This window comes from Quercus suber, unplaced genomic scaffold (assembly GCF_002906115.3).
Source record: "Quercus suber isolate HL8 unplaced genomic scaffold, Cork oak 2.0 scaffold_86, whole genome shotgun sequence".
Lineage (NCBI taxonomy): Eukaryota > Viridiplantae > Streptophyta > Magnoliopsida > Fagales > Fagaceae > Quercus > Quercus suber.
In genome coordinates, this window is record NW_027069551.1 from 518,946 (window position 1) to 591,034 (window position 72,089).

The 72,089-nt window shown below is 34.2% G+C and overlaps 4 protein-coding genes across 5 annotated transcripts; 3 read left to right on the plus strand and 1 right to left on the minus strand.

The window, feature by feature from the left end:
* Positions 1 to 5,673: 5,673 nt before the first annotated feature.
* LOC111990616 (probable leucine-rich repeat receptor-like protein kinase IMK3) lies at positions 5,674 to 8,920 on the plus strand. Its single transcript, XM_024022401.2, has 2 exons — positions 5,674 to 7,995; positions 8,116 to 8,920. The coding sequence occupies exons 1-2, from the start codon at positions 6,003 to 6,005 to the stop codon at positions 8,727 to 8,729; spliced, it is 2,607 nt and encodes an 868-aa protein (XP_023878169.1). The 5' UTR covers positions 5,674 to 6,002; the 3' UTR covers positions 8,730 to 8,920.
* A 2,810-nt stretch (positions 8,921 to 11,730) lies between these two features.
* Positions 11,731 to 16,759, minus strand: LOC111990622 (sorting nexin 2A). The gene is made up of 5 exons (XM_024022408.2): positions 15,343 to 16,759; positions 14,430 to 14,639; positions 13,933 to 14,193; positions 12,248 to 12,334; positions 11,731 to 12,142 (listed from the first exon to the last, which is right to left on the minus strand). The coding sequence occupies exons 1-5, from the start codon at positions 16,336 to 16,338 to the stop codon at positions 12,062 to 12,064; spliced, it is 1,635 nt and encodes a 544-aa protein (XP_023878176.1). The 5' UTR covers positions 16,339 to 16,759; the 3' UTR covers positions 11,731 to 12,061.
* A 16,393-nt stretch (positions 16,760 to 33,152) lies between these two features.
* LOC111990617 (laccase-12) lies at positions 33,153 to 36,852 on the plus strand. The gene is made up of 6 exons (XM_024022402.2): positions 33,153 to 33,340; positions 33,460 to 33,611; positions 34,058 to 34,302; positions 34,521 to 34,649; positions 35,368 to 36,327; positions 36,433 to 36,852. Exons 1-6 carry the CDS (start codon positions 33,215 to 33,217, stop codon positions 36,561 to 36,563), a joined length of 1,743 nt encoding a protein of 580 aa, XP_023878170.1. The 5' UTR covers positions 33,153 to 33,214; the 3' UTR covers positions 36,564 to 36,852.
* Positions 36,853 to 63,504: 26,652 nt separating this feature from the next.
* LOC112017753 (dehydration-responsive element-binding protein 2C) lies at positions 63,505 to 65,628 on the plus strand. Of its 2 annotated transcripts, none has more exons than XM_024050210.2 (2): positions 63,505 to 63,794; positions 64,211 to 65,628. In XM_024050210.2, the coding sequence occupies exon 2, from the start codon at positions 64,220 to 64,222 to the stop codon at positions 65,300 to 65,302; it is 1,083 nt and encodes a 360-aa protein (XP_023905978.1). In that variant the 5' UTR covers positions 63,505 to 63,794; positions 64,211 to 64,219; the 3' UTR covers positions 65,303 to 65,628. The 2 variants fall into 2 exon arrangements, with proteins under 2 accessions (XP_023905978.1, XP_023905979.1); XM_024050211.2 differs by having other exon boundaries at positions 63,506 to 63,794; positions 64,232 to 65,628.
* Positions 65,629 to 72,089: the final 6,461 nt, after the last annotated feature.

The following is a 72,089-nucleotide window of genomic DNA, read 5'->3' on the forward strand; positions in this document are numbered from 1 at the left end:
AAAAACTTGCAAAAAGAATCAGTTTAAGGCCAATTAGTCTAAAATGGACTAAAGGGGGATCGAAATTGACCGAGTGGACTGAATTGAACAGAGTGGACCAAATTGGATTGAAGTAGGCCTAATTGGACCGAATGGGACTAAAGTAGACCTAATTGGACCAAATACAAATTGTTTAATTTTTAGGGAAAACAAATTATCTTAAAAAAATTTAAAGAATAAATTATACATTATATTACAATAAAAAATAATTATTTATTCTCACGCATCGCGTGGATTTGCGAGTAGTATATTTGAAAGTAGAGACCTCATGTAGGAAAGCATGAGGTTGTGTCATGTGACACATTTCTTGAAATTATCTTTATAAGCTTCTACTTCAACAAAATTTAAATTTATATCAAAATATTAGTTCATTGAATTAAACAATAAAGTAAATGCATATATATATATATAAATTATCTATAGTTTTGCATTAATATTTTATATGATTATTTTTATAAACTCTATATAAGAAATAATTTTTAGTTGGAATAATAATAATAATAATAATAATTTAGAATATGATATTCATCCTCATGTTTAGTTGTTTTGACAACATTTGACACAAAAGCCATAAAAAATTAAATATTTAAGAATTCATGTATATATGTGTGAGTGTGTGGAACTAACATTGTAGTATTTATTCTATGTAATTAGAAATTTTTTTTTAGAAGATGTAATTAGAAAGATTAAATATGTTTTGTAGGTCGGTTTTTGTAGCCCAAGTCCAAAAGATATGGGTTGAAGGCCCAGCGAACCCAGGACAATAAATTTGTAGAGAGTGGGCGAAAGAGCTAGGCTGGTTATGAAGTAAACAATGGTTGGCTAGGTTAATTGCAGTGATGATAACATGAAATAATGCCTGAACAACTCCATGAATGAATGTCTGAAGAGATGTTTTATTAAGTGAACAGTGATTACAACATTCAGAGCTACAGTAAAGTTTGTCTTTCTTTTTTTCTCTCCCCTCCGTCCCCTATTATCAGGGACCATTCTTCTTTATATAGCATCCTCTCCTATCATCTCCATCGTCCACCTGTTCTTCATCTGCGTATCTACTCAAGTGCATGTCACGTCATATGTCTACTTTAGTTCTTTGTGAGTGGCGGTAGCTGAGGTTACACTGTTCAGGGGTCTTCTTCACATAAATGCGGCCAGAAAAGCTGTTGCAGTGTATTAAATACGTTGGTAGCAGTTTTTCCTTTAGATATTTTTTAGTTCTGATCATCTCCGGATCCACCCAGAACTTATCATTATCATTGGGATTGTTAGGAAGATTATTCGGACCTTCCACACGTTTGTTTGATCAAGGCTATTTGTGGCCGAGGAGTAAGACGTCTTCGGACAAGTAGTGACCTCTTCGGACGGTACTCCCCCTTTACTTCTGGGCTTCCTGCTTCAGATGGGCCGCCCCAACCACCTATTGCTCCTCGGAAATATAATAGTCCTTAACAGGGTGTCCCGGGCCCATTAAGTAGCTCTGGGTTTTTTCCCCCCACATGTTTATTTTGTTATGTTAATTAAGCATAATGAAAATTTAATATCGTTTTTCTAAGATTTATATGAGAAACAATTGAATTTTTTGTTATGTGAGAAATAATTGATTTGAAATTTGATATTCTTGCTCAAATTTAGTTGTTTTTGCTACAATTGAAACGATGTCTAACAAAAAGGGAAAAAAAAATAATTTAGTAACACACAATCAAGAACTTAAAAAAAAAAAAATAATAATTGAAGGATATTTGCATATTTTAGTAGGCATGAAACATGCCTATCTATATTAGCTACTATATCATACAATTTTCAATTCGTAAACACCCACAAATATAGTATGATCAAATCATTATACACTATTCATAATTTCTTTCTATTTTATCTATAAAATAACTAAAGATTACAATTTCTTACAAGGAAATTTATTGAAATAATTTTTTATATATATCAATGGTTGAGGTGAGGGATTTGAAGTCTGGATGTGTTTATTGAAAACATTATGAGGTGCCAACTAGATAAGCTACAAGATTCTTATCAAAATTTATTGAAATATTGGAAAAAACTAATAATAAGTTGCATCATATATCGTGCAGGAAGTGAAACTCAACTAATTGTATGAAAAAGCATGGGACACTGCAACCAATTTCACCCCAATTCTTGGTTTCTCCTCCCCCAATTCTTGGTTTCTCCTCCCCCAATTCTTGGTTGCTCCTCCCTGAATACAGTCATACCAGTGAATGCTTACATACGTTCGACTAGAAAGAAAGAAATTTGGTGGGCCCTTATTTCAACTCAAACATGTAAAGATCTAAAATTATATTTTTCACATTCGGGTCCATTTATTTTTTGATGTTAAATATCTATTATATCTCTGATCTCTTTGCTTTTAGCTTTGTATTGGACTCAATCATGCAAAAATTAAGGCAATACTTGGAAACTTTGTCCATACGAATCTATTTACATAGAATGCACTCTACTAAAATATTTTCCAAAAGATTGTATTGGAATGCACTCTACTAGAATATATTCTAAAGGTTGTATTATGATATAATGGAATTCTTTCCTTTAAAAAAAGAAAAGGAAAGGAAAAATACGGCTTGGCTAAAAAACCTAGAGTGTTTAATCTCGCTTTGAGCTTAGAGTGACTCGTTCGATCAAGTTTAGATCAATTTAACAATTATAATCAAATAATGATTTTTTTGCCAAATTTGAATAATTGTTAATTACTTAAAAAAATACGTCTAATTTTTTATTAGTATGATCCGTCAAAAATTTTTTTTTTTAAACTAAATTATATTTTTGACATTTAAAATTTAGGATTATTTTCATTTTGATCCATTAAGATTGAGTTTTTTTTTTTTTTTTTTTTTTTTTTTTTTTTTTTTGTATGTGTGGTTATGCTAAGTTTGATTTTATTTTCAAAATGGTAATTCTATTTATATTCCTGACTAATTTGACCTCATCATTCATTGATAGTTGATACTTAAGAGTTGAGTCAAATCATTTACGGAAATTGACAAAATGAAATTTTGAAAAATGAATTAAACTTAGTGGATTAAAAAAAAAAAAAAAAACATAAGGGATCAAATAAATAAAAACAACCTGTAAGGACCAATTTTGAGATTGTGGCCCACTATATGAAATGGCTTCAGCCCAAAAAGCCCACAAGCAATGAATTTGTACATAATGGGTTGGAGAACTGGGCTTTAATTGATCAAAAAGATAGTGGAATCGATCAGACGATCAGAGAATGAAACAAAATAGAATTATACTGAAGAAAAATGGTCCTCGGCAAGTTCCAAGGTGTACCGTTCTCTTTTATTATCTTCCAATTCGTATACAAGTTTTGTTCCTGAATATAACAGAGTTTTCCTTAGTTTTTCTTCCCATCCCCCTTCTTTGCTCCTTCCCCTTCCTCTTATACTCCTTTTTCTCTTTCTCTCTATCTTCCACGTGCACGCCAAATGGTGAATTTTGATAGTTGTCCCATCAGAACCTCCCATAAGTCTTCATGTAGTAGCTGTAAGGCTGAAATTCACTGTTCAGACATCATCTCCACATTAATATGGTCAGGAAGTTAGCTATAAAGCATTTAATGCGGAGGTAGTAGCTTTTCCCTTGGATATTTTATGATTCTTCTATGTCTTGAGCTTCTGTAGTGCTTATCTATATCAATTAGGCACTTATGTGATGCTTCTTCGGATGACAGGTCGTCTCTTCGAGTTATGGCCTCGATAAGCCGAGGTGACTCTTATTCTCGGCACAAACCTTTAAGTTGTCCTGGTATAAATTGACATCTTTGTTTGTTAACATGGTCCCTTCTAATAATGTTTATTCCTTCTTGGATAAATTTGTCCTCGGCGTGGGCCTTAAGCCCATTATACAACATACGTAATGGACCCTCAGGCCCAATACCGCTACACAACCCAAACTTTAAAAAAAAAGAAAAAAAAAAAGAAGAAGTGTAATTCATTTTTAGAGTTCAATGGAATAGCCAACTCTTTCTACTAGAATAACAAGGGATCACATCCATATTTTTCTCATTGTCAAAACTATCAAATTATTTCACTCTTTTGTATGTAGTTCCAATTTTCATTTAAGCTTTTCATATTTGGCTATTAAAAGAAAAATGTTATTTCTACAATATTTTCATCACACTTTCACAACAAATTTTAAGTGATAAATTATTACGAATTGTTATTGGTGGACAAAAAAGTAATTTCAGTGATAAATTGTAATTAGAACTAATAACAACTTAACATCTATAATTTGTTATTAAAATTTTTAAAAATATTAAGAACGAAGCATCTTCTTAAAAAAAAAAAAAAAAAAGAGTAATATTTGATTTATTTTTGGAGACGAAAAAAAAAAAAAAAAAAAAAAGCTTCAAAGGATTCCATTTCCAATTATATCTGGACCACTCACATTGTCCGCTTCACTTAAACAAAGGCGATGACACTTTTGGGTTTCCTGGTCCATACCCTATCCTATAGTCTATTCTGCCAAAAGCCGAGATCCTTCCCACCTAAAAGCCTTTTCAAACTGAGTTCAGAATTAATGTCAAAAAGAGTACAGTTCGTGCAATCCACGTCAACGCTACTGTGTCAAAGCCACATCGGAGGGACAATATCCACCACTTCATCCTCTTCGTAGGTTTTTGCAAAGCTAATAATAATAATAATATAATAATGCTCTTAAAAAAGCTACGCCATCGGTTAGTTTAAAAACAAACCCTATGTCATCAAGCTTAATCTGTCAGAGACAATGTGGTCCTCACCCCTCGTTACATAGTCAGCAAACTTTTTAATTTTGTGGCTATCGAGTAATGTTAAAAAAAAAAAGACTCAAAAATTTTCACTAACCTATTTTTTTTAAAAAATTTTAAGGTGAAAGAAAGTTACTATTTTTTTTTCACTAACCTACATAATTATACAAAAGTTTCTAATTCAAGATCTAATAAATATCTACCTTCTTCAGTCAAAAGAAAGATCTAATAAATCTCATGAAATTTTAAGGATCATTAGGTGGATTCACTTATATTATTTTCTTGGCTTTTTGCTAATAAGTATTCAAGGGCACTTTTTAAAGAAGTTTTAAAAGGATTTCATCTGCTCTGAAAAATAATTAAAACTTATAAAAATATGAACTCTTAAATTGAAAATGACTTAACTTCTTATAAAAAAAATAAATCTATCAATTGCATTAAAAATTCTAACTTGGGTGGATTAAAAAAAAAATTCTAGCTTGGGGTGGAACTCTTTAACATGACCTCATAATTCGGTACAAATGATAAAAGACCAAGTCAGGAGAAAAAATTGTAAAATTTTTTAGTTCACTTAGATTTATGGTATGCTCCCATAAAAAATAAAAAATAAAAAAGATTTATGGTACGCTGTAGATTTATTTATTTTTTCATAGAAGTATGTTATAGGCACACCGCACACCATGCCGCACACACAGGTGTTCCATTTTTTGTTCATTGCAACAACTGGGTCCCAGGCCCAAGAGGAAAAGATAGCCGTTGGGAGGAGCGGCAGGGCAATAAAAGAGCTGGGATTATACCCATGAAACTCGGTCAAAAAAACATAATTATAATAACAGTTATAGGGATGAGAAATAAGAAAAACTAGCCGTTAAGCTTTGTAAAGTAAGAGAGCCTCCTAACCTTACTGCATTTAGCACCCACCCCACCTGACATTTTGTCTCGGGTTTTCCTCTCTCCCAATACAAGATTCCCTCTCTCTCTCTCTCTCTCTCTCTCTCTCTCTGTGAGCTTCACGTGCACATTCAAAGAAGAGAAACCCCACCCTTCAGTTCACACTACAAAACCCTCTTCCAACTGATCTTTGTTTCTGTTTCATTCACACCTCTATAATTTTGTACTACACTCTTTCATACTAGCGAAAACTCAGATTTTTTTTTTTTTTTTTTTGTTTTGTTCTCAAACTTTGCTACAGTATTTCTTAGTGGCTATGGCTAACCAAGCTTTACTTTTGAACAATTTTTACAAATACCCTTTTCAGATTCTTGAGTTTCTGATGAAAAGGAGGGCGGGTTGGCATTGTATTTCACTCAATAAGAAAGAGAAGTGGCTCGTTCAGTCTAAAATCCATGATCCTTTTCATTTCTTGGGGTTTTTGAAAGATCTCTTCCTTTGCTCCCACTTTTTGTTGCTTTTATTGCTACCAGTGTGTTTCACTAAGCCTGTTTCAAGCGAGATTTGGGATGGGGTAGTTGTCACACAAGCTGACTATGAAGCACTTCAAGCATTCAAGCACGAATTAGATGACCCCAGAGGGTTCTTAAGGAGCTGGAATGATAGTGGCTATGGAGCTTGTTCAGGTGGTTGGACTGGAATTAAGTGTGCACAAGGACAGGTTATTGTACTCCAGCTTCCATGGAGAGGACTTGGAGGCCGAATCACTGAAAAGATTGGCCAATTTCAAGCTCTTCGAAAGCTTAGCCTCCATGACAATGTTATTGAAGGTTCAATCCCTTCCTCATTGGGGCTTCTCCCAAGTCTCAGAGGAGTTCAGCTATTCAACAACAGGCTTTCAGGTTCAATCCCTCCTTCATTAGGTTCATGTCCTCTGCTTCAAACACTTGATATTAGTAACAATTTGCTCAGTGGGACAATCCCAGATAGTCTTGCAAACTCTACCAAACTTTATAGGCTTAATCTAAGCCTCAATTCGTTTTCGGGTTCAATCCCTGTTAGCCTCACTCGCTCTCCTTCCCTTATATACCTTGCTCTCCAACACAATAACCTCTCTGGCTCTATCCCAAACTCGTGGGGTGGAGCACTAAAAAAGAACAACTTTCAACTTAGGTCATTAGCTGTTGATCATAATTTCTTCTCTGGAAGCATTCCAGCTTCTTTAGGCACATTAAGTGAGCTTGAAGAGATTTCGCTTAGTAATAACCAGATTATTGGATCAATCCCAGCTGAAATAGGGAGTCTTTCTAGGCTAAGAACATTGGATATCTCTAATAATGCCATAAATGGAAGCTTGCCTGCTAGTGTCTCTAATCTATCCTCACTTGTTCTTTTGAATCTTGAGAGCAACAACCTTGATAACCAAATCCCACAAAATCTTGACAGATTACGTAAACTTTCTGTTCTAAATTTGAGGAGAAACCAATTTAGGGGTAGCATTCCCACAACTTTTGGCAACATTTCCACTCTTACACAACTAGATTTATCCTTTAATAATCTTAGTGGAGAAATCCCAGCTTCCCTTACTGATCTAAGAAACCTTGTTTCTTTCAATGTTTCTTACAATAATCTCTCTGGTCCTGTTCCCACTGCTCTCTCTCAGAAATTTAATGCAAGCTCTTTTGTGGGGAACATTCAGCTATGTGGGTTTAGTGGTTCAATTTCATGTCCTCAAGCACCTTCTCCCCCATCTCCGAAGGGATCAACCCATCACCGCAAACTCAGTACCAAAGACACAATTCTCATAGTAGCTGGAGCCCTCCTCATTGTTCTGCTCATTCTTTGTTTCATATTGATCTGCTGCTTGATAAGGAAAAGGGCAGCATCAAAAGCAAAGAATGGTCAGGCCACAGAAAGAGCCGGTGCTGCAAGGGCTGAAAAGGGGGTCCCACCTGTTGGGGGTGAAGTAGAAGCAGGCGGAGAGGCTGGGGGGAAACTAGTCCATTTTGATGGACCAATGGTTTTTACCGCAGATGATCTTTTATGTGCTACTGCAGAGATAATGGGGAAGAGTACTTATGGAACTGTCTATAAGGCCACATTGGAGGATAGGAGTGAAGTTGCTGTGAAGAGATTGAGAGAGAAAATAACTAAAAGTCAGAGGGAATTTGAAGCTGAGGTTAATGTTCTTGGGAAAATCAGGCACCCAAATTTATTGGCACTCAGGGCTTTTTACTTGGGACCCAAAGGAGAAAAGCTTCTTGTTTTTGATTACATGCCTAAAGGGAGTCTTGCAACATTCCTCCATGGTAAGTCTTGCAGCTTCATATTCTAAATTTGCAATGATCAGCTAATAATTGTCTACTAGTTTTGATTCCTTCAGAAAAACTTAAAATGTCCTCATTATAATTTGTTCCATTTGGTTGCAGCTCGTGGTCCTGATACACCCGTTGATTGGCCAACAAGGATGAAAATAGCACAGGGCATGACTCGCGGCCTATTCTACCTTCACACACATGAGAACATCATACATGGGAACCTCACATCCACCAATGTCCTGCTTGATGGGCATGCCAATGCCAAAATTGCAGACTTCGGCCTCTCTCGACTAATGACAGCTGCTGCTAATTCTAATGTGATTGCTACTGCAGGAGCATTAGGCTATCGAGCACCTGAGCTTTCAAAGCTCAAGAAAGCCAACACGAAAACTGATGTATACAGTCTTGGGGTTATCATATTGGAGCTCCTAACAGGAAAGTCTCCTGGTGAGGCATTGAATGGTGTAGATTTGCCTCAGTGGGTTGCCTCTATTGTAAAAGAGGAGTGGACAAATGAAGTTTTCGATTTAGAGTTGATGAGGGATGCATCTACAATTGGTGATGAGTTGCTAAACACATTAAAACTGGCTTTGCATTGTGTTGATCCTTCCCCGTCAGCTCGACCGGAAGTTCAGCAGGTTCTCCAGCAACTAGAAGAGATTAGACCCGAGGTAGCTTCCAGTTCAGGTGACGATGGAGCTGGAGTCCCTTCAACAAGCGAGTAAAAACGGATTTCCCGATGCGGGTTTTATGTCTTTGTGGCAGAGATATTTAGGAAGACAGCTAGTAGTCCTTGATTCTTTCATTCTTGAAGATTCTTTCATTCTTGAACATTAGTTTTGTCTAGTAATTTGCATTAGAGTCTGTAAATAGAGTTTATTTTAATTTATTAAATGGCTTTTTTTGCCGTGTCCATTGTGACTAGATAAAATCTTGCAAACTTCCAACTCACCCTAATTTGCTGTGTCCATCTTTCTTTCTTTTTCTCTTTTAAAAAAAAATAAAATAAAAATTTTGATAGTGTCTATACCTTGAGTTACAAATCGAAGTTTTGATGTTTAAGTGAAGAGATGATTGACCTCTTGTAAGTGTCCTAAAATAGATGAGGAATACTATGATCACAACGTTTGTTATAATTTTTACCACAGCTTACTCATGTAGCAAATTGTGAGTGGTGAAGTAAAAATGGTAAGTCTACAACTCCCAACACTCACGACTTGCCATGTGAGCAAGTTGTGAGTGTTATCAAAACAGATATCTCCCATACATGAATAACATCAGATTATTGATTTAGCAGTTGCATGGAGAACCTAAAATCGACTAACAAGTCAGCTTAGGTTAGAGCTAAATGATGAAAACAAGTTGTAAAAAATAAAAATACTTTGTTCTATTGAATACATCACCTTGTGAAAAAGCAATGCATTGTGAAAGAGCCAATACTAATTAGTACTATAACATTTTACACAATTTTTTGCTACAACTCGCCACATAGACGAGTTGTGAGTGGTGGAGAAACAATGGTAAGTTTATGTAAATTCACATCTTTACCACTCACCAAAAGGAATCTTGGTCATTAGAAATGATAATGACCTGGACGATTACGCCAACCCAAAAAGGATATGAAGTTACTAAACTCTAGAAGCTTGTTGAGAATTTCAATTACTGTACATACAAAAATTACAGAGAAGGGTACAAAGAAATGTCTGAAAAACAAAAAATTTAACAGCCAACTACTTCAGCTGCCATCTTTCACATATGCGTTGGTTTCTTCTGCGAGTGTCTCCCACACGTTTGCCATCTTCTCCGCATATCCCGCCTGTAAACAGGCATAGATTATCAGAACCAAAAATTGCTCTTATTAAATGTTATATGTAGCATTATTATCGTCCAGGAAGACGATGCCAATGTAAAAAGAAGGTACCTGATTTACAACAAATCCTCTCAACATGCTCATGAAGTCATCATGCCTCTCTTTGTCATGCCTTTCAAGCTCACTCCTGATATTTTCCTGTATATAACTCACCATTAATATTACTTACACATCTTCGCATAGTATCGCCATGGAAAACAGTTTGCTCTCAAATGTAAATGTTCCTCCACAAATGCCAAAATCAGTTCAAATAATAAGAAACATGACAACCACAGTGCACATAAAACAAAACAGAACCAGACATTGTCACTTTACCAAACAAGCTTTTGAAGGTTAAATGCATTAGAAAGATGAAAACACTAAAATAAACTGATTGTATTAGACATACACAAGTGGCAGACTATAAATCTGTTGCCAATCCCAAAACCGCAACAAATAAAACAGCTCCATTCTGAACTTGGTTCAAACAAAAACTAGTTATTTATTTAGTTTTACAAAAGAAAGATAATTAACATTAGTCAACAGAGCATAATGATCGAATTGGTGCCAATCTACCAAAACAAATTATAATTTAAAATCCTACATCACAATGTATGTTGCCACAAGCTCTCATTAAATGTGCAGAATACAGAAACAGACACAGATACACAAGCGAATATCTTTTAAGCACAATAATTGAAGCCTTAAGTATCCACTCCTTCACCCCCCCCCCCCCCAAATGCCAAAATTGCAGACTTCGGCCTCTCTCGACTAATGACAGCTGCTGCTAATTCTAATGTGATTGCTACTGCAGGAGCATTAGGCTATCGAGCACCTGAGCTTTCAAAGCTCAAGAAAGCCAACACGAAAACTGATGTATACAGTCTTGGGGTTATCATATTGGAGCTCCTAACAGGAAAGTCTCCTGGTGAGGCATTGAATGGTGTAGATTTGCCTCAGTGGGTTGCCTCTATTGTAAAAGAGGAGTGGACAAATGAAGTTTTCGATTTAGAGTTGATGAGGGATGCATCTACAATTGGGGATGAGTTGCTAAACACATTAAAACTGGCTTTGCATTGTGTTGATCCTTCCCCGTCAGCTCGACCGGAAGTTCAGCAGGTTCTCCAGCAACTAGAAGAGATTAGACCCGAGGTAGCTTCCAGTTCAGGTGACGATGGAGCTGGAGTCCCTTCAACAAGCGAGTAAAAACGGATTTCCCGATGCGGGTTTTACGTCTTTGTGGCAGAGATATTTAGGAAGACAGCTAGTAGTCCTTGATTCTTTCATTCTTGAAGATTCTTTCATTCTTGAACATTAGTTTTGTCTAGTAATTTGCATTAGAGTCTGTAAATAGAGTTTATTTTAATTTATTAAATGGCTTTTTTTGCCGTGTCCATTGTGACTAGATAAAATCTTGCAAACTTCCAACTCACCCTAATTTGCTGTGTCCATCTTTCTTTCTTTTTCTCTTTTAAAAAAATAAAAATAAAAATTTTGATAGTGTCTATACCTTGAGTTACAAATCGAAGTTTTGATGTTTAAGTGAAGAGATGATTGACCTCTTGTAAGTGTCCTAAAATAGATGAGTAATACTATGATCACAACGTTTGTTATAATTTTTACCACAGCTTACTCATGTAGCAAATTGTGAGTAGTGAAGTAAAAATGTTTAAGTCTACAACTCCCAACACTCACTCACGACTTGCCATGTGAGCAAGTTGTGAGTGTTATCAAAACAGACATCTCCCATCCCATACATGAATAACATCAGATTATTGAATAAAAATAATCGACTAACAAGTCAGCTTAGGTCAGAGCTAAATGATGAAAACAAGTTGTAAAAAATAAAAATATTTTGTTCTATTGAATACATCACCTTGTGAAAAAGCAATGCATTGTGAAAGAGCCAATACTAATTAGTACTATAACATTTTACACAATTTTTTGCTACAACTCGCCACATAGACGAGTTGTGAGTGGTGGAGAAACAATGGTAAGTTTATGTAAATTCACATCTTTACCACTCCCCAAAAGGAATCTTGGTCATTAGAAATGACAATGACCTGGACGATTACGCCAACCCAAAAAGGATATGAAGTTACTAAACTCTAGAAGCTTGTTGAGAATTTCAATTACTGTACATACAAAAATTACAGAGAAGGATACAAAGAAATGTCTGAAAAACAAAAAATTTAACAGCCAACTACTTCAGCTGCCATCTTTCACATATGCGTTGGTTTCTTCTGCGAGTGTCTCCCACACGTTTGCCATCTTCTCCGCATATCCCGCCTGTAAACAGGCATAGATTATCAGAACCAAAAATTGTTCTTATTAAATGTTATATGTAGCATTATTATCGTCCAGGAAGACGATGCCAATGTAAAAAGAAGGTACCTGATTTACAACAAATCCTCTCAACATGCTCATGAAGTCATCATGCCTCTCTTTGTCATGCCTTTCAAGCTCACTCCTGATATTTTCCTGTATATAACTCACCATTAATATTACTTACACATCTTCGCATGGTATCGCCATGGAAAACAGTTTGCTCTCAAATGTAAATGTTCCTCCACAAATGCCAAAATCAGTTCAAATAATAAGAAACATGACAACCACAGTGCACATAAAACAAAACAGAACCAGACATTGTCACTTTACCAAACAAGCTTTTGAAGGTTAAATGCATTAGAAAGATGAAAACACTAAAATAAACTGATTGTATTAGACATATACAAGTGGCAGACTATAAATCTGTTGCCAATCCCAAAACCGCAACAAATAAAACAGCTCCATTCTGAACTTGGTTCAAACAAAAACTAGTTATTTATTTATTTTTACAAAAGAAAGATAATTAACATTAGTCAACAGACAACAGAGCATAATGATCGAACTGGTGCCAATCTACCAAAGCAAATTATAATTTAAAATCCTACATCACAATGTATGTTGCCACAAGCTCTCATTAAATGTGCAGAATACAGAAACAGACACAGATACACAAGCGAATATCTTTTAAGCACAATAATTGAAGCCTTAAGTATCCACTCCTTCACACCCCCCCCCCCCCACCCCCTTTCTTTTCTCTCTTCTTCCCTCCAAAACAAATGAGGAAATATAAAACATGTAGGCAGCTGGAATCTAAACAGCTAGATCATTTTTGGATGGGGAAGTGTTCCTTTCAATAGTGCAAAAGATAGAGCTCCACACTGTGTGAGATATGGAATCTCCTAGAGTATCTAGAAAGAGAAAATAGCCACTTTCAGGGTCATATTAATAAGTAAGGATCACGATATTCTCTTCTCATCTGATCTTGAAGTACATGCTTAAAGTGAAGTTTAAGGCTTGTATTTTCAGTGAACTAGTCTCAACTATTGATGTGGTCCATGTGGAGGCTTACCATTAGTATACCAATCTCTATGGCTAAAATTTTATCATATCAAATCTATAAATATCTTTATATAAATTTAATTCTCCCTCTTTCCCTCCAATCGTTGAGCTTTGCCAAAGCCAAGTTTTTTTTTAGGTAAGAATAATTAATTCATGTGAAAAAGAAAAGAAGAAGCCTAAAAAATACAACAAAAAGAATTATCTACATAAAGGTAATGACTATATGAATGAAACAATGGAATCACTATCCGTAAAGCCAAGGTATAAACAAATTTAACAGCTACATGCATGCTTTAAGACATAATTGATATTTTTTGATAAATTGATATTATGACTATTAAGTGGGAAGATGCAGTAAAACTAAAAATGATATTAAGGACCAATTCATTATGGCTAAGCTAACATTATGCTCCAACAATATTCATAATCGAAAGGATATAAAGGTATAATAAAGTATATGCAAGAATCTGGTCCCATATGGATGGGAGCTATATTGCATCTTAATTTTTAGCAATAGGCAAAAAGCAAGAGAAAATGATATTATCAACTAAAATCATTATTTCACATTGGATGCACATTATACATTACAGGTCATCGAAAATAATAAAACTTGTTTCTAAAGCTGGCTATTTACCATCAAAACCATAGAGCCTAAGTTTCAGTTGCCTTAGGAAAAAAACCAGTAAGGTTACCTTGATCCGCTCATATTCTCTCTCAGCGCAAATTTTAGCATCTTCAGTAGCTCTGACAGTTTCTTTCAACTCTTCTATTCTGCGCAACCTGGACCTGTCTCCACCAAATATTTTTGCTGAAGCAGCTTCAAGTTTCTCAATCTTTAAATGTAAGGAAGCTAAATCTGACGAAAGCGTCTGGACTGTTAGTAAAGCGCTTGATCGGTCAGAAAATGCATTGTTCACAGCTAGCATTATCCCTAGATATTCATGGAGTTTCTCCTGCAATATAATGGAACAATATGGTATGTGCAGCAGTGAAAAGATTCTCCTTATGAAGGACAGTGGACCAGAAATATTCTATCAATTCACTACAACCCATCAACATAATTAAGAAAGTTTCCTAGTAATACTAAGGAGAGAGTTTTCAAGAAATCTTTCAATATTTGTGTTTATTATGGATCACCTAGATTATAAAGTTGGAATTTGAATGTATAGCAATAACTCTTGTTAGTTACCAAATGTTTGACTGTCTGCCCATTTAACTCCCGGTACAATCTACTTGATTTAACAGCAGCAGTCGCAACATTTTTCATGTCACCAGCTCGTTCTCTTTGAGAGTCAAACACTGCTTCCTCTGTCTCAAACTTGGTCAGCTTAACAAACACCAATCCCAATTCCCCAATTGTCTCTCCCATGTCTTGCTGAGCTTTTACAAGCGATTCAGCCTGCAAAGACAGTCATCCATACCAAATATTCACTACAAAAAACCAAGAAACCGCCAAAGTAAGTACACCTTTAAATAACCCACTAATTGTCCATTGCGCTTTTACATGTAAGTTTATTGTCAAATCCACCATTCAGAAATATTTTTCACTTTAAAAGGACATTGTTTCATTGTATCCTAAAACTCATCCCACTTGTCACATCCCATATGGAGGAATAAAAATCTTCTTTTCTAAGCGTTTCACTTATGCGCCTGCCACGCCCATTTTTTTCCCCTATAAAGAAACCAAATTTTAAAATGGAAAAAATATGACATATGGCATACCGGAGTTGGTCGAGTAAAGTGGGACAAAAGATTTTGATCCTCACCATCATTCTATCTAAAAAATACACAACACACCAATTCATTTTCACACAAAACATTCATAGAAACCAAACTTATATTGTTCAAGTGCCAAACTTTACAATGCACCAATTCTTCTCATAGTCACATTCCAAATGAAGCAACATATTATCACCATAAATTCCTATCCAAACACACACACATACACACAACATACAAATTCATATTAAACCCCTATTGTTCAAGTCCCAAGCTTTACAATGCCTAATCTATTATTCATTCATTTCTCTTTCAAAATGCAACCATGCAAGTGCCAAATTCTATATCTTTACACAAAAACCACAAAGCACATAAACAATAACCTGTTGAGACACGTTGCTAAGTTCTTGCTCAAACTCCATCAACTTCTCCTTCTTCTCCAAGAACCACTTATCCTCCTCCACCACCACCGGCTTCACGCTGCTCCAATCATTCGACACCGCCTGCTTCAACTCCCTAAACATCCTCAACAAATCCCTCCCGCCTTTCGCCGGCTGCGCCGCCTCATTCACATCAATCGCCTCCTCACCAAGCAACTGCCTCGGCAGCCTCGCCGCGCCGTCGATAACCCTCGAAGCCACGTCGACGCTCTTCGGCAGCGGCAACTTCCCCTTCGCCTCCAAAAAAACCCTCAACTCCTCGCTCCGCCGAATCACCGGGTGCGCCGCCAATCTCCGGAGGTACTTCTCCAACGAAACCCTCCTCTGCTCCACGAACTCCTGCTTCGCCATCACCTGACTCTCCACCACGCTCTTGTCCGGTCGGAGCGGGATGAAGAACCCCCGGTACGACTCCGACAACCGATCCGATAACGTAACCACATCCTTGAACCGCCTCCGAACACTGAATTCGGATCCGGATCCGCCGAATTCGGGTAAATTCGTCCTCGTCGTAATCAAATACGTGTAGTACGTGGTCCCACCGGGAACCAAAGAATTGGACAGCTCTTGCTCCTTTTGAGGATCGGAAACCGAGATTTGGAGGAAATCGGAGCTCCGAGGGTTTGAATTGGAGGAGGAAAACAAGGGGATTTGATCGTGGCCGTTGGATGAAGAATCGAAGGAAGTGAAGATCGCTTCGGCGTAGGAAGGAGGGTCGAGAAAAGCGTTGAAGGAAGCGTGAGAGCTCAAGATAGAGATAGAGTTAGAGTTAGGGTTTTGAGGGTCCATGAAGGACGATGAGGACGAGCGCAGTGGATCATCGTGATTGAGTACTAGTTTAGCACCGGAGTGAGATTGACCGTTGGATGAATCGTCAAGAACTAGAGATTCCATTTCTTCTCGAGATTCATGCAGGTTAGTTTCTTCTATGCACATCATTTTATCAAAAAAAGAAAGTAAATTTTCTGAAATCGATTTTTTCTTTTTTTTTTTTTCTTTTTTTGGTTTTAGTGTGGAGGATTGGGTTTAAGACTCTTTTTTTTTTTTTTTGAGAGTGAAGATGAAGGAAGACTTGGGAGTGTATTGTACGGTAAGCGAGAGAGTGAGTTTTGGGGTGGAGACTCGGCTGAGTCAGCTCGAGGGGTTTTGGAGTGCGGTCAGAGGGAGTGGAGTGAAGTTTCTCTAAGTTGGGAATCTAATAAATTGAGAAGTTTTTGTTTTGTCAAGATGATGGTAATGCCGCCACGCAAGGTGGTGACATGCGTGTTTGTGGTTGTTCGCGGAGAAAACGTTGCTTCAAACGACAGATTTGGAGCTATATAACCCAAGCCCGATTAGGATTAGTAATTAGACGCAAGAGCACTAGCATACACTTTATAATCTTTGCGTATTATAAATAAACTAGTATGTAACAGATGAAGGAAGACTTGGGAGTGTATTGTACGGTAAGCGAGAGAGTGAGTTTTGGGGTGGAGACTCGGCTGAGTCAGCTCGAGGGGTTTTGGAGTGCGGTCAGAGGGAGTGGAGTGAAGTTTCTCTAAGTTGGGAATCTAATAAATTGAGAAGTTTTTGTTTTGTCAAGATGATGGTAATGCCGCCACGCAAGGTGGTGACATGCGTGTTTGTGGTTGTTCGCGGAGAAAACGTTGCTTCAAACGACAGATTTGGAGCTATATAACCCAAGCCCGATTAGGATTAGTAATTAGACGCAAGAGCACTAGCATACACTTTATAATCTTTGCGTATTATAAATAAACTAGTATGTAACCCCGTGCTACCGTATGAGACTGGTTAATTGTAATGATGCTATTAGTTAATTTTTTTATTTTTATTTTGTTTTTGTTTTTGTTTTTTTGGGGTTTATCACACGGATGATAGAATTAAATCAATCAATGAAAAATATATATTGCATTTTATTATTTAAGTAATGTTATTGGTTTTTTTTTGGTTTATCATACATAGGATAGTATTAGATAAAATAACGAATAAAAAAAAGAGAATATTGCATTTTATTATTTAAGTGATGCTACAATGAAGAAAAAAGAGAATATTGCATTTTATTATTTAAAATATATAAAGGGACATTAAAAAATAAAAACTGATAATTGAGCTTGAAATCTTCTTGGAGGCGCCAATGAAGCGCTAATGTATGAGAGTGTGAAGTAAGGAAGAGTGGGATTGAACATTGTGTTTGAACCCGGCCTTGCTTTGAGAAATCCGTAAGGAGGAGGAGAGAGTAGTGTGTGGATCTAGTTCGTAGAGGTTGAGAGAGGAGGAGACATGGGATGACGATATAGAATTAGGAGAAGATGATCTTTTACTTTTATAGTCTTTCTTGTTGTACTCTTTGATTCTAGTTGTGGGATTAGAAGAGTTCCAGACTCTATTGAGATCACCCATAAAAGTGTGCATGTGAGATGTTCTTGCTTAGGCCAATGAGTATTATCATTGTGGTTTTCTTAGCTTCCATGTTAAATGTTAATGCATCATTTATTTGGACACAAAAATTAGAAAATTTAGATAAGATACATGACACAAAATTGGAGTCCAATTTATAATCTCCATAAAAGTGTGCAGGTAAAATGTTCTTGGTTAGGTTAATGAGCATTATCATTGTGGTTTTCTTGGCTTCCATGTTAAATGTTAATGCATCATTTATTTGGGCACAAAAAATTAGATTTAAATCTATTCTATGTACTAACAAAATTGGAGTCAAATTTATAATTTAATTAGATTTTTTTTTTTTTGAGTTTTGGTTAGGACAAGTGGCGCAAAATTGAGAATCCAATTGAAATCTAATTGAATTTTCTCTCTGCTTCACCTATTATTATATATATATATTAGGAAATTGGATTTTAGTATATCATTATATTTTATTAGCTAAAAAAAAGGGATATTTATTCTACGTTGGTTACGTGTGTCTAGTGTCCGTTGTCTATAGGTTAGACTCTTTTGTAGTTGTACTCTGGTTAAATAATGTATTATAAACATGGTCTCAATTCAACTAGAAAAGACGAAGGAAGAAGAAGGATGAATCAACCCAAAACAAACCAACTCAAACAAATCTGAAAACTCATCACAAATCCAACTTAAAATCAACCCAAAATAAAACCCAACATAAATTGATTTGAAAGACCCAAATCAGCCCCAAACCTAATTTGATCTTGCCGTTGCCACTACCATGGAGTGCTCGCCATTGCCATGAGAGAGAAAGTGAAGGACTAGACCTCAGATCTATTTAAAAATGCTGAAAATGGACTCGGATTGATATGGGTTTTTGTCAAAGTGACGTTTGGAGGTTTGTTTATAGGGTTTTAAAGTGCTCGTGTAAAATAAAAAAAGAAAAAAGAAAAAAAGTAGGTTCTTATGATAAAATAGAAAAAAAAATTAGAATGACTGATGTGAATGCTTTAAGTTTTATTAATGTGAATTTCAGTTAGTTTAACTAATAAAATTTTGAATTTAGTTTAATCAAAACAAACTTCATTCATGTTTTTAGCATAATGATGAATTGATGATCGTTAAATTAAGGACCTTGGTTTGTGTGGGTACCTGAGGACCGAGGAAGAAGCTGAGGGGTCATAATGTTGGTTGAGGGCCGAAGAGGAAGTTGAGGGGTCGCAGTAACGATGTGAAGGTACTGTAAGTCTCGGGTTCAAGAAAAGGAGTCGCCTTAGGGAGGGAAGTTGGGACCTATAAAGAGCAGGAGACAGTGGACAATAGAGAAGCTTTAGGCCTGGAGTAGCTTGTTGCATCCGCATTAATTAGGGCCACTAGCTTTATCAGCCGCATTAATGAGGAAGTGACTTGAGCAGTACAGGCCACAACTAAGTAGGTTCCTGCCACCATCCTCTCATATGTGAAAGGTAACAAGTGTCAGAAGAGGAGGTGTATGAGGGAGAAATCAATGGTAGAGATACAAAGGAAGGGGGCTATATAAGGAAGGGAAAGACCGCCAGAGTAGGGAGATGGTCTTTTTGGGAAAAAAGGTAAAGAGAAAAAGGAAGAAGAAAGAGGAACAGTGTGATCCTCCATTTGAATTTTTCTTCATCAAGAGCCTTTGTGTAAAGCTTGACAATTATTCGTATCTTGAATATAAGTCTGAGTTGTGAACATTAGTGTCCTCGGACAGAATACATTGTTATTGTCCTTTCCCATCTCTTACAAATCTCATTGCTTTAGGCCAAGTGTGTGGGGAACCTCCCACTATTCTAAGTGGGCTTGGGCCCTTTTATTCATTTTTCTGGTCCTTATAGTTTGAATATAGTCTAACCAAAATAAACCTTATTGTTGTTTTTGGCTTGATAATGAAGAGTAATCATCGTATATAGCTCTAGATCTTAGCTTGTCTATATAAAAAAAAGGTTTTATTAATATGCTTCTTAATTTTTTTATTATTTTGTTTGGATTAATGACCTCATTGTTCCTTTCAAAATTTGGAGGCATATGTGATCAAATGTAAATATTAGAAATTTGGAAAAATTTTCTGTCTAAAGGGAAAATAAGCAACAAAAAGTTTCTTCATTTGTTTTATTTTGTCTATTAGACAATGAAAATTTTCTTCACCATTAATTTTTGCAATAAACAGTAGCTAACAAAATTCTTTTCCTCATCTAATGTCTTAGGTGACAAAAATACAATATTCAACGATGAATTTTTTTGCCATCATAAACCTTGTTTATTATTATTCTGTTTTTCCTCTTTAATTTTTCTTGCATCTCGTTTCTCTCTAATCGACTAAAAGGTGATGGTGAAAGACTTGGCGATGGTTCCAGGGATGAGGGGCTAGTGTCAACAATTGGGTGTCAGGATCAATGATCTCGAATGGGATATGGTCCTCGAGGTGACAAAGCAACTCCAACAGCAATTTCAATGGTTAGGGATGTGCATGGATCGGGTTGATGAGTTTTTTCAACTCAACCCATCATGGTGGATTAAAAAAAAAATCAAATCTAACCCAACCCATCATAGGGGTCCAACCTAACCCACGTGGATTGGGTTGGACCCATGGGTTGGACATTTTTTTAATTATTATTATTAAATTGAGTATTAGAATAACACTACCACAAATAAGAGTAAATTTATAAACAAATAATCATGAGAATAACATCAGACAAACACAAACACAAACACAAACTATATGAGGAGAATTTAGAGTTTGGGTTTTATTTAGGAAAAGGGGAAAAAAAGTAAATAATAAAATTATATAATATATTTTTAATTTTAAATATATATTAAATATAGGTGCGTCGTGTTGAGTTAGGCGGATTTGTAAATCTTATGAATCGAGCTGAACTCAGCCCACTAAAAAAATAAAAAATAAAAATTATAACCCAACCCAACCTATCAACCCTTAAATACCGACCCAATCCGGCGGGTTGGGTTGGGTTGGATTGGGTCGGTTTTAATGGGTTAGCATGTTTGTAGCACACCTACAATGGTTTCATAAATATATATATATATATATACATCTCTCTCTCTCTCTCTCTCTCTCTCTCTCTCTCTCTCTCTCATGTGTGTGTGGAGGTTAGTGATTGTTGGTTGGAGTGGCATTGGTGGGTTATTGATGCCACTCCATTGTGGCACTCATTGGGAAACATAGGCGGAGCCGTGGAGGTGAGTGGTGGCGGATGAGGGTGTCTTTTCAATTGTTTGAGACTATTTGGGCATAGGAAGAGGAAAGAATTATGTGTCATATTTGGTAATTGTTGAGTTGGTGATTATGCGGTATTTTAATAAAGTTGACATTATTTTATTGGACTATCTTTTTTGAGAGAATTTCAACTTATGGCGTCAACTTCTAATGATAGCACTTTAGTATCGGACTAAAACATCAATCAGTTTTTGGTGTAGGCAGAGATTGAATCCTAAATCTCTTATTTTAATTATAAAAAATTTTAGGCGAAAAGCCACTTTTAGTCTCTACATTTTCAGGCGATTCCCATTTTAGTCCCTACATTTTATTTTTACCGCTTTTAGTCCCTATCTTTAAAAACGCTTCACGTTTTAGTCCCTGCCGTTACATCAGAAATGGAAATTGCATAGCTGGCAAACGGCATGCACTGTTGACCTGATGTGGCCATTAAAATAATAATAAAAAATGCCACATCAGTATTTAAGTTAAAAAAATTAATTTATTAATTTTAACTAAATAAAAAATTAAAAACATAATTAAAAAAAATCACAAATCGATAATAAAATTAAAAAAAAAAAAAAAAAACCCAACCCTGAGATCAAGAACAACAAGAACACAGTTCAAGATACCCAAAAAATAATCCAATCTCCAACAAACCCATAAACCTATATTTTCTTAGGAAGGAAAGAAACACAAAATAAACCCAAAAAATTTAGCTCAAATACAAATTTAGCTTAATTAGCACCAGAAATTTCAGCCGGGTCCTTGTTCAGCAACCCGAAGATGAGGTCGTGCGCGTGGAGCTCGCTAGCGCTGGGGGCGTGGGGGATGTCGGGAACTCGAGGGGCTTTTTTATGATGTTACACAGCGTGGTCTCGTTTGATGGAGCCGCAAAGGGCGTGTGACCGTAGATCATTTCGTAGATGAAGATCCCGAAGGCCCACCAGTCGACCGCGTTGCCTTGGGACCCGCTGGACGCCACCTCCGGCGACGCGTACTCGTGGGTCCCGACGAAGGAGCACGACCAGGCGTTGACCGGCTTTGCCACGAACAGCCAGTTCGGGGCTAAGATTTGAACTTTGCGTGACCGGAAGAGTTGGTTTGGGAGGCAGGAGAATGGCATGTGTGCTCCACGGGTGTACGACGGAGTCGATGGGTCTCGGTGTCTGGGGAGCACAATAGGGATTCGACGGCTGGGATTGCGTCTGAGTGTAGGGAGAGATCGAAGTCTGAGAGCATGATGTGCAACTCAAAAAACAACACCCAATCTGAGAGATCTGGGTGGTGTTTTTTTGAGTGAGTTTGAGTGAAGGAAAGAAAGTGTGTGTATGTGGGTGTTTTTTTCTTTTTTTTGTTTTAGATCTTGAACTGTGTTCTTGTTGTTCTTGATCTCAGGGTTGGGTTTTTTTTTTTTTTTTTTTAAATAATTTCATTATCGATTTGTGATTTTTTTAATTATGTTTTTAATTCTTTTTGTTTAGTTAAAATTAATAAATTAAAATTTTTAATTTAAATACTGACGTGGCATTTTTTATTATTATTTTAATGGCCACGTCAGGCCAACAGTGCATGCCGTTTGCCAGTTATGCAATTTCCGTTTCTGATGTAACGGTAGGGACTTAAACGAGAAGCGTTTTTAAGGATAGAGACTAAAAGCGGTAAAAATAAAATGTAGAGACTAAAATGAAAATCGCCTGAAAATGTAAGGACTAAAAGTGACTTTTTGCCAAAATTTTACTAGTTAAACTAACTAAAATTTTATCTCATCACATTGCGGGGATTGCATATTCACCAATTGCAGTTAATATGCTCCCAAAAAAAGCCCACATAGGTGGAGCAGAAAATCCAGGTAATAGAGGTTTGCACTTGTCATTTGGGCCAGCCTAGGCCCTTATCGAGTGTCGTTCGGCCAGTTGTTTGGGCTAAGCCTTTATTTGAACTATACAGTACACAGAATTAAATCCTCTCTGAGTTTGACCAATCCACCTAAACCTTTAATTTCAGAAACGTACCAAACCCATGACTGGCCGCCCACACCGTTAAGATTGGAGGCCTTTAGAAGATTTCAATGCCCTCTGTACTTGGTGCTACGTACTAGGCCTCTATAGTCTAAACCATATCTAAAGCAAGTCAATGGGCCCACGGAGGAAACCTTTTGGCAAAAATGCAAAACTGATCCTCTAACTTTCACGTTTTTTCATTTCAGTCCTCTAACTTTTAGTTTTGTCAATTCAGTCCTCTAACTTTCAATTTTTGTCAATTGAAGACTCCGTTACAAATCTGTTACTGCTGCCATTACTACTGCCAAAACGACGCCGTTTTCATGGTTTTTTTTTTTTTTTTTTTTAAATTCGGAATTAAAAGAAAAATCTGCAAAAAGAAAAAGAAAAAGAAAACATTAAGGCAAGTCGTCGTTCCCCTTCCCTGAATAAAAAAAAAAAAAAAAAGAATTCGTTCCCCTTCACTGAATCAAAACGGAAAAAAAAAAAGGACGGCTTGGATTGCTAGGACTTTGCCTATTTTGATTGCTTTGGTTCCGTCCTCTAGGCTCAGTTGGTTTCGTGATTTGCTTTTGGGATTTGCTAAGCGAGGGAAGCTCTTGCAGTATTCGTCAAAGGTAACTGTTTGATGAATTGATAGATTGTGTTGGTATTTTTTTTTTCTTGCATTTGGGTCTGTTTGTTTGCAGAGAAATTGGAGGGGAAAGAGGAGGAAAAGAAATTAGAAATTTTGTAATTGCGTCTTAGTCTCTGTTTTATGTTTTGGATAATGGGGTTGAATTTTCTTGACTTGAATATCTTAGAGTATGATATTTTCTCACATGTTGTTTTGCTGGTTTTTTCTTTTCCTAAATTTATTGGCAACTTAGAGAAGCTTTAGTATATTTGGAATTGGAGTCGTGCTACTTGGCTTAGATGGAAATCTGGATTTTGTGTTATATATGGCGTAGCTTCTAAGAAAATTTGAAGGTTTGTATCCTTTTAGAATGTTTGCTTTTCTGAATTCCAATATGTTTTTATCAAACCATCAGCTTAGTACTCTTGTTCCAACTTCCAAACATACCCAAGATGCTAAACAGGTTTAAACTCTCACATAAAAACCAAACATAAAATCCCTTCTTTTCGTTTTGATTCAGTGAAGGGGACGAATCCCTTTTTCTTTTTCTTTTTTTTTTGTTTTGATTCAGGGAAGGGGAACGACGTCCCTTAATGTTTTTTTTTTTTTTTCAGATTTTTCTTTTAATTCTGAATTAAAAAAAAAAAAAAAAAACCATGAAAACGGCGTCGTTTTGGTAGCAGTAACGACAGCAGTAACAGATTTGAAACGGAGCCTTGAATTGACAAAAATTGAAAGTTAGAGGACTGAATTGACAAAACTGAAAGTTAGAAGACTGAAATGAAAAAACGTGAAAGTTAGAGGGTCAATTTTGCATTTTTGCCAAACCTTTTAATTGATCCATTCCTGCAAGTCTACAGCTCTACACAAATGATAAAACTTCTCTCACAATTTCACGACAGTAAGCTGATAAGTTGTGCCAACTGCCAAAAGTTTCTTAGTGCAACTGACAATTCATGCCATTTCTAATAAAAACGTGGTTCAAATGCTCCCTCGCCCATTGCAATTATTTAATTTTATATATATAGCCTGCGTTTGGATTGCACGGTAAGTTGCGGCACGTTTTCCGTTTCACGTTTTCTCCTTTTTTTTTTTTTTTTTTTTTGCCGGCTTTTTGACTTTGGGGACAAAATTTACTGTGCATATACTGTGCGTGCACTGTTTATGCACTGTTCATGTACTGTTCACGCAATATTTAATATTAAAAGTGGGTCTCACAATACTATTCACACATTTAAAAATTATTTTACTACAGTATTTTCAGCAACAATCAGTTTTTAGCAACTTTCAGCAACAATAAGTGCTATCCAAACGGACCCTAAAATAAAGGTGTTAATAGTAAGTTAATGTGAAAATCAATAACTTGCTAGTTCAACAAATTTTGAAAAATATTATGAAAAGTTGATGTGCTTGCCTAGTCTTTTAACCAATCCTTCATACAAACTTTCTTGCTTTTGTGTCAACTAGGTACCCATTTGTTATTTTATTAACCTAGAGGGCATGGGCGTCGCCTCTGGATCCTGGAACACTAATTGTTGGGTTCTATTTTTCTTTTCTAGCTGAATAATTGCTGGGTCTACTTATTTCTTCTACTTCAGCTTTTGGTTGAATTAATTTAATTCTCCAATCATTTAGGACCACTAAATATATATCTGCTGGTGGTTATGTGCCAAGATAGTATCATAACCTCAAAAAAGAAATAATGTCTTGTGTTTATTTATTTATTTTCTTAAATTAAAATCCTGGAGTAAAATGGTATTGTTACTTAACGGCAGATTATTACCGAATTTGAATGAAAAGACTGAATTGACTCATTTTAATTTAACAGAGTGAGTTCCCTAAAAAAAAAAAAAAAAAAAAAAAAGGTTAACAACGTGAAGAATTAAATTGAACAAAAAAAGACCATTGAAAGCAAAATGGACTTAATTGAAATTTAACTTCTTCTTTTTTATTTTTTCTTATATATATATATATATATTTTTTTTTATGGATATAACAATAACTATTTCTAACATCGCCAATTATTGGCAGTTATCATTTTTTTTTTCTCACTAGATAAAAAGTTCAAGAGATACAACATTTTTTTTTCTTATATATAATTTTTGATATGGTCAATCATAATTAATGCATAATAAAATTAATATCAGTAATGGAAATGATGTAAATCCAATCAAAATAGATCATATAAATAAGAGTTTACGCAAAAAGTTTGAGAACTTTTATTCATTCTACAATTTTTCAATACAATTGAGACCCATCGAGATAGTGGCGGCTCCAAGAATGTTTTTCAGGATGGTCATTAAGGAGCATAAATTATACAATATTTGATAATAAAAAAAGATAATTATATCTCATTATCAATACTGCAAACTATATTTCTTTCAAAATTTTAGTTAAATAAAATTTTTCTTGAATTTTTCTTTTTGTTTGTGTAGGGACTGGATTTGAATACTTCTTCTATTGGATGAATGGACTCAGACTCAATTAGCCCAATACAATAAATTTATAGAAAATGGGTTTAAGAACTAGGCCTTTGATGGTGAGCCGCTCTTCCCTTCTATGATCTTGATTGGCCGAGAACAGGATTGTCCTCGGCGATATTTCTTGACAATTTTGGACTTTCTTCGTTCATCCTCAGACGTTTCTTCTTTCTCGGCGTGGGCCTTGGGCTTAGTATAAAATGAGCCGGGATTGCCAAATTCTTTGAACCCACAGTTTGTAAAGGCCCAATATATTGTTAAAAAGACCAAAGTTTGACTACAAACTTAGTTGAAGCCTAAGACTACAACTTTCACTAAACAAATTAACATGACTGCATATTTTGAAAATCTAACCGCTGAATTATATGTTTTTTATAGTCTTAAAACACATATCAAGTTTTATGTCAATTAGATATTATTTACTATTTGATTTGTAAACTTATTTTTTGCGTATAATTTTAAACTACAAAAACTATAAAATAAAACATTTGATTAATGACATAAGTTATTGATTTTTAATTTTCTTGAAGTATTGCAAGGATGAAAGATATAAGAAAAAAATGCAATCTAATTGTGGAATTGTAAAAATTCATATCCAATAAAAAAAATATTGAGTGGAGTTGAAGCCTTAATTTACAGACAAATTTATTGCTAAACTTTGTCCAAAATTTAATTATATTGGACTTAAAAAAAATTAGGATGGTTACATATTTTTTTTAAGGTAAAAAAATCATAAAATTTTTAAATTATATATAATAATATATTTTTTTTAAGGCTAGGGTGGTCATGTGACCACCTCACTCTAACGTGGAGCCGCCAGTGCATCGAGAGCACCCTAGAATACCCCGAGTTGACAATATCAATATGTTTGGTTGTACTTGTACTGTACACACTGGTTTCGCCGTTTTAACTCAAAATCAAAATCCTTGTGAACCAGAAGTACTTGGATATGGACCTTTGGGCCTTCGAACTTTGCTCATCAGATTTTTCAGAGGCTAAGGAACTGTCTGGCACGTACATTTAAACACATATTTTTAATTTTTAAATAACATTATATCTATTTTCATATATTTTTTGACCTACACATATTTAAAAAAAAAAAATTAAAAACTGTTGTTTAAATACACGTACCAAATATTTTTCAGAGACAACACGTACACAGTATATCAGATGTGACCGGGTATAGCTCGTTCTCGCTGACTTTTAGAAGTGTGATGTACTTCTTTTTCTTTTTTAAATTAAGGTCCAAGCTAACGTGGCCAAACGGGACAAGACGTAAGTAGTTGAGTTGTTCAATTCGTTCCTTTCATTTCTGTTATAATTTGGTATTGGAAAAGGACTTTGTTATCAGCTTCGAATAATTGCTTGAATTTTCGGGACAAATGAATAAGTGGTGACTCACAAGGAGGAAAAAAAAGAAACAAGCTTTACCAATTTGTGGGTTTGTTGTGTTTATATTAAGTAAGGTACAAGCAGTGCTTTGCTTGAATCATAGTAATCAATCAATGTTTATTTCTTAACTCTCTCTTAAGTTTCCCTGAAATTTCCGTTCAAATGACCTTGGGTTACTTGAAGATTGGTTATAGCAAACCAAAGGTATTTGAACTTGAGCAGTTGATCTAATTCCCTTTTTAATGAGCCTAAAAATCCATATAAGGGAAGGGACACAGATAATGATGGATCTTTTCTTTTTTTGGCCATATAGATAATGATGGATCACTTGTAAGGATAGGAATAATAAAATCTTGAGAGAGAGAGAGAGAGAGAGAGAGAGAGAGAGAGAGAGAGAGAGAGGCTCTACATTGTGAAAAAAAAAAAAAATTAAAAACTGTTGTTTAAATACACGTACCAAATATTTTTCAGAGACAACACGTACACAGTATATCAGATGTGACCGGGTATAGCTCGTTCTCGCTGACTTTTAGAAGTGTGATGTACTTCTTTTTCTTTTTTAAATTAAGGTCCAAGCTAACGTGGCCAAACGGGACAAGACGTAAGTAGTTGAGTTGTTCAATTCGTTCCTTTCATTTCTGTTATAATTTGGTATTGGAAAAGGACTTTGTTATCAGCTTCGAATAATTGCTTGAATTTTCGGGACAAATGAATAAGTGGTGACTCACAAGGAGGAAAAAAAAGAAACAAGCTTTACCAATTTGTGGGTTTGTTGTGTTTATATTAAGTAAGGTACAAGCAGTGCTTTGCTTGAATCATAGTAATCAATCAATGTTTATTTCTTAACTCTCTCTTAAGTTTCCCTGAAATTTCCGTTCAAATGACCTTGGGTTACTTGAAGATTGGTTATAGCAAACCAAAGGTATTTGAACTTGAGCAGTTGATCTAATTCCCTTTTTAATGAGCCTAAAAATCCATATAAGGGAAGGGACACAGATAATGATGGATCTTTTCTTTTTTTGGCCATATAGATAATGATGGATCACTTGTAAGGATAGGAATAATAAAATCTTGAGAGAGAGAGAGAGAGAGAGAGAGAGAGAGAGAGAGAGAGAGAGAGGCTCTACATTGTGAATCATGTTTTTTTTGTACATTTTAAGTTTTCTAACTAATTTCTTAATAGTTGAATTCATTAGTTGTATAATTAATATTGAAGCATTTAAAAGCATATCAGTAAGTCATAAATTTGAGGTTCATAAAAAAAAAGTCATAAATTTGATACTTAGAACTCAAATGGATTAATTTGGTTGATTCTTATTGATCAAGGCGTAAGATATGAGGTCATAGTCTCTAATTCACTAAGCGAATATGATCAAATAGAATATTGATCATTATAAAAGATAAAGATAATGAACAAAAGTACCCATATAATTCCTAGCAACCTTTTGAATTTTTTGTCATAGCTTTCTATGATGTTTCCACATGCTACCTCAATAAAACCATCAAATACACTTTTGTTTCGTTAAGTAATAGACATCAGCTTTTCCTTTTCGCAAAAAAAAGATGCTAATTGATACTGCTAAACCTTCATTTTGAGTGTGAACAAGAATCTATTCTTTTTTTTTTTTGGATCAGACAGTCCATAACACGAATAATTTGTTCAAAGTTGTACAATTTCGCACCCACCATAACAACCAATGAAAATGAAAACCAAAGAAAAAAACAGTAAGCAACCTGAAGAAAATAAAAACAATAAAGGAATTTCTGCTCTTCAGTCAATTTTTTCCTTTCATTTTATTTTATTTTATTTTTCTTTAGCATTACTTATAACGACTTGTCATGTACATTTAAATTTCTTGTTAAGATTATGAAAAGTCAGTAACAAACTCACCCAACTATGTTAATTGCTCTTTCATTATTCATCCTCGCCTGTCTAATCCTAACCATCCTTTTCTTCTCAAAAAAAAAACAAAAAAAACAAAACATTACATCCTTCCATTCCAAGAGACTTAACGGTTGTCATACAAAAACTTTGAGCTTTGAGCTTGGTTGCTATCACTCAGTTGTAGTTGTAGCCATCCATTCTTTTAGAGAATTAGGCAAACACGCTAGGATTTAGCAATGATCTATCACCCTTACTTGTGCTTTAAGATTTTTGTACAACTTCCAGGCTTAAACCAGTCTATTTTTTCTTTTGAAAAGGTTATAATTTTGCTGATATTGACTAGTATTCAATTTTCGGATATAAGGATTACAACTAGCTGTCACCAATGTTGATGCATGTGATCTTATTTATTTTTTTTGCCAAGAGTCAATTGAATCATTAAGTTCTATACAAGATCACTCAACTGGGATCCAAATGCCAACTAGTCTAAAGGTCATCTATCGTTGTAATGTTGATGTGATAATTTCAAGAAAAAAAATTGACAAGTTCTATAGTTACTGTAATGTTGATGGGATAATTTCATGAAAAAGAATGCCAAATTCTATAGTTACAGCAAGTATATTTTTATTTAGCTTTTGAATGTTTCAATTGTGTGGTCTCCATCAATCATAGACAAAACCCTACCCTTTTTTTGTTTTGTTTTTGTTTTGTTTCTTTCTCTTTGGAAGGGAGTGTAGGGGCATTTAACAAAGGGACTCTAGCCTTGAACATTATTTTCCTTTTGGTCACGGAGATCCACTAGAATGGGAAATTTCGTTTTCCCCTGTCGGATGTGAATTTTATGATTATGTATTTCCATCTCTTTCCAACTTTTTGATGATCACACACAACATTACTGTGAAAATAGATAAAAGAAAAAGGCTCTTTGTTAGCACCTAATAACATTTCAAAGAATACCAAGTTAGCATTTCAGGAGGAATAATATTAAAGACATTCAATTTACATTCGATAATACGATAAGTTATAATTAGAACAAAATCAATTTTACATGAGTCCATTATTATTACCACTTTTTTTAACAACAATCACAACATGTTAATTATGTCCGTAGTTGTGAAATTTTAAAATCAATTTTGTGTTTAGATTTATTGCTTTAGAGGAAGCTGACCCAAAATCACCTCAATAGATCCCAATCAAATATCACCATGAACAAATCATTAGCGGGTGAGATAGAAAATTGAGGATCCTGGGTCTTGTTTGGTTTATCAAACATACAAAACGTGCATGACAAAAATGCCAATAAAACATTTCCTATAGACCATTCGTGTTTATTGTTTAGTGACGGGCTACCTAATTCTTGTGTAATTTCATCGATCTAATTTATCTGTGTTTAAGTATCCCCAACTAAATGACTGTTGGACCCAATCAAATCTCCTTTTGTATTATTTTTATATACAATATGGTTGCCACCAAATAAAAAACATATATATTTCTGTACTCATTTTTCCTTTCAAAGGAGACTTGATTTAGTCGGTGGTTATGGTCCACCCAGTGTAAAGCAAACTTGTACACTTAAACTCTCCCATGTCTTTGTGTATGTGTTTTCAACCAACCGATCATCCTTACCCGTTTGGGCCATCATGGTACTCGTAAGTGGGCTCACATGTGAACCTTCGTCTAGTCTATGTAGTTTGTACGTAGATTTCAGTCATTAATCATGATGAGATCTATAACCAAAAATAAATAAATATATGAGAAATGGTCAATAGTCTAATACTTCGTTACCCAATTTTATTTGGCTATCCCCATCAAACAAGTAATTGTTGGTATTGTTTAGCATAGAAAGCAATTGTTGGTAATGGTTATGCGCTTATTTGTTTCTTTTTTCTTTTTTTTTTTTTTTTTTTTTTTTGAGAAGCATGCGCTTATTTTTTTCAAAGTAGACAAAAATACAAAAAAAATAAACAAATGAATTAAATTATTTTCATTTTTAAAAAAAGCCAAGCCAAAGAGACCCCAAAATAATATTGTACCAAAGAGATGGTGTTACATATAATTGGTGGACCCACTTGATGCGTGGGAATGAAAACTTAGAACTTAGAAGGATACTGGCCCGTAAAGGGATCGGAGCAATTTGCAAGACTTTAACCCCACAAGGGCCAATTTGCATTGGTTTGATTTGATAATGGATCTAATTGAAACTATGAACCCAAACGATATAGTTCTTCTTCCTTTTTTTTTTTCTTTTTTTGTGGGGTCAGCAAACGATTTAGTTCTTGAACAAGGGTTGGTTATTTATAGATTATTTGAGTTGTTTATTTGTATTGAAGAAACTATTTGGATATATTAATGATTTGGACACTTACATTAAGAAATTAGTTAATTAAGTGGTTTTAAAAAACTGATTAAATTGTGTTTAGGACATTTATTTCTGGAAATATGTCTTGAGGTTTAAGAAAGTGGCTGAGTTGTATAAAGGAAGGATATTCAAACGAACTTTTTTAAGGACATAAAAACAGAAAAATAAGCAGAAGTCGAAGAAGAAAAAAAAAAAATCTTGTGATTAACTTAATTTAGTTGGTTTATTTTATTAAGAATAAAAACAAATTAATGAATGCTCTAAAGGCACTGATTTATGAAATATTTAAGAAAAAAAATTTAAGAGAAAAAATTATATTGACTGCTTTTTATATTTTTCATGAAAATAGTATTAAATATTTCCTAAAATAGTTTATTAATATTTGTCTTAAATTAACCGTTAACAAAACTCTTTTAAGAAAATAATAAGTTTAAAAATATGATTGTATTTTATTTTATTTTTATAAAAATTAAATTTTAGAAAGTTGTATTTAGTATGATCCAATACATAATTTGCTTTGGTTTTGAATAAAAAAAAAAATTTAGAACCAAAAATTGGCACGGTTCTTATATTTTTTCACCTACCCTAAGAATTGAACCAATCGGAACCCCAGTTGCCAGACTCATCAAAGAATTCTTATTTGAAGTACTTTTCCCATAAAGGAGTGGACTTTAGGCAGGGCCTTTTCATTTGTCGCTGCTTTTTCTATTTCCACAATTCTAAGGAACAGGACAAGTTGGACTAATGCAAGAATTATGAACTATCCCTTTCTCTAAGCCTTTTATCACATATCAAAGTCACCCCATCGATTAAGAGAGGCCAAGTTAATAGAAAATGAATATTTTCACTCAGAAAAATACAAGTAAAAAACGTAAGTGAATTAATGTCTTTTTAAGGAACTAAGGGTGGTGACCTTAACATATATAACCTAGGCTTAGTATTTTTCTTTTCAATGGTAATATTGATTGTCAACATTAGAGTGCTCCATGACTATATATCCTTCTTGGCTTTCTTTTCTCATATGAAAAGAAGAAAAAAAAAAAAAAATTCACTCGTTTTCACATGCAAAATATGAGCATCAAATTAATGGTACTTTTAATTATTAGGTAATACAAAAAGCAGTGAAACAAATTTACCGCAAATTCTCACATAATAATGATGCTTTTGTTGAAAAGATTCAACCCCAAAAGAAAGAAGGCTTGTTAAGCAAGCGTTTAAAGAAATTATGCACTAAATTTGATAGGCCAGTGGGTGCAACAACTCTTTTTAGAGTTGAACTAAGTTAGCCCGGGAATCTGACCATTTTTTCCCAATCAAAACCTAATCTGCCAACCTCAAACAACTTTCTCTCTCCTATAACCTACTATAAATAGAGCCTCTTGTCTCTCACTACTCTTCACTGAAATTATCACCTCAAGCATCATTAGTCATACAAAGCCTTCGCAGAGATGGAAGCCCCCAAGAACATTTTTGCCAATTCTCAATGCTCTTTCATCATCTTTGGCATTTTTCTTCTCTTTGCTTCTTCGGCAATGACTTTGGCAAATCCCATTACTCACCAACACGAATTTGTTGTATGTCTTCCTCTTCTATATATCTCTTTCTGTTTTTCACTTTTTTTTTTTTTGTTTGTTTGTTGTTGCTTCTTCTGCTTCTTCCTTTTGAATGCTAACTAGTGTTTGGCATGAAATAGATTCAAGCAACACCAGTGAAGAGGCTGTGCAAAACCCAGAACGCCATCACGGTGAATGGGCAATATCCAGGTCCAACCTTGGAAGTGAATAATGGTGACACTGTGGTTGTCAAAGTCACTAACAAAGCTCAATACAATGTCACCATTCACTGGTAAGTGCCTGATGATTGAGCTCTATTGAGTATTCAACATACATATATGAAATTTCTCATCTCTTATTAAGGATCTATTTGGGATCTACTTATTTTGCTGAAACTGAAAACTTTTTATTGAAAGTACTATAAATAAATATAAAAGTTAGCTGAAATAGTACAGTGAGACTCATGAATAGTACCAAAAAGTGAAATGGTGCCTATGAATAGTAGTAAAAATAAGCTGAATAGTAACATAAGTTGACAAAAAATAAGTTATCCAAATGCAACTTAAGTTATTATTGTAGCTATTGAATAAAGAAACAAAAAATCTTTATGCATGGGACATGCATTCATATATGGTCACATTACATAGAAAAATCCTCCTACTTATTGCAATGGAAAATTTTCTTTTACTTTACTATTCTTTTTATAAAATTAATATTTAAATACTTTTTATTTTCTAGGCATGGTATTCGACAATTGAGAACAGGATGGGCAGATGGACCAGAATTTGTGACTCAATGCCCAATTCGGCCAGGAGGGAGTTACACATATCGTTTCACAATTCAAGGACAAGAAGGGACATTGTGGTGGCATGCTCATAGCTCATGGCTTAGGGCCACTGTTTATGGAGCTCTAATTATTCATCCTAAAGAAGGAGATTCATACCCATTCCCAAAGCCAAAGCGTGAAACAGCTCTTCTTCTTGGTAATTAAATTGATGCTCCTTTATTTCACAAATACCACTTGATTTCTCTCTTTTTCCTTTTTGGCATTAATTATTATTATTTTTTAAAAGCGACAATTTTAATTGTTATGATGACATAGTGTGGAAACAAGATCTTGGTTTTGAAAATTATGATTGTAATGATGATGAACAATTTATGTATCTAATTAACGGTGATAATAATTAACTTTGATTGTTAGGTGAATGGTGGAATGCAAATCCTATCGATGTTGTGAGAGAGGCAACTAGAACAGGAGCTGCTCCAAACGTGTCTGATGCATACACCATCAATGGTCAACCTGGTGATCTTTACAATTGCTCCAGCAAAGGTTTGCTTCTAAGAATTAATGAATCTTTTAATAAATTAATTAGTTATCATTTCAATCTTATAAATCATTGTATAATATTTTAGGTGCTATTCATGACACCCCCACATGATAAGCAATCAAATCTAGTAAAGAACCAATAATATGACACAGAAAAATGTGTATACTCTCCACACATATAGTTGACAAATTATGGACTGCCTTTAATTTGTAAACTACCATTTTTTTTAGAATCGATTTGAAAGCTACCAAAAATAAAGTAATAATATTTTTTTGGGTAGAAATAAACTAATAATAATTACAACAGTACGACAATGACAACGAGAAAATTATTGTAATACATTAAATTGCGTAGATACCCTTTTGCTTCTTTTTATTTTTTTGGTCATCAATTACTACCTAGATTTTTTTTCCCTTGTTTGGGCAAAGAATAACAATTGGGCCTAGCGACTTGGCTTTGACATGGGCTACTAGTCTTAAAAAAAAAAAACCAATTCTGATTATCCACCAAGGTTTTATTTTGGGTAGTAAATTGATAAAAAATTTATCATATGCATGATTATTCTATCTTGATTTCAAACGATATGACCTGCATGACTTGATAGCCTATGCAGGCACTTTCATAGTCTAAGCTTTTTTGTAGTGAAATTGACAATTGTTTCATCATATGCATGGCTTAATTTCAAAGAAGATGACCTATACGACTTGATTGCCTATGCAGACACTTTGATTGTTCCAATAGACTCCGGCGAGACCAACCTCATCCGAGTCATCAATGCCGCTTTGAACCAACCGCTATTCTTCACAATTGCAAACCACAAGCTCACAGTTGTTGGAGCTGATGCCTCCTACACCAAACCATTCACCACCACAGTACTCATGCTAGGACCTGGCCAAACCACTGATGTTTTGATCAATGGTGACCAAGCTCCAGCTAGATACTACATAGCAGCACGAGCTTATGCAAGTGCCCCAAATGCACCATTTGACAACACCACCACCACAGCCATTCTTGAATATAAGTCTGCCCCTTGTGCTGCCACAAATTGTGCAGCAAGCAAACCAATTATGCCTCCTCTACCGGCTTTCAATGACACACCAACTGTCACTGCATTTTCTAACAGTTTTAGAAGTCCTAGGAAAGTGGAAGTGCCAACTGAACTTGATGAGAGCCTCTTCTTCACAATTGGCCTTGGACTCAACAAATGCCCACAACATTTGAAAGCCAGGAGGTGTCAAGGACCTAATGGAACACGCTTTACTGCCAGCATGAACAATGTGTCTTTTGTGTTCCCAAAAAATATTTCTATTTTGCAGGCATATCAACAAGGCATACCAGGAGTTTTTACCACTGATTTCCCAGCAAACCCACCATTGCAGTTTGATTATACCGGCAATGTTAGCCGCTCCCTTTGGCAACCTGTTCCAGGGACGAAAGGGTACAAGTTGAAGTTCGGGTCAAGAGTGCAGATTGTGTTACAAGACACAAGTATCTTCACCCCTGAGAACCACCCAATTCATCTTCACGGATACGATTTCTACATCATTGCAGAGGGTTTTGGAAATTTCAATTCTAAGACTGATACCTCAAAGTTTAACCTTGTTGATCCACCTCTTAGGAACACAGTGGCAGTACCTGTGAATGGATGGGCAGTCATTAGATTTGTTGCTGACAATCCAGGTAAATTTTCATTAGTTCACATAGATTATAATTTCCAATATACTAACTGTTATTTCATAGATATGAATTCAACCATCTAATGTTTAAAATCATATGTTTATATAGGTGCCTGGCTAATGCATTGTCACTTGGATGTTCATATCACCTGGGGCTTGGCCATGGTGTTCTTTGTAGACAATGGACTTGGGGAATTGCAGACCATACAGCCTCCTCCATTAGATCTTCCACTTTGTTAGGATAATCAACAAAAATACACACCAACAAATTCACAAGCCCAGTAACTGGGGTTACTATTTTTCTACTATTACTATTCAATTTCTCTGTTCTTGTTTCCCTGCATTTGGGGACCCAGTTCTTGTTATGTTTCATTGTTCTTTTTGATAGATAAAGAGGGTTTAGAGAGGAGATGGCGAAGTAATTGCAATACTATGTACCATCTATTTATCTGTACCCTACACATTTCTGGATTTAGTTGTATTTTTTTCTATATCTAATGTTAAAGAATGAATTAAAAAGTTTTGAATATTTTTATGGTGTGCGCCTTTTATTTGTATTCAGTCAATTTACGGATCCTTCTTATTTCTAGTACGGTAACAATGTACATAGACTAAAGAAACATGAACAATATAATGTGGAAAGCATCACAAAATGCCAGATTTTGAAGGTAGCCCTTATGCCATGTATCTTGGAGGATGTTGGTTAAAGCTAACAAAGCAGAGCAAGAGAGAGCAAAACTCAAAAGTGTGTAATAAAAAATGTAAAGGATAGCATCCATCTTGTCCACGAAAGAAGCAAACATCAGAACTTTTTTCTGAGAGACCAAAAAAAAAAAAAAAAAAAAAAAAAAAAAAACACAAAAGAATGCCTGTGTACACATTTGGTCCACTAGTAACATACACGAGATGCACATTGAGGGCAATCTGCAACCACCATACCAAAGTGATGCTGATGTTTACTAAAGTCAAAACATATAATCTAATATACTTTGTCATCAAATTTAAGAAACCAAATATACTTTGTCATCAAATTTAAGAAACCAAATATGCCATATGATTCTACCTCTAAAGATGAGTCAAAGTGGGTACAACACTGAAATGATGAAGGACAGAAGGAAACAAACTACAAATAACCCAGGAGCCATTCTTCTAATCTTTGACCGCTAATAAAAAACAATTGCTAGCCTCCAACTTCCCAAAGTTTTTCAAACATGGAAGGAATGTAAATATAGAAAATACAAGGTGAGGAATTGAAGTTGAAAAAATTGGTGGTTGCATTCTGATTGAACAATATGTTTAGCTTCTTAAGACAGAGAGGGTCAGGGAAACGGCCTAACATCTAAATATAAGTCCACAATCAGACCAACTACAATATAAGATAAAACAAAATAAAATACAACAAAACAACCAATCCTCAGTCGCAAAATTTTTCGGTCAACTATGGATTCTTAATAGACTAATCAATGAACATTCTTGCAAAAAAATTCGTAAAAGGATTGGGGAAAATACGAGTAGATGCCTTCAATATATCTTTTCTTGGCATATAATAAAAGCAATGCAGATCCTTGTCTCTACTCTACGTAGAAAATCGGTTACAAATAAATACCAAACAAATTGTGCCAAGAAATCGGTCACTTGGAGCAAAAAATTTCAAATCCTAAAAAAGATTCTCACAAATTCAACTATCCGAAGAAGATAAAATTATGAGCTACAACAAATCCATAACCTTCTTCTTCCTACCAAACGTACTTCAACCTCTGTTTTTCCTGCCAAATTTACACAATTGGAAAAGGAAACTTCTTAAGTGTAGCTAAATATGTCAACAAGAGTTTATCCAAAAAAAAAAAAAATGTCAACAAGACAACAACTACTTCACTATAAGCCAGAGGAAAATCTAGTACAATGAACCCCAGTTACCACAAACAAATCAGCAGGTAAAATGAACCCTTTGAATACTCTAACATGTGTAGCTCCATTTTTATATTAAAAATAAGAAGATACCATTAATAAAGCAACAAGGAACGGTCTGCTGTGTCCTTGAAAATAGACAACATTATTATTAAAAAAAGAAAAAAGAAAAAGGAAAGAATACAAAACAATAGAGAAATTAAAATACTACAAAACATCAGTGTCCAAATTGACTAATTAATAGGAGACTTGTTGAAAGCCTACAGGAACAGTCTGCTGTGCTCTTGAAAAAGACTAAATAAAAAAAATAAAAAAAAAAAAGAAAAAAGAAAAAAAAACGTAAGACAATAGGGAAATTAAAATTCTACATAACATTATAGTACCGTCCAAATTGACTAACTAATACGAATTAGCCTTGTTATGAGTAGATGAACATTGAGTTGGTCTGCAAACAGAATCAGCATCACTGAATTCACTCTCGAGATCAATGCCTCCTTTCCCATGGTCTTTGTCAGAAAACCCATGAAAAGCAAATCCATTAGAACCACAACTACCCACAGAAGAAGCAATGCTCTCAATATCATCACCACCCACATCATGAGCTTCTAAGGGTTCTTCCTCCTCCTCATCATCATGATCCCACGGCATTGTTCTCTTTGCGCTTGGTTTTTTAACCGGAGAACAACGATCTCTATCGTCACATGGCGGCTTCAATCCATAACTCCCACATCTTTTTTCACCCACATTTTCTTCTTGGTCCTCATCATCACGCTTCAATGGTGGACAGCAATATTCATCACAGTCTCCCTTTTCTTGAACAAGTTGTTGCAAAGACTGTCTTCTGATAAGTGATCTATGGACTTCCACGTCCCTGTAGTTGAGACCTAGGTAGTTTTCAACCTCTAGTAACCGGACCAAGAAATACTCTTTATCAGTGTCAGAACTAGCCTTTGCCAAGACTATCCCTGGTTTCCAAGAAAAGATGTACAAGACCTCAACAAGAGTACCAGTCACCAAATACTCCTCCTCTTCCTCCTCCTCCAATGGTGGGTCACATGGATGACTGCCAAAGGAACCCGCATTCTTGCACAGAAAACTCATCTTTGCTCTGTAACTTGCAACCCAAGCAACCAGAAAAACAAAACCCAAATACACAAATTAAGACAGTTGTGTAAGCGTAAAAGCAAGACCGCTTGTTAGACTGTTGTATTTAGCAGTTACATATAAAACATAGTAAATAGTAATCCTAGGGCTAGGGGGAAAAGGAATCCCAACTTATTTAGGATTTCTATATATATATATATATATAAAGTATAAACTAATAATTCCCACGTTGTTTGCTTGTAGGTATGGGAGATAAGGTGAATTTTATCCTGCCTGATACCTTACTTGGTATCTTACAACTTGTTGGTATCCCTGGTGTGGTTTTTTTTTTGGGGATAAATGTTGTGATTAACACTAAAGGTGAGATATATTATTATTAATATTATTGGAAAAGGTCAAAAAGATTCTTTGGTATGTGCTTTTTCGTACTATAAATTAATATTTTTTTTAAGAATAATTAATATATCTTTAATATTAGTCATAAAAACAAATAAGAAATGAAGAAAAAAAAAATTAAACTAACAAAAGAAAAGGTTAATAAAGTGATGCAAAGATTAAATTCCTTAAAATGAGACCACACCTCATCTTTCTAAATTAACTTAGAGCACTATTTCTACTAGAAGGATAAATACTTACTTACAAGCAATTATTTAGAGAAAGAATCTCCTCCAATTGAATTGAATTTTGAACCAAATGTGTGATAATACACGACATTTATTTGATTTTAAATGCTATATGTCCTTCTCAAAAAAAAAAGAAAAAAGAAGAAATTGGAGGGTTCAATGGGAGAGGGTCTTATCCCATTTTTTGTGCATTAGTTAATTTTATCTCATTATATAGCAGATGTGGGGACAACTTTTGCTTCAAAGGCCAAGGGTTAGAATGGTTGGAACCTTAGGCAAATTTTGTTGTCTCACATAGGAAAGAAAACCTCCCTCTTTGCACCTTATAAGGGATAAGCTAATGGTTGAAGAGTACCACTAGTTTGGTTATTGGTTCATGCCTTATAAGGTGCTAAGAGAAAGACTTTTCTTTCAATGTGAGACTTGAAACCAAAAAAGATTATAAAGTGCAACTCTTGGTCTTGAGGCAAAAATGTCCCCACAGTAGATTTCATCATCAAATATATATTTAATTTATTCTTTGAAGAAAAAAAAAAAAAGGAAAAAAAAGCCTTTGAACACTCATGTAGCGCATGTGAGGAGAAAAGTTGTTGTTTTTTATTTTATTATAGTTATTATTATCATCTTCACCGGCAAAGGGGTTAGAAAAGTTAGAGAGAACTATTTTAGAGAAGATTCATTCCCCACCTTATCTTGAAACATATATATATATATATACACATACTCCATTGGTAGTATTAAGGAAAATTTTGAATTTTTTCAAGCCAAGAAAAAGGTATTATACAATGACGAAAAAATATCAAAGAATTAATATAGATCGAAGGATGAAAAACCCAAATGGATTTTGTATCATTCTCGAAGGATGAAAAACCCAGATGGATTTTGTATCATTCTAAAGTATGCCCTACATTCTTTTCTTTTTTTCTTCTCTTTTTTATGCTAAATAATATAAACATACCCTATACATTCAAAAACTTCAAAATCACTGCCTTAATTTCTTATGCAACAAAATAGTACATTTACATTTTGGACCCATTAAAACCTTTATAGAGAGTTTACTATAGTTTCTACCAGATTCGTCCTTTAGGAAGGTCCTCGACAACGGTGCAACACCAACAGAGATAGCCAACCCTGATAGAAGTCCGACGAAACAAGTGCATCACCAATCAATCCCAAGGGCTCATTATTCTTTGAACGCCTTGATGGCATTTCAATGTCGTTTAACTCCATAACTTGGTATCTACTCCGCCCCACCATCACGAGGTCGTAATTGGCTTCTAATGACTGAATTGCATCCATCACTTGTGCATTGCTCTCTGCCACAACCTCCCTGCACACCACACACGCATTACTAATGTTCTTGACCTTGAACTCATCGTACAATGCATCGTCCATCAACATCTCCATCTCCATCGCCTCCTCCTCCTCCTTCTCCTTCTCCTTCTCTGCCTCCTTGCTTTTGCCCTTGTTTTTACCTTTGTTTGTGTGGTCTAGCTCACCCTGTTTCTTGATACGCAAGGAAACATGCAAAATAGTGAGACTCACGTCTACATGGCCAGACATGCGTTCAGCGTAAGCAAGGGCTTCACGGTCATCCTCTCCGCCGATGAAAATCACAGCAACATTGTAAGAAAAACTATAAGTGTTCATTTGACACGTGCTCCTATCGACAAGAATTCCAACAGTACACGGTGCATATGTTTGTAAGTTGGTATTGAAAGCACGTATTAATGAGGCAACACGGTTTCCATGAATATGTGTTTGGTTTTCATGGTAGGGAACGATGATGAGAGGGGTCAGTTTTTCTTGAGCGATCTTACAAATATTTTCATGCATGCTTTTGTAGGGGGCGATCATAGTGAAGGGTCTGACAATGACTGGACCATTGGAATTCCCGGAGTAGTTTTCGAAGGCAGTAAAAATGTGATCAGAGATAGGAGAATTGGTGCGCATAAAAATCTTCTTTTTCTTAGCAATGTAAGGGGCGAGGAGTGGAGCAGCGTTACCCCTGAGTTCCTCAAGGTGGATTACATAGACACAAATGGGGCTCATTTCAGTTGGGTTAGAGGCTTCGAGGAGGCTAATGATGCTGTTTACATTTTCTTCATTGTGGACACAAGTGATGACACGAAATTGAGATGTGCATGGTGTGGTTTGGATTGTCAACGTGCCTCTTCGCCTGTTATTTGGAGCGAGTCGTACTTGAGGCTTGTATAACCTTTCTGTTAATGGCGCTATAAATGCCGTAATAGCCAGCGAGGAGAGCATCATTACAACAAAAGTTTCCTCATCTAAAACCTGCAGCATTAGGAACACAAATTAGATAATGCACAGAGGTACTGTACAATAAAATTGAGAAAAATGTTGATACTATGTAATATAAAAGTTTGCAAACTAACATAATAATAAATACAAACAATGCTATTTTAATAATATATTAAAAAAAATTAAATGAAAATTTTCTTTTACATTATACTGTACAATGTAAACTTTTATTACAAGTATAATATAAATATATAAATGTAAAAAAAATTATACCAGAGATTTGTCACGCATAATTATGTAAATTTTATATAATAAAATTTGTAATATTTCTAATATATCTCAACAAAAGAAAATATGGTAAAATTTGAGACAAATCCATTTCATAATAATTCAAATTAAGGAATTGACTATTTTTATTTTAATAAGGAAAATGTTAAATTTACTACAAATTTCTTACGAAAGGCTTAAAAATTTACATGACAAAAAATGTAATTGCTAAGTTATTTCAATAACATAATAAATAAATATGTGAATCACTTTTAAAAGTGATTCATAGAAATTTATATAACACTAATCATAGAAATTTCCATGACTAGTGTTATATCCGAATGTAAAATTTATATAATAATTAACTTTGAAATATGAAAAGGGTAAAAGCTTCTCAAAAAAAGAAAAAGAAAAAGAAGAGGGTAAAAGGAAAAGAAATAATAGACTCACCCCATACTTCTTCCAGCGAAAATAAATGATAAACTCAATAATGCCCTTATTATTCATAATGAGGCCAAGCAAGAAAGCAGTTCTGGGTCTCAACTTGAATGATATTGAAGACACAAAAATTCCCAAAAACTTGGCAAAGTATCCCACAAAAATGATGCACGCTAATACGACAGAAGTCTTCCAGTTACGCAAGGAACTCACATCTAATTCATAGCCAATACGGATAAAGAACAATGGCAGAAGAATCTCCATGACAAAACATTCTGCCTTCTCTACTAAAATTGAACCAAGAGGTGGTCCACCCGGTATGATAAAGCCTAGAATGATAGGCCCGTAGGTAATGGAAGAGCCCACGAAGTCGGTGACAAATCCCATGAGTGAAGCTCCAAGTAGTATTAGTATAACATAGACCTCATCTACCGCTTGCCCTTGTGGTATTTTCTTGATGATTGAAAGCAATGCAGGGCGTATTCCATAGATACAGATAAGTATAACTATGAATGTGGAAGCAAAAGCGGCAACTGCTTGCGTTGTGCTTCCTTGCTTAAAGCTTGCAACCGTTACCACGAAGAGCCATTGTAACAAATCACCAATTAGTGAGGAAGAAAGGGAAAGTTGGCCCAACTCAGAAGTTAGAAGGTTGAGTTCATCTAAGGCAAAAGCTACTACAGCGAAGAATGTTAAGGATAAAATAGAGGCAACAAAGAAAGGAATGAATTTTAATTGTAACGAAGGTGGAAGGTAATCATGATACGAGTAAAAGAGGCACATGAGAGTTATCCAAGGAAAAAAGGTGCCTGCAAAACCAATGACCCATGTGATCCTTCCGGCCCTGCAGACCAAGGTCATGTAGTCTGTTTTCACTGAAACAATGAAGAGAGTGTACATTACGCCTAATGTGGAAAATGTATTCAACAACCCCATCTCAATTGGTGGGAACAAAGCTTCCCTGAATTTCATGTTCAGCCCCATAACACTTGGTCCTAAAACAATGCCACCCTGCACAAGTATCACATTAATTTTTCATTTAACCACATTTTTGGCTAACTGTTGTTTACAATAAGGAACCAGAAAAAATCTACAAATTATCCCTTTTCGGCTCAAGAAAAAGGATTGTAACCTTAATTGTGAGTTTAATTTATAGGAAAAGTTAACGTATACTATAAAAGTATTAGTTTAAAAAATATTTTTAAGAAAAAAGAAAAAAAAAAAGACTTTTTTGAAAACTTTTTATATTTTTTAAGAAAATTTTATCATATTTTTTTTTAAAAAAAGTCTATTAACAAATACTTAAAGATATCTGTTAACTTGAAAAAAAACAACCAACTCTTCAAACTCAACTTTTCTATTTCAGTGGAAAGAAGATCTTCAAATTATCTACTAATTAAAAACCATGTAAAAAGAGTTGCGAAAGAAATGCTTTAACTTATTATGGTAGTCTGTAAAAATTGATCTCCTGCAAGAAGCATGACAGAGTAGCTAGAGAAAAACAAAAAGAATATGATCGTGCCTGACAGGGTAAATTTTCTTGAAGTGGATTTTTTGAGAAAGAAACAAATAGGTCTGTATTTTGCCTATTCACAATTCTTTTACACAACTTTCATGTATAAGGATGTGATTGTAAGGGCTGCATCAACCTCGTGCAAAAAAATTGTGTAAGCAACATTTTTCCAAAAATTTATCTCGAAAAAGTAAACGAGAAAATCACATTTCAAGCAATAGAATAATATAAATTGTGGAAAATAACAAGAATTTCAAAAGGAATGCATATATACCAGGACACTGCAGAGAATTTTGGATTGTCTAAAAGGCCTAAGAACCAAGTAAATAACTCGGGAAATCACAATGCCTGCTATAAGTTGGAGTATAAAAGTAGGAAAGACGCTGTCAAGGGGACTATATCCAGTAAAAATGCCTTTGGGCGAATCAAATTCGGGAGATCCACAAACAAATTTTGAATCAGCTTCCAGGGAGGGTTTCGGTAAGATCAAACTGGTGGCATTTATTGAGGACGTATGATCCATTCTGCTCACAATAATCAATATGACCAAATTGGTATATATATGTGTGTGTGTTACTGAGAAAAGTTTTTGAATCTCCGAGCCTAAAGATCCAACCCCTTAAGTAATCCAAGACTAACAAAGAAATGAGACATATTTAAGATTATTATTAGTTGTTGGAGATTTTCTGTTGAAGTTGTTCGACTATTATATAGTATATACAAATTTAACTCATGTATACCAAAAAAGAAACAAAAGGGAAAACAAATCACAAATTCGGTCTAAGCAAACCCAATTACTCGAAAGGATAACTATTAAAAGCTATAGGATAACCAAATATGACGGCAAAATAACAAACAAAAAACCGGGGTTTAAACAAACTCTGTTGACCCAAAAATAACACTTTAAAATCTTTAACACCACAACCGATGAGAATAACAAAAAACCTTTAATCACAAAATCTCGGAGTTGGTTTTAAATCTCAACAGATTAGTCCCTTAATTGATACTAGTCCCGTCACACGATAAGGCTATTTTCTTATTTTGAATTTAATGTAATTTTTCAATTTGATTTTATCTACTTTTAGTGAGGATGCACATAAATGAATTTTTAAGTGCCTGTTTGATAAGAGTATTTATTGTTTGGCTAATTTTTTCTAAATACAGTTTTCAAAAAACCATATCCTCTTTTCCTGATTTAAAACAAGATTTTGAAAACGGCTAAGGAGGTGTTTTCAAAATACAGAAAATGTTTTTAATGACATAGTTGTAAATAAATTTAAAACAATAGACCCTACATATTTGTTCAAATTCTTTTATCTCTTAAATTAAGGAGCTTATCTTTATCACAAAAAGAATCCCTATGTTTCAAATTTGAAATTTATCATTAAAAAAAAATTGATGAGCTCTATTCTCTTATCATTATCCACCAAAAAAAGTAATTTACAGATTTATTTTTTGTAATTTTTTTAAAAATCTCAAAAATAGAAACGGTCTTTTGTTTTTAGTATTTTGAAAATTTTTCTTAAAAATGGGAGCCAACCATGTAAAATATAAAAATTATTAGCTGAAAACTAATTTCAAGTTCAATTGTTTGAAAATTGTTTTTATATTGTTTTGAAAAAAAAAAGGCTCTTACCAATTAGGTCCTAAGAAACTAAAATCTAGGATTTGAAATGTAGTAAATTGTTAGGTTTAGTGTGTGTTAGTTTTTAAGAAAAAAATGTTTTAAATGTGCGTGAAATATATTTAAATAGAGAGTGTGCTAATTTTTAGGAAAAAAGTTTCTTTGGTAGTTTTTTTTTTTTTTAATTTTGAATTTTTTTGACTTACAATTTTAACCCTAATTTTTATTTTTTAAGAATAAATATTATCTAATATTTAGATTAGGATTGACATTTTTTGAATTCATAACTAACTTTCAGAATCCTCTTAATATATAATGTCCGTTTGGAAATTGTTATTTAGTTGAAACTGAAATTTTTTTACTAAAAGTACTGTAGATAAAACTAAATTATTTAGTTGAAACTGAAATTTTTTTACTAAAAATACTGTAGATAAAACTAAAAAATAGCTAAAATAGTACAGTGTGACTTATAAATAATATCAAAATATAAATAGTATCAAAAAGTACAATAGGGCCTATGAAAAATAATAAAAATAAGTTAAATAATAAAAAATAAAAAAAACTGATTTTTTAAATAATGCCAAACACACGCTAGAGATAGAGATAATTGATAAATCCCTTATTAGCTACTTTATCAATGTTATTTTGAGTTTTTTACTTTTTTTTTTTTTTTTTTAAATTCCCTCTACTCAACTTGAATTAGTCACTTTTCCTTATCAGTGTAACATACTAAAAATACCAACAAAATCAGGCACAAATATTTTGGTCTTAACATTAAAAAAAAAAAAAAAAAAAAAGTATTTTCATTTTACCCATTTTGATGTCGGTGGCTCACTATCTCAATTTCCACCGAGTCATCGCTGGCCGCTAGCTCCACATACTCGAGCATGCAAATTCCAATAGCCTGAGCTCTAGCTCTTCTCCGATCTCTCACTTCTCTCTCTGAAGTGAACGGTGATAAGTGATAGACAAGCGTGAGTGTGATGTGTATTTTTTTTTTTTTGATCGTGAATGCGATGTGTTAGAACCATGTTACACTTAAGGGTGGATGTTACTGTGTTAGGTGTACTGTGTTTAAGTGTGTTAAATACTTGGATTGCTGAAGTGGACAGTTGGAACTGGGAAGCCATGGTTGTTGATTTGTTGAATACTAGTGTTGAATTGTTACTGTGAAAAACACGGTATTTTATTTTTTTAGATAAGATTGTTGATTCGCTGCGCGGTGCCCATGAATAATTAGTTGTTTGGGACTCAAAGTTAAAAGTTTAGTTTTTTCTTCTTTTTTTTCTTTTTTTTTTTTTATTTTTTTTGGGGGGGGGGGGGGGTGGGGGGGTATACCACTAATTAGACTTTTAGTTCAAAAAATATTAACATATAAAATAGACGAAACATATAACTTTTAATTACTTGTTAAATTAAGGGAAACCTAGATACAGTATTTGACATTTTTTTCAAAAGAAAAAAAGCAAATAATTCAAATGAAATTATTTTGTGTCTTTTCTTTTATTGACCGGTTAAAATAATTTATTTAGAATAATGGAACAATTATTACAATTTTTACAAATGGATGTTTTAATTTTTTTTTTTTTTTTGAGGTAAAGGACGATAGAAAGTGTATTATTATCATAAAAAAGTATACAACCCCATGTATCATACCATGGGTGAGGGGGGCACCAACTACACTTTAATGCTGGGCCCATGAGCAAAAACAAAAAAAACATTGAAAATATAGGACTGACACAGCCATGTGCATGGAAAAAAAAAACAGGACGTTCATGCTACCTTTTGTGCTTCCATAAAACTTTGGTATCCCTCCACTAAGCTTCTTGCTCCTTCCTAAATTATCTGTGGCTGAGGTTGAAACTGTTCAAGGTACACTTTATTCCTTGCATTCCATATAGCCCATGCTGTAACTGCCCACGTCTCCAGTTCTTGGTTGCTCAGTTTAGTTTGCATTTGCTTGAAGAGAAGAAAAAAGTCACTGTCTCTATTACTGCATTTTTGGATTTTTCCCCTAATCAATGCCCAGACGTTTCTTGCAAATGGGCATGTCCATAATATGTGAGTGGTAGTCTCGGGTTCTTGTTTGCACAGCTCACAAGTCGGCTCCACTCGCACTCGCCTGCGGTGTAGATTGTCTCGGGTAGGCAAGCAATTAGAGCACGCTCGCCATATAAACGTTCGTATTTTCGGTGGCACATTGAGGGACCAAATCTCTTTCCATGTCCACGCATGAAGCCGAGCTGCAGAATGTTCTACCTTGGGCTGGTTTTTCAAGCGAATCGCTACCTTATAAGCTGACCACACAGAGAATTTTTGTGCTCTGTTTTCCATCCAGCAAACAGAGTCATGAGAGTTAATGTTTTTTAGCGGCAGTGACATGATCTCATTTCGTGTTTGAGGGCTGAACATGGCATCTATTTTTCCTCAGTCCCATTGTCTTGAGTCTTGGTCGATTAGCTCACATACCTTCATGTCTGGTGGTGCATCATTTAGTGGTACAGGGGTGTGAGTCAACCAAGGATGCGTGAACACTCCAATACTTCGACCATCCCCCACCTGCCATCGTGAGCCCTCTCTGATGAGATCCCTGGCTGCTAGGAGACTACGCCAAACAAAGGAAGGATTATTCCCCAACTCAGCAAACATGAAAGAGCAATTTGGGAAATAACGAGCTTTGTAAACTCGATAGAACAGAGAGTGGTTTTCATGTATTAATCTCCAGGCTTGCTTGGCCAGCATCGCTAAGTTGAAAGCATGGAGGTCACGAAACCCCAACCCTCCTTCCTTCTTTGCCATACACAGTTTCCTCCAATTTATCCAATGTAATTTCCTCTCTGCCTGCGTTTGTCCCCACCAGTATTTGGCCAGCAAGGAGTTTATGTTGTCACATATGAAGATTGGTAGTTTGAATATACTCATAGAGTATGTCGGTATCGCTTGTGCCACCGTCTTAATCAATATCTCCCTTCCCGCCTTCGAAATAAATTTTTCCTTCCATCCCATTATTCTCTTTCTAATTTTTTCCTGAAGGTTTTTGAATGTATTAACCTTGGATTTTCCTGTGGCCATAGGCAGTCCAAGATACCTTTCACATTCTGTCATTATCCTTGCTCCAAAAAGTTGTTTAAGTGACTCCTTGACCTCCTGTTTTGTGTTCTTGCTAAAGAATAGTGTGGTCTTTTGTCGGTTTATGGCTTGGCCTGATGCAGCTTCGTATTGCTCTAGCAATTGTAGAAGTCTTTGCCCTTCCTCCATAGTTGCTTGACAAAATAAGAGACTATCGTCGACGAAGAGGAGGTGAGAAACCCAAACTCCATGTTGGCTTGATTTGATCCCTTTTAGCACACCGGCCTCTCCTGCTTTCCTCAATAGCGCTGATAGTCCTTCCGCACATAGCAAGAAAAGGTATGGAGAGAGGGGGTCTCCTTGCCTTATTCCCCTTGTAGGAGTGACAAAACCCCTTGGTTCACCATTGATTAAAATGGAGTAAGATGCCGTGGTTACTGTCTCCATTGCCAAGTGGACCCAATTAGGATCAAATCCCAATTTCACCATCATTCTTTGCAAGAATGTCCACTCAACCCGATCATAGGCTTTGCTGATGTCAAGTTTTACAGCCATGTGTCCCTTTCTTCCCTTCCTTCGGTTTCGCAATCTGTGAAGCAGCTCATATGCTACAGTGGTATTGTCAGTGATTAATCGATTTGGCACAAAGGCACTCTGAGCATCAGAAATCACATTAGGCAAGATAATCTTTAAGCGATTAGCAATAACCTTTGATATGATACGAGATACCACATTGGCTAAACTAATAGGTCTAAAATCAGACATGTATTTCAGGTCATTTTTCTTAGGGATTAAAACAATATGTGTATGGTTCATTTTTCTCAACATATGCCCCGAGTTTAAAACAGATAACACTGCTACTGTAACATTATGCCCCACAATATGCCAATATTTCTGAAAAAAGAATGGAGTCATACAAATTAATATGACAATGAATATGATTGATGTGCTTCAATAACATAATAAATACATGTCAAAATTATTATTATTAGAGTAATGTTACATTTACAAATTATTTTACAACATTTTTACAAACTATTAATGTAGCCAATTTCCTATTGGTTTTCATTTAGACTCATCATTAACACCACTTATTCATTTACCAATAAACACTCACCACATCAGTAGTTTGTAAATTTTTTTATAAAAAGGTTTATATCACTAGCATTACTCTTATTTTAATTTGTGTGTAATTAGTGACATATTAATTTATAACAACTATATAGTAAAATTTATATTATACGTACCTAGCTAGTATCACTTAAAAAGTAATTATGAAATAAATTTATTATATTGTTCACCAATCATATTCATATATTGTCATATCAATTTGTAAATATATTGTGGTACAATCAACAATGTCTTTAGCACTATGAGTACGTTGCTAAGTTAGTTTGTATGCATTTAGTGAAAAATAAGTAGCAATTTTTAGCATTTTCTTGTTAATATTTTGTTAATACTAAATACAAACTAGTTTTCATAAAAACTAAAAATTATATATTTATTTATACTTTGCTAAGGTAAAATCCTAGTTTGGTTTCTACATGTAATTATAAATAAATAAAAGAAAAGGTTTGACTCCAAACATATTTGAAGCCTTAAACTCCAACCACCAATAGGAAAATAACATGTATCCTGAGGATGGAACCATGAATTTTTACTTAGGGGCCCAAATTATATGGTACGAATAAATTAATCAAGAGAAATCATGCATGCATACACACACACCTAATGTTAGAGTTAGTCATACTTCATAAATGTTACATACAAAATTATTATTATCTTGTATCTAATATGCTACTTCATAGTGAAAATAATTTACAGTAGAAACAATGAATTGTTTAAAATTATAAATGATCCAAAATTTTACAATAAAAAATTTCATTGAATACTTTTTAAGGGGGCCAATTCTTAGTTTTGTAGGCCAAACGTTTTAAAATTTTATTAAGCATATATACTACATATATTTTTTAAAAATTGAACCAAGATGAGAGTCTTTTAAAATTGAGTGGTTCGTGGCTAGAAAGTATACTACTCGGTACTGGAAAATGGAAATTACTAGCAGGTTGAATGAAGAAGTAGCTAGTAAAAAAATATATATATAAAAAATAAAAAGGAAGAAGTGTTGATTTGCCAATGGTAGAGCAATTTGAGGCTTTGAAAGGCACCTAGACCGGTGGGGCCATGCCGTGTGATGTGTTATTAGGTCCCAAGTTTTTACCTACAATAAAATGTTTTGTAAAATTTTTGTACCTCCTGTTATATATATAGTTTTGTCCCCATGTAACCTCAATATATATGACTCATTTAGTCGTGTATATTGCATATCACAGTAACATATATATATATATATATATAATCTTTTTTTTTTAGTATTATTAAACCCAAAATTCTAAACATAGTTGTAGCTAAATTTTGTAATAATAATAATAATAATAAGATCAAAGAATTAATAGGATACATTCTTGAACGATACAAATTTTGTTTAGGCCTATACGTTCAAAAACCTCAAACTCACTCCCTTAATTTTATATTATGCACAACAACAAACTTTATTTACATTTCGATCACATAAAAATCTTAACTATAGAGATTAATTTAATTACTACTTATGATTATCATCATTATGCTATTATCAAACTTTGTAGATCAAATGATTGATATTCCTTATGTTTTTAACAAAAATATCAAATCATTCTTTCTCAATATTGTAACTATCAAATTATTAACAAATTAAAAAAAGAAAAGAAAAGAAAAGGTCTTTTCATTGTTGATTATCAAAAGGAAAAGAAGAAAAAAAGAAAGAAGAAGAAGAAGAAGTTAGTTTACTACTTATGAACTGGTCGTCCACAACGGTGCAACACCAACAAAGACAGCCAACCCTCAAACAACTCCGAGGAAACAAGTGCATCACCAATCACTCCCAAGTGCTCAGTATTCTTTGAATTCAGTGGTGGCATTTCAATGTCGTTTAGCTCCATAGCTTGGTGTCTGCTCCTCCCCACCATCACAAGGTCGTAATTGCTCTCCAATGATTGAATTGCATCCATAACTTGTGCACTGCAATCCGCCACAACCTCCCTACACACCACACATGCATTACCCATGTTCTTGATCTTGAACTCATCGTACAAAGCCTCGTCCATCAGCTTCTCCATCTCCTCCTCCTCCTCCTCCTCCTCTTTGCTTTTGCCCTTACATTTGCACTTGTGATTACAGTTGTCTCTACCCTTGTGTTTGTTTGTGCTGTCAAACTCAGCGCCTTTCTTGCAATGCAAGGTAATACGCAAAACACAGAGACTCACTTCTGCATGCCCAGACATGCGTGCCGCAAGAGCAAGGGCTTCACGGTCATCCTCTCCACCGATGAAAATCACCGCAACATTGTAAGAAAAATAACTGGAGTTCATGCGACGTGTGCCCCTATCAACAAGCATTCCCACGGTACATGGTGCATATCTTTGTAAATTAGCATTGAAACCGCGAATGGATGTGGCAACAAGGCTTCCTTCGATATGTTTTGGTTTTCATGGTAAGGAATGATGATGAGAGTTGTTAGTTTTTCTAGAGCTAACCTACAAATATTTTCATGCATGCCTATGTAGGGGGCGATCATAGTGAAAGCTTGGACAATGACTGGACCATTGGAATTCCTGGAATAGTTTTCAAAGGCACGCAAAATGTGATTAGAGCTACGAGAATTGCTGAGCTTAAAAATCCTTTTTTGCTTAGCATTGAAAGGGATGAGTGCTGGAGCAGAACTGCCCTTGAGGTCCACTAGGTGGATTACATAGGCACAAATGGGGCTTATTTCAGTTGGGTTTGATGCTTCCAGGAGACTAATGATGCTTTGGACATTTTCTTCATTGTGGAGACATGTAATTACACGAAATTCAGATGCGCGAGGTGTGGTTTGGATTGTCTTCAACCGTATTTGCTTGTGAGATGATGAAGCCAGTCTTACCCTTGGCTTGTACAGCATGCCTGTGAATGGAGCTATAATTGCAGTCATAGCCAGCGAGGAGAATATCAATACAGCAAAAGTTTGCTCATCTATGTACTGCAACATTAGGAACACAAGTTAAGTAATGCACAAAAAATGAGCTAAACTTCATCTTAATCAAAAGCCCGAGAGAGGTATGCACAATATAATAATAAAAAGGTAGGGAAATACTCAAGTTAATTATCACAAATCCTTATTACAAAATTTATGATAATGACTCAATAACATAATATAAAAAAAAAAAATCTCTTATTTACCTTTTGTGATTTGTTATACAAATACTTTGTAAGTTTAATGTAGTGAATGTGTAATATACCTAGCATTATTCTAAAATAGTGAGTATTAGTTAGTTTAATTGATAAAGTTTTTTATTGTCAAATAAGAAATTTGATGTTTAAACTCCAACTATATTAAAAATCAATTGGTATATTAGTCTAATAATAAATAACAGTTATTATGGAGCAAACATCATAGTTAAAATTTTATCATATTTAATATTTAAAAAATATTACTTCTAAAAAAATATAGTAAAATTTAACACCGATCTATTTCATGATTTAAATTAAATATATAAATATAAAGTTTAATGTCGTATCATACATGACTTTTTAAAAATAAAATTTGACCTAATGAATTGACTATTTTTATTTTAATAAGGAAAATGTTAAATTTACTACAAATTTCTTACGAAAGGCTTAAAAATTTGACAAAAAATGTAATTGCTAAGTTATTTCAATAACTATAATAAATAATATGTGAATCACTTTTAAAAGTGATTCATAGAAATTTATATAACACTAATCATAGAAATTTCCATGACTAGTGTTATATCCGAATGTAAAATTTATATAATAATTAACTTTGAAATATGAAAAGGGTAAAAGCTTCTCAAAAAAAAAAAGAAAAAGAAGAGGGTAAAGGAAAAGAAATAATAGACTCACCCCATACTTCTTCCAGCGAAAATAAATGATAAACTCAATAATGCCCTTATTATTCATAATGAGGCCAAGCAAGAAAGCAGTTCTGGGTCTCAACTTGAATGATATTGAAGACACAAAAATTCCCAAAAACTTGGCAAAGTATCCCACAAAAATGATGCACGCTAATACGACAGAAGTCTTCCAGTTACGCAAGGAACTCACATCTAATTCATAGCCAATACGGATAAAGAACAATGGCAGAAGAATCTCCATGACAAAACATTCTGCCTTCTCTACTAAAATTGAACCAAGAGGTGGTCCACCCGGTATGATAAAGCCTAGAATGATAGGCCCGTAGGTAATGGAAGAGCCCACGAAGTCGGTGACAAATCCCATGAGTGAAGCTCCAAGTAGTATTAGTATAACATAGACCTCATCTACCGCTTGCCCTTGTGGTATTTTCTTGATGATTGAAAGCAATGCAGGGCGTATTCCATAGATACAGATAAGTATAACTATGAATGTGGAAGCAAAAGCGGCAACTGCTTGCGTTGTGCTTCCTTGCTTAAAGCTTGCAACCGTTACCACGAAGAGCCATTGTAACAAATCACCAATTAGTGAAGAAAGGGAAAGTTGGCCCAACTCAGAAGTTAGAAGGTTGAGTTCATCTAAGGCAAAAGCTACTACAGCGAAGAATGTTAAGGATAAAATAGAGGCAACAAAGAAAGGAATGAATTTTATTGTAACGAAGGTGGAAGGTAATCATGATACGAGTAAAAGAGGATGAGAGTTATCCAAGGAAAAAGGTGCCTGCAAAACCAATGACCCATGTGATCCTTCCGGCCCTGCAGACCAAGGTCATGTAGTCTGTTTTCACTGAAACAATGAAGAGATGTACATTACGCCTAATGTGGAAAATGTATTCAACAACCCCATCTCAATTGGTGGGAACAAAGCTTCCCTGAATTTCATGTTCAGCCCCATAACACTTGGTCCTAAAACAATGCCACCCTGTGACAAACAAACAATGTATCACATTATTTTTTCACTTGTAACCACATTTAAGGCATAACTAGTATATTTACAATAAGGGCCAAAAAAAAAAAGAAAAATTAAGCTTTCTAAGAAACTAATATTTAAAATTTATTTAAGAAATATCATATTAATATAAAAAAAGTTAATTAACAAATACTTAAAGATATCTGTTAACTTGAAAAAAAACAACCAACTCTTCAAACTCAATTTCTATTTCAGTGGAAAGAAGATCTTCAAATTATCTACTAATTAAAAACCATGTAAAAAGAGTTGCGAAAGAAATGCTTTAACTTATTATGGTAGCTGTAAAAATTGATCTCCTGCAAGAAGCATGACAGCAGTGAGCTAGAAAAACAAAAGAATATGACCAAGTGCAGTGACAGGACAAATAGTCTTATTATTCGCCTATTTTCACAAATCTTTCACAACTTTCATGGATAAGGATGTGATTGTAAGGGGCTGCATTAAACCTCGTGGAAAATAATTTGTGTAAGCAACAAGAATTTCAAGAAGACATGCATGCAATATACCAGGACACTGCAGAGAAATTTGGATTGTCTAAAGGCCTAAGAACCAAGTAAATAACTCGGGAAATCACAAGCCTGCTATAAGTTGGAGTATAAAAGTAGGAAAGACGCTGTCAAGGGGATATATCCAGTAAAAATGCCTTGGGCGAATCAAATTCGGGAGATCCACAAACAAATTTGAATCAGCTTCCGCCAGGGTTTCGGTATAGATCAAACTGGTGGTCATTTTTGGACGTATGATCCATTCTGCTCACAATAATCAATATGACCAAATGGTATATATATGTGTGTGTGTTACTGAGAAAAGTTTTTGAATCTCCGAGCCTAAGATCCAACCACTTCAGTTCTTGGAATTTTTTATTCAAGATTAATAAGGAAAGTACAAAGAAGATGACAGAGGTTTCATATTTTACTAGTTCTTGGCAGTTTTGACGGTTTGTAGAGCCAGTAAGCCATGCTGTTGAAGTTGTTGACAGAACATTGAGTTGTTAAGAGACAAAAACAGCAGATCTAGAATTCCATCTAGGTATGTCTCTTACACTCACCTTGAATTGATCTATTGACTGTTTAGAAGTAAAACTGAAATTTAAACTGCTGAATCTATATATATTCCACATGGCTATGGCCAAATCATGATATAGTTGAGCCACCATGGCAATGTGTAGTTACCAACTCAGTAATTAATTTTGAGGTAAGGAAGGATCTTGTTGGAAAAGATTATTTCTAATTGTGGAAAATCTAATTCGGAAGGGATAACCAATTTTATTTTCTTCTCTTAATCCAAGATCACTTATTATTTTAGTCATAAAGTTTAGAACTTTAAATTAGAAATGTTATAATTCTTATTATTTATTTGGCTAAAATGCAAATTGCATACTCTAAGTTTGATTGAAATTCATTTCAGCCCTTTAATTTTATTTTCATTCAATTGAGTTTTCTAAATTTCAAATTTATTCAATTCAAGCATTTTGTCTAATTCTGTTAAAAAGAAAATTATCCTTAAGTATGCAATTAAATAATAAAAAAATTTTTTTTATTATAACATAAAAAATCAATAAAATATTTTTATTAATTTTATAGATTTTTTTTAATGAAAATTTTTTACAAAATTGGACAGAGACTTGAATTGAATAAATTTGAAACTTAAAAACTCAATTGAATGAAAGTAAAGTTAAAAAACCAGAATGAATTTAATCTAAATTTAAATGGTGCAATTTGCATTTTAGCATTTTTTTTTTTTAAAAGAAGAAATTTTATATGATAGAAGTAGAACGCTTATAAGTTAGGGAAATTGAACGGAGACTGAAATATGGGCGCTGATTCAAATTTTATTTTAAGATGAGATTAACGTGCTTTCGTCACTTGTCTAGATTAAAAATGATCTGCATTCAAATGGTTGGACTTTTTAGTTGAGGTTAGTCAATTCATGTCTCTGACTGTTATGAAATTGTGTTGGTTAAAATCATATAGCATTGGGTTATGAATTGAGAAGCTTTCAACCTCATAATCAAGTAATAAATCTTTTTTATCTTTAAGAAAAACAATAATCAAATCTCTAACTACTAATAAATTAGAAAATGAGAAGTTAATAGATGCCCTAAGCACAAAAAAATATTTTAGAAACTTTTTATAAGAACAGAAAAAAAGTAGTTTTTTTATTTATTTTATTTTAATTATTACAACTTTTTATGTTTCTTCTGAAAATAGTATCAATACATTCTTAAAATAGCCAATTAACAAAAATTCTAAAAGCACCTATTAAAATTTTAGTTTAAAACTTCTTTTTGAGTTAAAGAATTTATTTATAATCAAACTGTAAATGATGTGTTAAAGAACACATAAAAAAAGATTCAGCGAAAAAAAAAAAAAAAAAAAGGTTTAAAAAGAAACCGCAAGGGGCTAATTGAAAAATTTAAAGACATAGGATCACTTCTAACAGTTGCAGACCGAGACAAATAGTAACCATAAGTAGGTACTACAAGGTCCGGACTCCGGAAAACTCAAGCATGTAAATCCAAAATGGTTTCTGAGTCTCTAACTTCTAGAAAATGGTTTGACCTGGCCTTCATTGGAAAGGTACATGATATCCCATTTTGGCCACGACATTTCTCCAAGCTAAGTTTAGAGAAAATTTGTTCCAACCATTACCTATGTTTTCGTTTACCCAAAAAAAAAAAAAAAAAAAAACATATGCGTATTTTGATTGGGAGCACATCATCTTCAATATTGTAATATGCAATTTTTGTTATTTAACTTAATTGTTCAAATCAAAAGTAACCATGTCAATTAAAAGTTAAAATCCCATCTTTTCTTAAACGTTATATCATCTTCTCAAAAGAAAACTACCAAGGTACTGAGATTTTTAATTCAATTCCCTTCTTTTCTTTCAGGTTCTCCTTCACACTTTTGAAAAAAAAAATTGAGATTAATTAGAATAAAAATATATCTGTGGGGCCCATGGGCCTGACAGCCTCGGCCCATCATGTAGAAGGCCCAAGGCCCAGGCCGAGGAGCACAGGCTGTTCAGGGCCAAGGAGAGGGAAAGCCTTTTCTTTCCAATCCACACTGAGGACCACCTTGTCCTCGGCCTGACGAAGGTAATTTTGAGGAGAGACTAACCCCAAAGTAAGCTGTCACTCTCACATTTAATGCATTCAACTAAACCCCCTGGCCGCATTAATGGGGAGGTAACCCCTTGACAGGATAACGTTGATCAGAGTGAACAACTTGAGTACCGATAAGGCCTCTGATGGGACGGACGGCCAGAAAAAAAGGCAAATAGATGATCAACAGATAGAAGGAGGGGATAGGAAGATAAAAACTATAAAAAAAAAGCTAGTAAAGGAAAGAAGGGGGGAAAAAAAAGAAAAGGGAGAACAATAAGGCCTCCTCGGCCACAGGCCTAGGAGCATTCCCCTATTGGAAAAGAAACTCTTAGCATTTGTCTTTTTTATGAGAAAGTTCATGCTTGGTGATCGACGGCCAGCACCTAAACCTTTCACCCCACTCTCTATAAATGTATTGTTTGGGCTTATTGGGCTGAAAACCCATCACTCAGGGTCAATCCAAACTAGGTCCCTACAATTGGCGCCGTCTGTGGGAAGGATTAGGGTGCTGGCCGGCGCACCAGGTAAGTGTTCTAAGTTCTAAGTATTCGTTTTACAGTAAGTTAAAAAAAAAAAAAAAGGTATATGGAAGATTTGGCAGTAAAAAAAAAAAGAGAGAAAACAAAACAAACAAAGAAAGATCTTGATATTATTATTTCATGCATAGAAAAATTACATATTACAATCAGAGGCTCAGGTAGGCCTGTTCTACAAGCAAATTTACGAGCTAATAGCCACCTGCTATTCCTACAATCAAAGGCCCAGGTGGAGCCGCCCTAAGGAGAAGCTAGCCGGAGGGAAGTGTCAACTCATGCTTTTATTTGGCACCAAGAGAATGGGAGAGCTTGACACGCGGCGGAGGAGGTGAAGGGCAATCATGCTCTCAGGCCCCCAACCGCTCCCTCCTCGGCTAGGCGGAGCAGGAACAAAGAGAGAAGCGGATACAGGGGCTCCGGGATACCCTCCCCCATGATGTTCCCTCGATTCTCTCCTTTCCTCTCAAGTGTTGGCCACTGGAGACGGCAACACTCGAGCACTGCCCATGAGGTGAATTCGCACGCCTTCCTCGTCGGGAGTGTGCTCCGAGGAAAGACGTTAGGTTCTCTAGCAACATCCCTCTGGGATACCTCGAAGGGCACCATCAGGGTTACGCCTAGACTCTGCCGCACCGAAAGCCCAGTGGGGGCTGCGGCCATACCGGTCTTTGTTAGTCCCGGGAACAATTCCGACGGGGTTGTTAAAAGGGCATGGGAAGTTGGAGGAAAGTGTTTTGTTCTGTTTGTGTTGAGAGGTTCATGGGTTGTGGAGGAACCATCTCCTTACTTTATATAGGGGATGGGGGTTTGGTGAGAATTAATTCATGCAGAGTTCGAAAAGAGTATTATCAGCTGGGTCAGTAATGAAGTCGCCAATTTCCAAGGAGGCCACGGACGGTTGGACTCGTGTCAATTTACGAGGACATTAATGAAGGCGCGTTTCGCGCATCGGAGCGTCAAGCGCGGAATACGAACAGACAAAGGGCGTTTCATAATAACTTTCCAAATGACAGATACATGTTGTTTTCTATATAAAAATTAAATAAAAAAAAATTCATGTGAAAAATACGGGTCAACCCGACCCGACCCGACCCGAACCCGATTGACCCGAACCCGATTTTGACCCGCTTAAAGTGACCCGTTTTTGACCCGTGACCCGTTTGACCCGTAACCTGATTGACCCAACCCGAACCCGACCCGACCCGCCCGTTTTGCCATGTCTAGTTAAAGGTGGGCTTAAAAGAAAATGGTTAAAGCCTTAAAGGTTTCTTTTGTACTTTCAAACAAGAATTGACTTATATATATATATATATACACGCGCGCGCAAAGTTTTTTCATACACAACAAAATAAAGCACAAAATATGTTCACACAGGGTTTTGAGACTTTTGACACATGAGAAGATAATGCTGACAACACGTGGCTCACATATGCAGAGTCAGAATAGATAGGATAGGGACTAATTTAGTTGATGAGGAAGAGGGAACATTAAAAGGCAGGATCTTCGGGGTAAAGGAGTGGGGACTTGAGAAGGACATATTTTGCGTAGGTATGATCTACACGTGTTACTTCTATGTGCCATTTGAATGGATAAATAATACTCCCAACTTTACCACTGATTAGGGATGTCACACTCACACAACATAAATGAATGGTTGGGACTTGGGAGATTAGGGGAAAAAATAAACGTTCTTTCACAATTGATTAAGGTAATATATTATTTTTGGTGCAATAATTTTTTTCTTTTTATAGACTATATAGGTTAATTAATGACATCCTTAGTACTGTACAGTGTACACCACTTATACTATGTCATCCTTATTATTATAATATTTTTTTTTATCACTAGTCTTATTGGGAAGAAATTAAGTTAGGTTAATTGTGTCCTTATGGAATCATAAAAAAAGAAAAGAAAAATAAAAATGAAAGCAAACACATATTATTATTTTATTATAATTGATAAAACTACATTTATATTAGTATGCGAAGTAATGTTATAATTACAAATTGTTCTACAATATTTTTACAAATTATTATTGTAGGGCCTAAGAACTTGGCAACCATGGTCTATTTTGTATCTGGCCCAAGGCTCATGTCGAGGAGGAAGAAATGCCCGAGAGAGAAGTACAAAAGCCTAAATCGTCAGGAATTCTGCTGAGGACGACCCTGTCCTCGACCAGTCGAGCCCAACACTTTAGCCATGGTAGTTCGGTGGAAGAGCAAGTTCAGGATGAATTGTCACATCCACATTAAGCGCGCTCACTTAACCCCCTGTCCACATTAATGGTGATGTGACCTCTGAACAAGGCTGTCTCGATCGCCGCAACTCACAGAAATGCTGGTAAAGCGGCTGATAGGACGGGCAGTCAGGAGGAGGGGGCATGGATGATCAACAAGTGGAAGAAAGAGGTTATGGAAAGGGGCTATATAAGGGGAAGATACAGATGAGGCAGAGGGGGATGATTCCCCCGGGAGAAACCGTTGTCAAGCTCCTCGGACCGATGCTGAGGACAAATCTTGGAGGACAATCTTGATCCGTTGACGTTTGATGGTGGCGAATGGTGGCGAACGCTTCACTGCTCACTGCCCGCCTGCTAGGGCCTAGTTCTTGAATCCGTTCTCTACAAATTTATTGTACTGGGCTAGCTGGGCTTGAGTCCACTCACTCAACAGTAGAAGTGCTCAAACCCGGTCCCTACAATTATTACGGCTAACTTTTTACTAATTTTCATCTAGACCTATTAATAACATCACTTTTTTATTTACCAATAATCACACATCACATTAACAGTTTATAAAAAAGTTTGTATCTCTAGTATGGATTAGATTTCACACATAATGTGAAAGTAAGAACACAAAAAAAAGGGATAAGTAGACAAACATATTGCCATTTTTGCAACCAAAAAGAAGGCTTTCCATAAAGAGCGACCATATTATAGTTTTAAATTCTTTCTCTTTCTAGACAGTAGTTGAGCTTGTTCATAAAGAAGCTAATTTTCTGGCTCATTCTTTGAAACGTTGGGCCTCTCTTGTTGTATTCAAATAGGAAGACTTCATTCTCATCCAAAAAAAAAAAGAAAGAAGCCCCGGAAGACTTCATGTCTCTTCTTTACCTTGCTTTGTTCAAAGCAGAAATGGAAATGGAGAATGTTTCTCTTCCTATGTTTGCTTTCAATAAACTCTATTATAGAGGAAAAACAAATATGTTGAAAATCAAAGTCACCATTATATCATTTTTTTAAAGTAATTTTGATTGAGGAATGAGATGAATAGAAACTGGTTAGATGATTATATCTAATTAAATAATTAAGCTCAAGACTTCTAATTATTTTCATATAATATACTTATTGGCCCAATTGTATGCTGCTCAAACAATTGCCATTGTTGGATTTATGAGACGAGCTAAATTATTATAGCTAATTAAAAAAAATTGAGAAAGAGCTAATTATTAATTAAACTCAAGTTTTGCAATATCTTTCATGTAATATTCTTTTTGGTCCCAATTGTATGTTGCTTAACGAGTGCCATTGCCGGATTTTTATTATTCTCATTTTCATGGTAATTTCATTTCCGTAGTGATGGAAATATAGATTAAGTACATGTTCCAGTCATAAATTATCATGTATATAACATTCAATCTTACTTAAAAAAGAAAAACTAAATAGTTTTTTTTTTTTTTTTGAGGTAAAGAAAAACTAAATAGTTATAAAAAAAAAAAAAAAAACTATTTAGTTTTTCTTTACCTCAAAAAAAAAAAAAAAAAAAACTAAATAGTTAATTGTGCAGTTGCTAGTCAAAGTGGTCCAATTAAATGTATTACCAAATTATCCTATGTTATATTATTATCAACAAATGTATTACATCACCCTCCAAAAAAAAAAAAAAAACAAATGTATTACATGTTGTATAGTGTGATTTTGCCACTTGCCTAATTCATTATTAAGATAGTTTAATTTTTATGAAACTCTAATATCAAAATAACAACTAATATATTCATTAAAAAAACAACATTATTAATTTCCAAACTAGTTTGCTCAAAATATGGTCAAACACCCATTAATTTAGTTAATACTTAATTTAATACAACCTCAACCTAAGTTTATGAGATTCAATAGCCAAAACTACTGGTCCTCTTATTATAGTTTGCAGTATTGAACACTCGAGTTATTTTGGTATAGGAAAGAAAAAGACAACCTTTGAATTAGATCATCTATCACAATTATATCAATTTTTGTATATTGCAAGTAGATCAATGTATTGAGGACCTTTATAGAATTTCAACTTTTTATCATATTTTTTTGGGATTTCATGTCATGAATAATAGTATAATACCCCAAGTTGTGCCCCCCCAAAAAAAAAAAAAAAATTCCCTTTTGGGTGGAAAAATCCAGGTACAGCATAGCTGGAGACATAAAATGTCATGAATTACACCAAGTTGATCTCACTCGCTATCACAGAAGCATACAATAGCTGGAGACAACATAGCACAAGAGGGACAACTATAAAAGAGCATTAAAAGTTAAAACAAACCTTAAATTGTATAAATACTACGTAGCCAAGAAAGCGATACTAAGTGAAGATCGAGTGGTTCAAGAAGCTTCTAGTGACACGTGCGACACACTACGCGGTCCGAAACGCCACACGCATGTCTAAAAAATCGCCACGTCATCATCCGTAAAAGCTCGTTAAACCCCCACAAAGCCCAAAAAAGAAAATATCTATAGAACGCTATATATACTCGTCTCTGCTTAGACACTTCTAGTTGAAACCTGAAAGTTGAAAGAAAAAAAAAAAAGTTCTCACACTCTCAAGAAAATTCAGTGAGAAAAATATCAAATATCAAACACACCCTATAAACATTCATTCACTGCTCAAACAAAAAACATCAGAAACACATACATACGGTGAGGAAAATAAGCACAAATCGAAGAAAGGAAAAGGTCTTATCTATGTTCTGAAGCGCTTCGGTTTGGTCTGAAAGTGGGAGATTACAATCACTAGGAGTTTTATTTCGTCCAAGACTACAACTGAGAGGTTTGTTATTCTCACACAATTCTAATTTTTTTTTTCTATACGTTTTTTTTTTTCTTCTTTTGGGTTTTCTTGATTTTATTTTCCTGGTTTGATTTTTCTTTTCTGGGGTTTGTGATTTTTTTTTTGGTTTGTGAAATTCAATTTATATGAATCTTGGGGCTTCTGGGTTTTCTTTTGAATAAGTGCTTTAGTGGAATTTTCTATATTGGTCATTCTTGGATTTTTTTTTTTTTTTTTTTGTTTGGGTTGTTTAGTGGAATTTTCTATATTGGTCATTCTTGGATTTTTTTTTTTTTTTTTTTGTTTGAGTTGATTGTATGAATAAATAAAAAATTGGGTTCATTCTATTTGTGTTATTATATATAGATTAGGTTCATAATTGGGGCCTAAGTAACCTATTTCGTTTAATTAATTAGGGTCTTTCAATGGTGGTGCAGATTCTGAATTCCGTGGATATGGATTCATCTAGGAAGAGGAAGAGTAGAGGTGATGTAGAGTCTGTGGCTCAGAGATTGGCCAAATGGAAAGAGTACAATGCTCAACTCAATGAGAGTAAACCTGCTTGTAAAGTTCCGGCCAAAGGGTCGAAGAAGGGATGTATGAAAGGAAAGGGAGGGCCGGAGAATGGGCAGTGCAATTATAGAGGTGTTAGGCAGAGGATTTGGGGTAAATGGGTTGCGGAAATTCGCGAGCCAAATAGGGGAAAGAGGCTTTGGCTTGGTACATTTGATAGTGCAGCTGAAGCTGCCTCTGCCTATGATGAAGCTGCTAGAGCTATGTATGGTGATTCTGCTCGCCTCAACTTTCCGGATTCCGTGAATCACAGGCTCTTAACAGAGTCTGCGAGGGATTGTTGTTCTATTTCCACTTTATCTGGCCCTTGTTCAATTGGAACTCCTGCTGGTTCTGATTCCATAACTACCACAAACCAATCTGAAGTTTGTTTCCCCAATGTGAAGAGTGAGAATGTGGAAGGTGAATTGGGAATGAATAAGCTGAATTCTGAATTCGCTGAAGCTGATGATATGCCAAGTAGTATTGTGAATACAGAAGTAAAGGATGAGACTCTGAATGCTAAAGAACATAATAGCAGTGACATGCATGGTGTCAGGCAGGAACTGAAGAATGAGGCTACTGGTGTGGTGAACAACTGTGGGGATAATGAGCAGGATTACTTGCAGGATTATTCTGTAGATGAAATGTTTGATGTGGAAGAAATTATGGCGCTATTAGACAATAATCCTTTTGGTAACACAGATTCAGTAATGGGTTTTGGTTTTGATGCTGATCAAGTTGGATTCCCTGGCAGAAATCAATTTGAAACGCCATCAAATGTGTTGTATGAGTTGCAGAATCCAGATGCCAAATTACTAGGGAGCTTGAATCATATGGAAAAGCCACCTTCTGGAGCTGATTATTTTGTGGACTTATTGAAGTCAGATTGGCTGGATAAGAATAATGGGGTAGACGGATACCTTGATTTGGGATTACCAGATTTCAGATTTTGATGAAATACATTTCTTTAGAATGCAGACTCGAATTCTTTTTGCTGGCTGAGCCAATTCTCTACGAGGTTTTAGATTAGGGAATTCAGCTTGTTCTTTACCCTTATACCACTTATGGAAAAAAGGTTTAGATTTCATGTAATTGTAGGTTTTATATTGTGGAATTCAGTTTGTTCTTTACCATTATACCACTTATGAAAACAAACTGTTATCCCAACCTTTATAAACAAAGTTTTGGTCAGTGTTATTTGCCAAAAAGATTGGTAAGATATTTGTATTTGTTTACTGTTTCTGGTTTACAATATAATTGACCATTTAAATTTTCCTTATTCTGTTATATGTTTGTATAATTGCCTTTCTGGTGACAGGCATAGAACTATAGAAGGCAATTTGCCTAGCCTGCTTTATGGTAGAGATAGTGCCTTATGCTGAATATTATTTCTGAATGCTCATTAGTTATTCCTATGGTTTGTGAAGTTGTCAATATTAGTTTTTTTCTGTTATTATTTGAGTTGGGACTATTTTGTTTAAAATAATCACCTGTAGCCTAGCCTCTCATATGACCATTGTTACTAGTGGCTCTGCTTTTTTGATAGTCATTGCTCCAGCCACATTGCCTATCTCTGAATTTTTTTTCTCATTCAGACAAAAACTGGTGAATCCAGGTCTGGGAAAGTGAAAGGATATGTCAAATACAAAATGGCCTTCCTTATTAGTGTAACCTAGTAATGTTCTATCTTGATGATATGCTTTTCATTGACATCAGAAGCTATGGAGTCTGGGAAGTAAATTAAGTGCTATTTTGTTTGTTCCATTTAATTTTTTGATCCCAGATGTTCAATTTTATGCTTAAATTGTTAATAGCTTATACTGTTCAAGTAGAAGTAAAGCAATACTTAATTCTACAAAGGAGATGCCAGATCTCATAATGGACCATGTAGTTTGATATGCCATTGCTGAGTTTATGTTGTCATTTAGATGATGGGACTTGATATTTAGATCCTGCAAGTGTTTGATAATTTTTCTACTTAAAATCTAGTCCACCATAGGTCCATGCACATAAGTTTTCAATTTTAGATTTCATAATTTAGATTTTTTTTTTTTTTTTTTTTTTGCCAACCTCAATCACTATTTTTCTCTTCCTTAAAAAACCTCAATCATACTCAGCATAGGTGGTGAGTCTACTTTAAAGAAACGAGACTCTCATGGTAAAATGATTGCAATATTTCTGATTACATTGCACTCATTTCTGTTGATATTGAAGTCCAAAAATCACAATCCACTCAATAATTAAGGCTACTTTTCAACTCTTACCCAAATTTTTATGACAAAAAGGAGTAAGTCAATCTTATAGCATATTTAGCATCCCTTTTTTTTGGACAGTTTATGGGCTGCACTCTGAAATTGAAGAAATAGTTAAAATGAGCCAAGTTTGGGCCTGGTCCTTTAAGAATAGTTAACGAGGCCACTTGAAATCTCGGCCCACATACTGACATAATGTCCTATTGTTTGCCGGGCTTGAGAAACAACCTGCGAGCATGATGTCAATATTAACTATCAGCATGGCAAAAATTTATCCCACCGTACCTTTGGATGCGTAATAAATGTGTTTGTGGAGCACAGAAAACTAAAAAGCTGATCTTCTGCCAGAAACTTTTTTATGGTTTCAACTTTCAACAAAATGGGTAATATCTAGGAAAGAAAATACTTATTCAAATAATGAAAAATAAAAAACACACTAATATCAATACGTGAAAGTACGAATCACGAGCTAAAAAGTTAGTACAACTCTCATGTCAACTGGGAAAACCCGTGGAAACAACAATTTTACAGCTCAGTGGGTTGCAGAGTGCGATTACAGTTACTTTTTTTTATTTTTTTATTTTTTTATTATTATTTTTTTTTTATAAATTCTCGTTTGGGAGTTACCCTACTTACCCAAAATTAATTTTACTAATGTAAGATCTATTAATAAACTATCTTATAAAAAAAATAAAAAATTATTAACATTTTTTAATAATTTAAATAATAATAATAATAATAAATGTTTTAAGAACATATGATCCCTAAAAGGTCTTTGAGAATATAAAAAAAATAAAAAATTATTAACATTTTTTAATAATTTAAATAATAATAATAATAAAAAATGTTTTAAGAACATATGATCCCTAAAAGGTCTTTGAGAATAGTTAAAAAGTTGGTAGAATGAAAGTTTGCGTCTTATAGTTAAGTGATTAAATTTATTATTTCTTAATAGTTTAAGTTTTTAAGAGAATCGGTAATTTAACAGTTTGTAAGATCTGGACATTATATCCAAAAAACTCTATATATACAAAAATTAAATTAGCTGTTTTTTAGTGTAATGGAATTGATGGTATATAAATAAGACTATTCAAAAATATTATTTCTATGAATCTCTAGATAAATTTATAACAAACTTCTTGATGTTTGGAAATCCCAAATTTTGAATAAGAAAATGAAAGTTTTGGTAGCATATGAGTTGTTTGAAAAATAAAATAGCTGGGCAAATGGAGAAGCTAAAAAAAAAAATGTATAACTCGTACTCCAATATTGTCAGAAATACAAATTTGGGATAATCAAAAGAAAAAAAAAAGAGTAAAACCAAACAATTTCCTCAATTTTTTGATTTACTAGAAATGATACTTTAAACCCATACGTTGAAAAAGTAAAAAATATTTTTTTATTCAAGAAAGCTAAAAAACTATTTCCTTTCTTCTTAAAAAATAAAAAACCTGATTCCTACTTCACCAAATGATTGAAAACCAATGAGGAAAGAGTAGAAAACTCTTGCTCCGAAGTCATTAGAATATCAATATGCATGAAGGAATACCAAAACTCACATTTCTTATTAATCAAGAAGATTGGTATATATGTTGAGACTTGAGACATAGAATAGGGAATCACCACCGAGTAATTTTTTTAATGTTTTAGTAGCATATCAATAGTGGCAATTTCCCACCATGATTAAAAATTACTCTATTATCTAGCATCTAAAATTGAGAAAAAAATTCACCTTCTGGATAACAAGTTTAGCATGGTGGAGAGTGAAAGAAAAAAAAAATTCTTTCAACCTTGTCATATTTGGTTCTTAACGGCAACAAATGAAGAAGAATTATCTAGGGACAGAATAGTTAATTTTTTGAAATATTGCATGTTGAGGAAAAAAAATTAATAGACAAAAAGTCTAATTAATTTGTTTGATAAAGGAAAAAAGGGATCAATTTTCAAATATGTTATGATAACAAATGGTAAAAGGTTGGTTGTTACTTGAAAGTTGAAACCCATCAATTATGCACCCAGAGCAAATCAAATTTGAATTTGTAGCTAAAGATTTGCTATAAGACATTAATGCAAGAAAAAATCTTGGTATAAGGGAAAAAAAGGGCAACTCTCCCCTTGAAATTAAAGGGGGAAAAAAGAAGAAGCAATAGAGCTTTCTCTCTCTCTCTCTCTTCTTCTTCTTCTTCTTCTTCCTTTTATTTTTTTTATTTTTTTATTTTTATTTTCTCGATAAGAGAATGCAATAGAGCTTATTTAAATGTAGAGTGTCATTTTTGTCTATTTATTTATGGTGGTAAAAATTTTTGTAAAAAAGTAAAATGCCAAGCTCATAACAAAAATAAAGTCACTTTATTGAAGCTACTTTATAAAAGTTAGTGTATTTCATAAAAGATAGCCATCTAATATTTGGTTATATTATATGCTTTACTTTGTCCTTTTTCTCTCCCTACCCCCATAAAAGGACAACTACCCCTTTAGTGGACCCTACCTCATAATAAGTTATTGTAATTTCAAAAAAAAAAAAAGATTTAAAAAAAAAAAATATCGTTAAATACTTTTGTTAAGGAATATATTTGTATATCCATTAAAAATAAATTTAATTAGTTTTACTATGTTGAAAAGCAACAAAAACAAATGAAAAAAATTCTTTAAAAGATTCATATGCAAACTCAAAAAAAATTGTTTACAACCCAAAAAAAAAAAAAAAAAAAAAGCTTCCTTTCATTTTTAGTATATGCAACATGTCGCATTTACTTGATTTTTAAATGTCACATTTCTTAAATCTAATGATCTAAATAAAAATTGAGAAAATTGAAGGATTCAATGGGAATATTATCAATAAACTCATTTGATGGTCTAGTATTGTGATAGAATTCCTATTGTTCTTTTTATTTCATATTTGATGCTGCGCTGATAACCATTGGGTTCTTTGTTTTTTGTTCTGTTCCATTTCTACCAACTGAAAGGGTTGATTATGAAAATTTTGTGCCATTCTGTTGTGTTTTTAGAAATTTTTTACTGGTTTAATTAACTTTGTTGAGTCAAAATTCACTGTTTCACATATAGTTTTCTTGGATTGATTTTTTGTATTTTTTTCTTTGCACACCATTTTTAAATACGTAGCTTTACACACAAAAACAAAAGCAAAAACTTATAATAAAAACATTTTTCATCCTTTATGTTTGGAGCAATTTACAATTCCTCCTTAAACTTTAAAATCAAAAAATTTTTTCCTTAATATTTTGGTAAATAGTAAATACGTCATATTGTTATTCTCGCAGTTAAACCCTAATGAAAGATTATTCTTAAAATATTTTATTATGTAATGTCTAAAATACTCCACTAGATTTTAACATCCCAAAATTTTTTTCATGTATTTTGAGTTTTAGATGGTAATAATTCTTGGAAAGTTAGAATGATGATATAAGGTGTTTTATTTGTTATCTAAAGAACATTGATTTTCTAGGTTTAAATTTTCAAAACTTATAATTTACTTAATGGAAAATTCGATGACATATGCCTTTTGTTATCTTTTTATTATTATTTTCCTTTCTTTTCTTAGCATAACTCAATTGTTTATTGTTGAAAGATGATGATATTTATTATCATTCTTAGAAGTTTTTAGTAAGTGGATATATTAGATTTAGCAAATAGGTACTAAAAACTATTATAATAAAATAAATATTTATATATTAAATATCTACCCTGACTTTGTGTGTGATCAAAATTCTCATACAAATGAGATTAATTTTTTATGACGTAATTATAAAAATTCTTAAAATTAATGTTTCTTTTAATTAATGTAAATCTCTATGTACTTTAAAAATAAAATAATTTATATCTTTGTTTTGTGTTATAAATAAAATTTAAAATTGATGTTAATCGCTACTTTTTTTTTTTTTTTTTTCCATAGCAACCACGTGTCTTGTGCCTTAACTGGTTTCTTAAAAAACACAAAAACAAAAATACAAACAAACACAGTACTCAAATATATCTAAAGCCGAATACTGTGTAAAATATGGGCCTTTTCTTTTTTGGACTCTCACTCTGTAGTCCGTCTCAGTGTTTTATAATTTATACCTTCTCTCCTCAATCACTAAAAGCTAGGTAGGAAGTTAATGTATGAAACTTGAAAGGAGTGCATGCTCTGTATGTTAGGCCTGCCCAAGGGAGCTCTATTATAATTTGTAAATCCCATTCCCATTAGGCCAGCTTACCCAACTCCAACTCTTTGGCCTAATAGGCTATTAGATTTAGAATCAATCCCACCATTGGATTTGGAGCTCACAAATTACTAACTGTATGGATCCCTCTCTTATTTACTAAAGCTAAATTGAAAATGAATGAAAAACTCAAAAATATTATGTGGATAATTAATTAATGTGGTAGATCCTTTCTATGAAATAGACTGTCACAAATTACTATTATTTTTGTCAAATCTTACAATGATAATATATATTAGCATGAGATGAGATACATATATAGTGAGATCCTATACAAGATTTATTTATTTATTTATTTTTTATGAGAGTACAAGAACTTAGAAATGTGTTTATCGAGAGTAAACCGTATTATGCTGCTATTCTTGCATGTGGATGTCATATCAAATGTCTGATCAAGAGAGACATTGTGCCTCAAGTTTTGAAACACCCTTGTGTCTCCTTCAACTTATAAGGCTTATATTTGCTACTCTGTTATATGCTGAGGATTACTACTTGGAGGTAAGTTAACTACTTTGTCAACAAAATCAAAACGTAACTTGGTATATAATGGCCAATTTGTGTGCTATCTTCTTTTAAATCTTGTTTTTGGTGAATTGTTTAGTTCATTTTTACTAATTCGTGATTATTTTGTTATCGAATGGCATAAAAGCAATGGTTATTTTGGTCCATATGGTTTGTACTTTGTCCCATAGACATTATGGTCCTCTTTTAGTATCTAGCATTAGTACTAAAAGATAATTAGAGCTAGATCAGTTTAGATTTTGTTAGATTTGGTTCAAGTCTAACTCATATAATTTGGAATCATTTGATAAAATTTGATGATCCTTTTTTACTCATTTTAATTTCAAAGAATATTGATTCTAAAAAAAAAAAAAAATCAAAGAATAGTGATAAACTTGTATGTACATTAGAACTATAGAAAATAGGCGAAAAGCACATTTTCGTCCCTACATTTTCACACGATTTCCATTTTGGTCCCTAAATTTTTTTTTTACCGCTTTTAGTCCCTATCCTGAAAAACGCCTATTTTTTTAGTCCCTGCCGTTACATCAGAGACGGAAAATGCTGACGTGGCAAACGGATGACACTGTTGGCTGACGTGGCCATTAAAATAATAATAAAAAATATTATTTGGTATTAAAAAAATTTAAAAATTAATTTATTAATTTTAACTAAGTAAAAAAAATTAAAAACAGAATTAAAAACAAAAAATTACATGGATTAAGATCTAAGAGGGTCAAGAACAAGAACAACAAGAACACAAA

What these genes read in the sequence shown, in the direction of transcription:
- LOC112017753 (XM_024050210.2), top strand. Translation starts at nt 64,220, where the DNA reads ATGGTGGTGCAGATTCTGAATTCCGTGGATATGGATTCATCTAGGAAG.
- LOC111990622 (XM_024022408.2), bottom strand. Translation starts at nt 16,338, where the DNA reads ATGATGTGCATAGAAGAAACTAACCTGCATGAATCTCGAGAAGAAATG. An exon ending in TTAGCAACGTGTCTCAACAG is followed by an intron (nt 14,640 to 15,342) that starts GTTATTGTTTAT and finishes CTGTCTTTGCAG; the next exon opens with GCTGAATCGCTTGTAAAAGC. An exon ending in GAGAATATGAGCGGATCAAG is followed by an intron (nt 12,335 to 13,932) that starts GTAACCTTACTG and finishes AGTTATATACAG; the next exon opens with GAAAATATCAGGAGTGAGCT.
- LOC111990616 (XM_024022401.2), top strand. Translation starts at nt 6,003, where the DNA reads ATGGCTAACCAAGCTTTACTTTTGAACAATTTTTACAAATACCCTTTT. An exon ending in TCTTGCAACATTCCTCCATG is followed by an intron (nt 7,996 to 8,115) that starts GTAAGTCTTGCA and finishes ATTTGGTTGCAG; the next exon opens with CTCGTGGTCCTGATACACCC.
- LOC111990617 (XM_024022402.2), top strand. Translation starts at nt 33,215, where the DNA reads ATGGAAGCCCCCAAGAACATTTTTGCCAATTCTCAATGCTCTTTCATC. An exon ending in TACAATGTCACCATTCACTG is followed by an intron (nt 33,612 to 34,057) that starts GTAAGTGCCTGA and finishes TTTATTTTCTAG; the next exon opens with GCATGGTATTCGACAATTGA. An exon ending in TTACAATTGCTCCAGCAAAG is followed by an intron (nt 34,650 to 35,367) that starts GTTTGCTTCTAA and finishes TTGCCTATGCAG; the next exon opens with ACACTTTGATTGTTCCAATA.